Below are 72,089 nucleotides of genomic sequence, written 5' to 3' on the forward strand. Positions count from 1 at the left end.
AACAATTTTCGTTATTTCCAAAGCATTGGTTATGTTCATATTTAAAAAGTTTTTTTACATCTCTAAAGTATTTTTCATTTTATCATATCCTTGATTATATAGTTGTTTTCCTTCGTGTGATTTCATTCAATGGTCTCTCAAATTGTTTCTAAGACACACATTTGATAATTTTTTAATATTTTTATTTTCATAATGTAAAATATTATTTTTATATATTTTTATATAATTATCTTTTATATTTTAACTCATTATCATACTTTGATTTTGTCACTATAATTGTATAAATAATTTTTATTTACTATAATATAAAATTTTAATGTAATTGTCATGAATTTTCTTTTACCACCCCCACATATATTGAAGTTCAAAAGATACAATATTGTTGGGTATTGGGCTCCCTTCCTATGTGGAGAAAAGGCCCAAAATTTGAAAAACTCATGTCTCACTTAACCTACTGGAGAGGGGGCTATAAAATAAATAGAGAGGCAAAACAATAGAGTCAGAACACAAAGCCCTAACACATAGAGGGAGAGGTAGAGGGAAAATTATGTTCACGTTTTTCATAGAGTTGTCGCCGTAAATTCGGCACTGCGGGTTCGTTCACCGTTGGAAGTAGTGATTTTTAGAGGTTTTCCTCTCTTGTTCTTCTCTATTTGAAAGCTTTATTGCTTTGTTATTTGGTTGGATGTTGGCACTAATATGTGCTATTGATTGAGACTCTTTTGTACTCTTGTTGATCATAGTGAAGCTATTTCTTTTGTCTAGACGACTCGTGGTTTTTACCTTTAATTTGAGGGGTTTTCCACGTTAAAAATCTTAGTGCCTTTATTTGTTTTTTGGTGATTTATTTGTTAGGAATCCAAGTGTGAGTCTAAGTCCCACATTGACCAGAATTGAGAAAGTAGAGCACTATATAAGAATCAAGACCCATAAACCTATTGCCTTAAGGTTTTGGGTTGAGAGTGGTGTCAGTGTCTTATGTGGTTAGGCTCAGATCTCATTGGTGTTGTTCTCCCCAGTGAAACCCCCTCTGTAAAACCTGACAAGTGGTATCAGAGCCGATGGTTAAAACCGGCTCAGACGAGTGCAGTATGGTCCTAGTATCGAAAGTCTTCCTGGCAAGAGTCCCAGGTAAGGGTTCCAGGTAAGCGTGTCCCGTTAAGAATAACGGCGGTACAGAAAAGGGCAGAAAAAGAGTACTCGTGGTTGGGCAGCTTCCGCTGGAGGGGGAGTGTACCAATGTGGTTGAAGGGACTCACCCTTGAGGGAGAGATTGTTAGGAATCCAAGTGTGAGTCTAAGTCCCACATTGACCAGAATTGAGAAAGTAGAGCACTATATAAGAATCAAGACCCATAAACCTATTGCCTTAAGGTTTTGGGTTGAGAGTGGTGTCAGTGTCTTATGTGGTTAGGCTCAGATCTCATTGGTGTTGTTCTCCCCAGTGAAACCCCCTCTGTAAAACTTGACATTATTATTGCTGCTCTTTGATTATTGCTCCTCATATATTCTTGCAAGTTAGGAAAAATTATATTCGTTGCATTCTTTGGTATATTGTTTGTGTTATTGTTTTCCCCATCAAATATTTATGTTAAAAATTTATTATTATTAGTTTAATATTTGTTCTTTGCATTATTTGGGTCAAGTAATTTATTATAACTATTATTAGTATATAAAAAAGAGATCCATTAGAATTTAAAAAATAAAATTGAAGTAAAGATACATTTAACATATATTTTAATCTGAATATTTTAATCTTTGCAAATTTAACAGAAGTTTTGGTTCTCATGAAATTTTATTTTGTTTTCTAATTTAAAATATATACAATTACAACCATCCTCTTAATATTGAATATTTGATAATATTATGTTTCCTTTGTCATAATTTTTTATTATTTTATAATAATTAATTAATTAATATTAAAACAGTAAGAAAGTTGGTATGGGTATGAGTACAAGTATATACCCGCTACCTTGTGAGGATGAGGATGAGACAAAAGTTTGATACTCGTTGGGTTGGGTATGAGGATAATGATGAATTTTTTCCATGGGGATCCTTATGGGATAGGGAAACTTGTCTCTGCCTCGTCTTGTTGCCATTCCCATATTAAAATAATAAAATATTGAAAGTATTATGTGATGAAATATTATGAAAATTAAGTTATATTGTTGTAAATGTTGTTATTAAAGTAAGGTTAAAATACCTTTTTAGTCCCAATTTTTGTCAAGATTTTTTAAATAAGTCCTAATTTTGGTTTTGTGTTCAAATAGGTCTCAATTTTCGTCAATTTTATTAACGGCCATGAACAGTGACTGCCACATGTCACTTCGTGTTTTTTTTTGATTTTTTTAATTTTTTTAAAATGTACACATGTCAACCTAGGAGTGTGCCACATGTCACTTCGTGGTTCTTTTGAATTTTTTTTGAATTTTTTTGAATTTTTTTTAAATGTCCACGTGTCAACCCAATAGCGTGCCACGTGTCAAAGTCAATGTTCTAAATTCAATTTGGTCCCTATATTTGTTATTTTTGTTCAATTAGGTCCCAATTTTTGTTAACATTAACCAATTTGGTCCCTCTCCAAATTAAAACCAAATTTAATTTTTATATTAAAATTCACATTTTTTATTAAATATTTTTATATAATATATTAAAATTTACATCATTATAACTTTGATATAAAAATTAAATTTGGTCACATCTTCAATAGAGACCAAATTGGTTAATGTTAACAAAAATTGGGACCTAATTGAACAAAAATAACAAATATAGGGACCAAATTGAATATAGAATATTGACTTTGACACGTGGCACACTACTCGGTTGACACTTGGACATTTAAAAAAAATTCAAAAAAAATAAAATAAAAAATTCAAAAAAACCACGAAGTGACATGTGGCACGCTCCTGGGTTGACACGTGTACATTTAAAAAAAATATTATCAAAAATATAAAAAAAAAAATTCAAAAAAACCACAAAGTGACATGTGGCAGTCACATTTCATGGCCATTAATGATTTAAACGGTGTTAGCAGAAAATGACCTTATTGAACAAAATTGAAGAAAATTGGGACCTATTTGAACACAAAACCAAAATTAGGACTTATTTGAAAAAACTTGACAAAAATTGGTACCAAAAAGGTATTTTAACCTTAAAGTAATTAGTAAATCTAAGTGATGCAATAATAATTTCATTTTTAAATATAATAAATAGAATTGATATCACAATATAATATAATTAATTAATTTTACGAAATAATTATAATAGCCTTCTGTGCGTATATATTTTTTATTTTAATTGTTTTTAAAATAATAATATAATTGTTATTATATTTATTTAACCATTAAAAATACTAATAATAATATTATATAAATTACAAATTACAAATTAACTTTTAAAAGATTAAAATTCTATTTAATAAAAATATTTAGTATAACAATGTTTTCTATAATTAAAAAAAACACACTTATAATAATAACACAATTATGAATAATAATAATAATAATAATAATAATAATAATAATAAAAATAATAATGATACTAATAATAATAATTATAATAATATTTATGCTATAAATATTAATATTAATGCTAACACTAAGACTAATGTGAACTATAATAATCTATAATTATATATAAAGATATACATTAACAACAAAACAAATAAAAATGACAAGTAATTGAAATACGATCCCGTAGTAAATTAATTTAAAATGTATGTCTAACTATAATAATAATAATAATATCCTTATAATAATATATAGTAGTGATAAAATAATAATAATACAATAACTACATATGTAAAGAGATATACATTTGTTGTGTTCTCTTTTGTTTATACAATTTTATCCTCTTAATTATTATTTGTTAAATTAAAATAATTATTCATAATAAAAATTATTTGTCCATTTTATCATTTTAATAATTTTAGAAACTATATTTTTAATTCAAATAATTGCACAGATATAAAAATAAAATGAACAACAAAACAAAGAAAAAGTGCAAGTAATTGAGATATGGTCATGTAGTAAATAAATGTAAAATGTGTGTTTAACTATAATAATAAAAAAATAATAATAATAACAATAATAATAAAAATACTAAAATAATATCTTGTAGTGATAAAAATGGTAATAATACTATTAATAATAATAATAATAATAATAATAATAATAATAATAATAATAATTATACAACTACATATATAAAGAGATAAACAACTTTGGTCTCCTTTTTTGTTTTTTCAATTTTATCCTCTAAATTGTTATATTTTAAACTTAAATAATTATTTAAAATAAAAAAAAATTATTTTTCAGTTTTATTATTTCACTAATTTTAGTAACTATTTTTTTTGAATTTAAATAATTATTCAAATGTAAAGATAAATAAACAATAAAACAAATAAAAAGGTAAAGTAATTGAAACATGATTCATGGATAGTAAGTAAAAGTAAAATGTGTATGTAGCCATAATAATAATAATAATAATAATAATAATAATAATAATAATAATAATAATAATAAATATTATAATAATTATAGTTCTAACTAATAATAATAGTAGTAATAATAATAATAACAGTAGTAATATAATAATAGAAATAATTGTAGTTAATAATGACAATAATAATACTTATAGTTGGTAGTAATATTGGTCATAATAATTATAGTTGATAACAACAATTATAGTTAACAATAATAATAATAATAATAATAATAATAATAATAATAATAATAATTAGAGCTGATAATAATAATAATAATAATTAGAGTTATAATTGATAATAATAACAATGATATAAAAATAAAATAATAAATATCATGAAAATTAGGTTATATTGTTGTAAATGTTATTATTAATGAAATGAAGTGTAAATTCAGTCTTAAATATAATAAATAAAATTAATATCATAATATGGTGCAGTTAATTAATTTTACAAAATAATTATAATAATATATGACCCGTGCACATTTTTTTATTTATTTCAAATCTGTTTAGAATAACAATATTATTGTTATTATATTTATTTAACCATTAATAATAATAATAATAATATAAATTATAAATTATAAAATTTTTAAAAGATTAAAAATCTATTTAGCAAAAGAATTTAGTATAATAACGTTTTTTTATAATTGAAAAAAGAACTTATACTAATAACATCACTATGAATAATAATAATAATAATAATAATAATAATAATAATAATAATAATAATAATAATAATAATGATACTAATAATAATAAACAAATGATAATAATAATAATTTTTATGCTATAAATATTAATGTCAATACAAATACCAATGCTAATGTTGACATACTAATAATCTATAATTATATATAACGATATACATCAGCAACAAAACAATCAAGAAGGAAAACTAATTAAAATATGATCTCGTAGTAAATAAAATTAAGATGTGTGTCTAACTATAATAATAATAATATCAGTATAATAATATCCCATAGTGATAATAATAATAATATCATTATAATAATATCCCATAGTGATAATAATAATAATAATAATCCACTAACTAAATATATAAATAGTTACACATTTTTTATGTCCTTTTTTGTTTTTACAATTTTATCCTCTTAATTATTATTTATTAAATTTAAATAATTATTCATAATAGAAAATTATTTGTCACTTTTATCATTCTACTAATTTTAGTAACTATTTTTTTCAATTGAAGAAATACCAAGATATAGAGATAAAATGAATAACAAAACAAATACAAAAAGCAAGTAATTGAAATATGATCCCGTAGTAAATAAAAGTAAAATATGTGTCTAATTATAATAATAATAATAATAATAATAATAATAATAATAATATCACTATAATAATATTGTGTAGTGATAAAAAAAATAATACTAATACAACTACTACTAATAATAATATTAATATTAATACAATTACATATATAAGAGATAAACATCTTTGATGTCCTTTTTATTTTATCAATTTTATCCTCTTAATTATTAAATTTTAAATTTAAATAATTATTTATAATAAAAAAATATTTTTTCAGTTTTATTATTTTACTAATTTTAGTATCTATTTTTTTTTAAATTTAAATAATTGTTCAAATGGAAAGATAAATGAACAACAAAACAAATAAAAATGACAAGTAAACGAAACATGATTCCTACATAGTAAGTAAAAGTAAGATGTGTATCTAACAGTAGTAATAAAAACAATAATAATAATAATAATAATAACTTTTATAATAATTATAGTTCTTATTAATAATAATAATATTAATAATAATAATATTAATAATAATAATAATAATAGTAATATAATAATAGAAATAATTATAATTAATAATAATGATAATAATATTTATAGTTGATAGTAATAATGATTATTAATTATAGTTAATAATAATAACCCGTGACGGATTTGACCAATAATTTTGGAGGAGCCAAAATAATTTATAGTAAAAAATTTTGAACTCATCAATAATTTATTCGGAATAAAAATCTCCAGTTATTCCTTTTTGAATGTAAATAATCATATTGTGTTCAAGAAATTCATCTTTCATCTTATTCCAAATTTTGTTTTGATAATCTTCGTTGTAGAAAATGAAACATTAAGAGTTAAATAAAACGAATTAGACAATCAATCAAGTAAAATATCTTTAATTTGTTTGTTTTTGTCAAAGATTGACATAATTCAATAATGGTGGGCAAATCCTTCAAATTTGAATGGGTATGAACATCAACAATGACATGTTGGAGTGAAATTTTAAACTAATCATATATTTATCAATATACCTTTTTTTTCAAGTTTAAGACAAAAAAATAATTTATCATAACCTAATAAAAATTGAGACGTAATTACTAACAAATATATATAATAATAATAATATTATATATTACAAATAAGAGTAATAACTTTACCACTAATAATATTAACAATACTAATAGTAATAATATATAATAGTAACATATAATAATAATAATAATAATAATTATTATTATTATTATTATTATTATTATAATATTAATATTTGTTATAATTTACTACTATCACTATAAATAATATTTATAATACTAATATTATTAATAATTAGAAATACTAATACTTATAAAAATATTACAAATAATAATATTATTTATAATTAATATTATGGCTAATGTAGTAATTTTGGTGGTATCTTCTTTTCTTAATATGTAATAGATTTTAAACTGAATTTACAACTTCATTTCATTAATAATAATATTTACAACAGTATAACCTAATTTTCATGATATTTATTATATTATTGTTATTCTTATCAATTATAACTCTAATTATTTTTATTATTATTATTATTAACTATATTTTTTATTATCAACTATAATTATTACGATTAGTATTACTACCAAATATAAGTATTATTATTATCATTATTAATTAAAAATATTTATATTATTATATTACTATTATTATTAAGGCTTAATTAGTCGAATAATACCCATTTTTGTTCAGAAGTTTCAGTTTGATGCCCGCTGTTAAAAAAATTTCAATTTCATCCCAACTTTTTAAAAAGTGTTTCAATTAAGTCCTTTTCAAAAAAAATTTATTAACGCCATTAACGGTATGCCACGTGTCAGCCTGTGGTTTTTTTAATTTTTTCATTTTTTTTTTAAATTGGCACGTGTCAAATCCTTGGTGTGACACATGGTATTGTCAGTGACACATGGTAAGGTATTGCCACGTGCAAGGTACTTGCTTGTTTTTGTTTTGATTTCAACTTAGTCCCAACGTATGTCTATTTGTTTCAATTTAGTAGCCATATATGTTTATTTGTTTCAATTTAGTCTCCAATATATTTCAATTTTGTCCGAATATATTTTTACAAAATAGAGAAATATTGTGTCTCCCAAATTTATTATTTATATAAATGTTATATTGATATTTGTTACTAGGAATGACTTATAAAATTAAGTATTGAAATTTATATTAAAGTAGTGGTAAAAGTCATGAATAACATATTTATAAATCTGTTATTCATGACTTTTACCACTACTTTAATATAAATTTCAATACTTAATTTTATAAGTCATTCTTAGTAACAAATATCAATATAACATTTACAAATAATAAATTTTATCTTAAAAGAGAGACAATATTTCTCTATTTTGAAAATAAAAAACATTTGAACAAAATTGAAACAAAAAGAGCGGGGACTAAATTGAAACAAATAAATATATATGAGTACTAAATTGAAACAAATAGACACATGTGGGGACTAAATTGAAATCAAGACAATGACACTTGGCATGTACCTTGCTACGTTGCGGTACCTTGTCATGTGGCACTGACAATGCCACGTGTCACACCCAGGATTCGGCACATGACATTTTTTTTAAATTAAAAAAAAATTAAAAAATTAAAAAAAAAATTAAAAATATCAGAGGATGACACATGACACACCGTTAACGACGTTAATAATTTTTTTCTGAAAAGGATCTAATTGAAACACTATTTCAAAAGTTGGGACGAAATTGAAACTTTTTTAAAAGCGGGTACGAAACTGAATCTTCTGAACGAAAGTGGATACTATTCTATTAATTAAACCTATTATTAATTAGACCTATAATAATAATTATTATTATTTTTATTATTATGCATTTTACTTTTACTTACTATGTATGAATATGTTTCAATTACTTGACCCTTTTATTTGTTTTGTTGTTTATTTATCTTTACATTTGAATAATTATTTCAATTCAAAAAAATAGTTACTAAAATAATTAAAATAATAAAACTAAAAAATAATTTTTTTATTTTGAATAATTATTTAAGTTTAAAATATAACAATTAAGAGGATAAAATTGAAAAAACAAAAAATGACACCAAAGATGTTTATCTCTTTATATATGTAGTTCTATTATTATTATTATTATTATTATTATTATTATTATTATTATTATTATTATTATTATTATTATCACTACGCAATATTATTTTAGTGTTATTATTATTATCTATGATTATTATTATTATTATAGTTAAATACACATTTTACATTTATTTATTACGGGATCATATCTTAATTACTTGCACTTTATTTATTTTGTTGTTCATTTTATTTTTATATTTGTGTAATTATTTGAATTAAAAAATTAGTTACTAAAATTATTAAAATGACAAAATGGACAAATAATTTTTATTATAAATAATTATTTTAATTTAACAAATAATAATTAAGAGGATAAAATTGTATAAATAAAAGAGGACACAACAAATGTATATCTCTTTATATATGTAGTTATTGTATTATTATTATTTTTATCACTATGAGATATTATTATAATGGTATTATTATTATTTTATTATTATTATTATTATTATTATTATTGTTGTTGTTATTATTATTATTATTATTATTATTATTATAATAGTTAGACACATATCTTAAATTAATTTACTACGGGATCGCATTTTAATTACTTTTTATTTTTATTTGTTTTGTTGTTAATGTATATCTTTATATATAATTATATATTATTATAGTTGACATTAGCCTTAGTGTTAGCATTAATATTAATATTTAAAGCATAAATATTATTATTATTATTATTGGTATCATTATTATTTTTATTATTATTATTACTATTCATAATGATGCTATTATTATAAGTGTGCTTTTTTTAATTATAGAAAACGTTGTTATACTAAATACTTTTGCTAAATAGAGTTTTAATCTTTTAAAGTTTTTATAATTTATATTAATATTATTATTAGTATTTTTAATGGTTAAATAAATATAATAACAAGTATATTATTATTCTAAAAAAATTTAAAATAAAAAAAACAAAAAAAAGTTTTCGCACGAATCATAAACTCACTACAAAAATAATTGTTTTTAGTTGGAGTTAAATTTGACATTTCTGGGGGTTTTAACCCCCACTAATGGCTTTACTAGGGGTTTGCAATTCCCCTAGAAGAACCAACGTGGCTAACAGATTATTGGGAGTTTTTAGCAACCCTTGGTAAAACGCCACTTACCTAGGATTTTTGAACCCCTGCTATTGCTTGGGGTTTTTGAAACCTCTGCTACTGGTTGGGATTTTTTGAAACCTCTGCTACTGCATGGGGTTTTTGAATCCCCCACTACTGCTTGGAATTTTTAAAACCCCCGCTACTACCTGGGATTTGAAACCCCCAGTACTACCAACAACGCTTATTATGACATTTAACTGTATCATAACGTGTTTCATTAATTTTATTTGCTTTTTTAAACGAGTCATGTAATTGTTTCTTAATTTTAAAAAACTATTACTATGTGGTAGTTACATCCATTATAGTTGAGTGGGTGTTGTGTTATGATTTTGTAACTTTAGAATTAGTTTAAAATTGCATAAATAGTTTGTGTAAGATATGCTCTAATGAATTAAGTTCTCAACAGTTGGAGGATCTAAAAAATCGAATTATGACAAAGACCCACTAAGAAAAGTATATGATTCAAAAATTTAAAAACCCTATTATGAGTGTAATCATCTTACATAAAGAGAAAAAAATAATATAGAAAAAAAGAACACTAACTTGAATAGTATCTGTATTCTAATAAAATGAAAATTTCATAAAATAGGCAATAGTAGTCATTAGTCATTTGACTGTTCATTAAGTGCATGATAGAGGAAAAAATATAAAGAATGATAAAACCTTAGGGTACAAAAGAACCCACATAATTCTCACCAATTGAACCCGCATACCCAGGTACTCTAACTTCAATTCTCACCAATTGAATCCGCATAATCAACAAAAGTACAAAGCAGAATAAAACAAAAAAAGAGCTACAATAGTTAAGTTCACCACTGTCACTCAATTCAACTTTAATTATCCATCCATCTTTATAAGGGCTTGAGTTAACCTGCATGAAAAAATGTAGAACAACATGAAAACAGTTGGTGTTGTGAAAAAAAAAAATAGCTCAATGCAATACTTCTACATTGCATAGGTATGATGATCCAACATATAGTAGCATGTGAAAACTGATCCATTAGTATCTCCATTATATTTAGAAACAACTTTTGTGGATATTGTTGTAACTATATACCGGAGATCAACATTCTGATAAAAGTTATAACTATATACTAAGTTGTTTTCTCCAAGTACCTTCAAGTTTGTATAGTAAAATCTGGTAGAATTGTCCTTCACTTACTTTGTTCCTGATAATGTATTAGATAACATTGTAGTTAAAGTAACTACAAAGTCCACATTCTTAACTACCTCTACCATAATAATACCATCACAAATCTAATCTTACTTGTAAACGATTATTCTCAATGGTTTTTGTCTCGTTGCCTTCTTGAATGATAGTAAAAGTTCCCTGTAATTTCACACATTAGCATGAACTTATATGAATGCAAATGTTGGATAACATGAAATGATAAATGCTAAAAAATAGTGACACTTTATTGCATATTTAACATATACGTAAGATAAACAAATTAAAAAAAAAATGATGGTAAAATATGTAATTAAATAAAAAAGTAATTAAGAAATACTTATTTTGGTATTAATACTAAACATGAGGTAAACAGGGACATAAATACACAACTACTTTAATTACTTAGCATTACCCCAATTTTTCTATAAGCAACCATAATTTCTTCAGAATTTCTAAGTTTTGGCTTAACATCATCCTTATTGGTGCAACCTTCAAATAATTTCTCCTTATCTCGTAACTTATATGCAGCAGAAGGAAGAAACTGTTACCGGTCTATGTAGTAAAAATGTGATAAATGTTTTGAAGGTGATAAACATTACCTTTTTGCTCGAAAGTGATGGGGTTTTCCTTCTTTAAGTCCTTTGACAATGCCGCCTAGAATCCTTAGTGCCATAGTTTGCACCAAAATGGTTAAGCTGATTAAAAAACTTGTTAATAGTGTGAACAATAGGATCCAAAATAAGGCAATTCAAAGAACCTCAAACCTGTTTCTTCTTCTGAGTTATAGAAAATCTAAAGGTAGCATCATAATAGGATGAGTTATAGAAATTGAAGAAATCTGAGTGAGTTAGGACATGAGTAAGAGAGATGAAATCGAAAGAGGAAACAAAATTGAAAGAAATGACGCATGGAAACGAAATCGAAAACAGCAAGGAAACGAAATCAAAAATGAAATCGAAAGACAAAGAACGATAAAAAGCAAAGAGAAGAAATTGGAAGCAGGAGAACAATATTCTTACATTGAACTTCAAACAAGAATTGTGGAGGCACGGTTGTGGCAGATGGTGGCATAATTAGGCACGATGGAGACACGGTGGAGGCACGCACGCGAAGGCACCCGAAGCCTGCATTTTCTTCCACCCGAAGGATAACACGATGAGAAAGAAAGAGAGAAAGAGGTAACGTGAAGGGATGAGCCAATCATTTAATTAAAAATAAAAAAATGAAAAACATATAGTAGGATCCAAATTTTACATGGGTTTCCTGAAACCTCTACTATCTATATTTTTTACTAGAGGTTATTTAAACCTCAACTAACAAACCCCTGGTAAAATCATGTATTGTTGTAGTGATTATTATAATTATTTTGTAAAATCAATTAACTGTATTATATTGTGTGATCTAATTTTTATTTATTTGAATATTAAACATGTATGTTTCGTATTTAGCGATTCATAATTGATTATAAGAATTATATATAAATGAATTTTGTCGGAACTTTTGAGGAGAGTGAGTCATGAAAAGTGGCATCTGTATATTTTGTAAAAGAAGTTCTTGAAAAGATTGATAGAAATTGATATGTGTATATTTTGTCGAGAAAATTCTAGAGGAGAGTAATGGAAAACAATATTTGTATATTTCGTTTAGGAAGTTCTAAAGGAAAGTAATGTGGAGTTGACACTATATGTAAAGCTTCAAAGTGTGATAGGTACAAATCAACTTCTAGCACTCAGATCACTCAGTAATTGTTTTAATTGTTGTGATGAGTTGTTTTGAATGTGTGATGATATACTATTGTTCGAGACAATAGACTTAGTTTTGTAAATGGTAGTGTGAGATGAATGATGAAATTGAATAGTGTTATAAGGCACCAAAGTTATAAAAGATTTGAATGAGTTGTTATATAACTATCACTACAAGAACGTAGGTTTTTTTCGTCGGTCAAAATCGGACGCCACTAGTGCAAAACCGACGAAAAAATGATGATCTCGTCGGTCCAGCGACGGCAAGATGGACCACTCCATTTTGCTCGATGCAAAGCTCATTTGCGTCGGCCAAATGGTGACGAACATTTGCTGCTTATTTATCGTCGGCTCAACCGACGAAAACACATAAAAAATATAATAATAAGTTCGTATGCGTGGGTCAAGCCCACGAACACTTGAAAATTTTTCAAAATTTTGCGTGGGTTAAGCCCACGAATGATTCCCTATGCGTAGGCCAAGCCCACGAATGATTGAAATAAAATATCTAAAATAGAGAGCTTTGCGTGGGTTTAGCCGACGCAAACAATTTTCCTTATAATTGTTGGCGTGGGCTTAGCCCACGCAAATGTTTATTTCCAGGCACATCGCAAAATCTGCATCCAACAATACCAAAACCTGCATCCAGACACATTTCAAACAATAATTCAGGATATCATTTGATTCATTTAGAAGCGAAATTGCAAACACAAAATTAAGTAAATTGTGACTTTAATTAGATCAAATTACAGTCGCACAAAAATCTACAAGTCTAAAATCCACAGAAGACAGGTCCACCTAAAAAGCTTATTCTAAAAACCTAATTTGGATCTCATAACCAAAAAATTACTCAATCAATAGGAATTCAATCAACAATGTAGTGAAGTTCAATCAATAGGAGTACAATCACTAACCTGGATGCTTCAAAAATCTGTTGGGTTCGAACAAAAATCCCTAAACCGCGCTTATGAAAATCCCTAAATCTGCGAGGAAGCTCGTCGGCGCCCCTTTCTCGCCCAAGCCTCCACGCTCGTCACGACATTCATCTTGCGAGAGCAGCTCGCAGCAGGTGGCATCTTTGAAGAAGCTAGCCTCATTGGAGTATTGTTCTTGTCGCCCACTTGCCTCGATGGAGTTTCGCCACTCATGGAAGAAAACGCACGCCACAGAGAAGGAGGGAAATGTCGAGGCTGGCTCGAGGGAATGGGAAAGCGGAAGGGGGAAAAGTGAAATCTGAAGTTTTCCCCCTGTACTTTAACCTAAAGTTTATTTTTTTTTATCTCAGTGGTGTATGCGTGGGCCAGCCGACGCAAACAATTTAATTTGTTATGCGTGGGCCATCCGACGCAACTTATTGGTTGATTTGCGTCGGCCAAACCGACGAGAATCTAAAATTAATATTTTTTTTCATTTTTACGAATAGATAATTTTTGTTTCTAAATAACATTTTGGTTACCGTTGGTTTTGCGTGGGTCTGGCCGTCGTATTTTGCGTCCTACACTGATCCGACGCCATAATTTGGACGCTAAAACCGCGCATTCTTGTAGTGTATTGATGTATATTATTAGTTGAGTTATGAAAGAGTTTAGTTTGGGAAGAACTTCTTTTTGTGAATGAACTTATTTTAAATAAAGGTTATTATGGATTAATGTATATTTTAATTTAATTATGATTTTTTTTTTTTTAAATTTAACTCTTGAATTATTTGAACAAATTAATTTAATATTCATCTTTAACATTAAATGGTGGCACCAGAGTTTGGAAATAAAATTTTTTAAAATTTACGAGTTTTACAAAGAATCTTATTACCATCGAAGCTGAAGCTGAGATGTTACAGTACTTAAGAAACTATCTTTTGAATGATGAATGTACTTGAATGTCACAAAATTAAGAAAAAGTAGATGAACCTGAATTTTGATAAGGATCATTGTGTGGGAGAAGGCAAAGGCCACATTACCACAAGCTTGGGATTTCTTGATAAGGCTTTGTGAGAGAGTACTATTACCAGTACTTAGACCAGTTAAACTTCCTTTAACTTGTTTGTTTTCTGTTACAAGCGCAAGTCCAATTTCCTTGATATACTTTTTCAGCAAAAAATTTCCTCAACTGATAATGACAATAAATAACAATTCTCTAACATAACATGAATAGAATCATACCAATAACTTTAGCGATTCCAAGACGAAGTCCAATTATTGAGTATATGTAGGAGATGAAAGAAAGCAAACCAGAGACCCACCACAACTGGTTCTCGTTGAAATCTGGGATTTGGGATAACATAATAATTTGAACAATTCCAAATAAAATCATGTAAAATTTGCTGATTTGGCATGGATGATTTCCTCCGCTGTTATGATAACACTTAGATCTTGTAACTGCCCTGTTTCATGAAGAATCCAAAACACCAATTAGCACATTTGTTGTTCCACTTTGATCCACACAACAACACTTGCATTTTTTTAAAACTCACATAATGCTTGTGGAAGCTGCTATGGTGTACCCAATTGGCCTAGCAAAAAGGTCCAAGTACTGAACCCATGCACAGAACTTGGCCTTCATTCCACCTGCAAAACCCAATAATGCTTTTCTTCAGTTAAAGCATGAAGCACCTGCTCTTTAGAATTACAAAAGTAGCATTGGTACCAAGGTGGGATGTGACAGCTTCCATGTAGGTGTAGTTTCTTTGGCCAGTGAGTTGGTCACCAGTGCGGAAACAATAAGCTTGAAGTACTAAGCAGTGATAAGTCACCACAGCGAAGACAATGACTGAAGCAGGACCAACAAACCAACCGAGCAAAGTAAAAGCCCAAGGCATAGTTAGCAGCGCAGGACCAATAAAAGCATGTTATTCGAAAATAACAGTTCCTCCAATGACATGAAGTGAAACTGAAAATATATTTGATTACCAGTTCTTCTTGAACGACCGTCATCATCAAAGGAATTGGAATCTGGTTGTTGAATCGTGTCATTGCTAGTTGGACCTTGGCTGCCATGTTCTAATTTTTCAACCTCCATTCCGCAGTTGGGGGGTGGGGGGGGTTTGTATTTCTTTTAAATATTTAAATAGCTCATCTTTCTTGTAAGGTAGTGAACATTGGAATCTCAGAAATGCCTTTTAACCCACAAATACATAAACACATCAATTCTATAATTATTCATTTTATTATTTCTGAATTTTGTGATTTCTCACGTGATAATATCTGAATACAATTTTCATTATTTATATTTTTAATTATTTTATATATTTAATATTTTAAAGTTTTATAACCTGTTTCTTGATTTTACCTTTTAATTTTGTTTTATACATTCAAATAATAATTTTATTAGTATTTTAAGTAATTATTTATTTAATTTAATTATTTTCTTTTAATTTAACTGATTTTTTAAACATAATTATAATAAATAAAAATGAATTATAGTGAAATTATAAAATTTATTTATATTCAATTTTAAAACTATAAGAATAATAATAATAATAATTTTATTATTTTTTATTATTATTAAAAAATTAAATACAATAATTTTATTTTGTTTATACCAAAATTATTTTGAGTTTAATTGTTATTTTAGTTTTTATTTTCATTCAAAAATATCACATTTATCCTTCTATTATTTTAGTTTTAATTTAATTTTTATTTTTTAAAAAATTGATATAATTTAATTTTTTTTAGATTTCTTTAAACAAATTAATATTTTTTTATTAAAATTAAAACTGTGAATAAGAATAATTTATTTTATTATGTAATTATCATAATTCTAATGTTAATTTATATGAAAAATTATTGATTTTTTTTTAAAAAAAAAATTAACAAAAAATTAAATTATATCAATTTTTAAAAACTAAAACCAAATTAAAATTAAAAAATTAAAAATTAAAAATTAATCAACATTTTAAGACATCATGTACCCAAAGATGCGGCGGCAACGGTTCCTATCCTTCGTACAATATTTTGTCTCTGTTTCTTTGTTTTATTTCCTTTTAAATTTGTATTTTTCTGGAAATGTTCACTGTACTTAAGTTGACAGGAGTTGATTCAATTGTTTTTTTTCATATCTAATACATTTAACACAATCACTTATCTTATACCAAGTAATACTATGTTTTACTTCTCTCACTCTCGCCCCTCTCTTCTTCTCTCACTCTTGCTTGTCTGGTGAAAACCTAGATTATTTCTTCGTTCTCTGACCTTTATTTGATGGGGTATATTATTACTGTTTGTATGTGGGTTCAGAGATTCACTGAAACCTGCATAATCGTGCTGTGTCTTTGTCGTCGACCGTTCGCTGTGTCTTCGCGGGTCTCTCTCTATCATCTTATTGTTTTGTAGTTGGTGACGATAAATTTCTGATTTTTGGGGTTTAGGGTTTCATGCATTTTAAATTTGTATTAGTTTTGGCTGTGTGCATAAATCTTTTTTGTGTTTTTTATTGAGTTTGCTTGGTGGGAATGAAATTTTTCCTATTAACACCACATTAGTAATGGATCTTCATGTTTGCTACTGGCAGAACCATTCACTGGAGTGAACATTGGAAGGGTTCTTTCAGATATGCCTCACCCCACTCTAGTAGCGGCACTACTTAAAACCCAGCAAATTCGACATGTTAGGTTATGCTCTTTGCCCTTTGCCCTTGCAAACACAGGAATTGAAGTTGTTGTGTCTCCTCCTAATGAAGAGATCCTAACAATTGGGCAAATTAAAGTTTCAACACCCCTTTCCTCTTCCATGATCCTTCACTCATTTCCACCTTCACAAGCCATCTTCAACCGCTCGCTGAATCCAGTCTTGGTTCCAATGCTTGGTTTCTTGCAAACCACTGGCTCTTATCTAATGCTCAACTCCTACCCTTACTATGACTATATGAAGTCAAATGGTGTGCTCCTTTGGACTATGCACTCTTCAAACCCCTCCCTCCAAACAGAGAAGTCATCGATTGTAACACCCTTCTCCACTACTCCAATAATTGATGCAGCATACTTTTCCATGGCTTTTCTCAACTACACTAACATTCCTGTGGTGGTGAGTGAAAAAGGTTGGCCCTAAAAAGGTGACTCTAATGAACCAAATGCAACAGTAGAAAATGCCAACACCTACAACAGCAAATATTTAAACGTAACTCCCAAACACCCTGGCGCTGGAGTTAGTACTTAAATTTATGAGCTCTACAACGAGGATGCAAAGACAGGTTCATTGTCCGTGAAGAACTTGGGTTTGTTTGATGCAAATGCAATAAATTAGGCATGTGCTGGCAAGGTGGATTGCTCTCCTTTGCTGCAGGGAGAACCATCAGATGGGAAAGTCTCATCAGTCTTGTGATTTCAGTGACATGGTTACAATTTCCTTTAAGATTATGAATGATTTGATATGTCCAGTTTTAGCTTTTTGTTTCCTCTTATTAATTTTTAGTCTCGGTTGATCTATTTTAGCTGCAAAGTTTTTGGAGTTCTGTTGCTGATTTCAAGTATAACTAAGGACATTTTCAGTGCCTACAGGTCAGGTAAGTTGAAATATACGTCATGATCTTTATATTCATCAATTTTTTACCCTATATTTCATATCTTTTTTGTTTCGTTAATGTATTGTTGTTTTACAATTTTAACTCTCTTAGTTCAATTACTCTCATGATGGATAGTAGGAATGGTGTATTTTGCACAAAATTGGGCAATCTTTCATAATGGAGCTGATCAAGACTAGGTAGTCCTGATGTTTCTATCAATTACTTGGAGTGACTAAGATTAAGGAATTTTAATCGCCCTAAAACCTACAAACATAGTTTTTTGACAAAAGATAAGGGAAGAAAATAAAAAATGGCAATAGATATAACTGGAACAAATTATACTTTGTTATGAATTAATGATTGTCCATTGATTTGATATATTTACTCATGATTCATTACTCTTTATGGTAAATATTTGTATTAACTAAGTTGATTTGTTTTCTTTATGGATTACATATTGTATGTATAAATAGGACTCTTCCTATCAATAATAATACACAAAATGAGTTGCTCCCTATTCTCTATTCTCTATTTTTCTTCTCTTCTCTATTATCTATTATTCTCTCTATTATTCACTTTATTTCATAACACGTTATCAGCACGATGCTCCAATTGAGGACTAGTGGAAGTTTTTTCTATCCAAGGACAGTGCTCTACGTGTCTCAATCCAGGCTCTTTCTAATCCTTTCTCAATTTATAATTTTACCTTATATTCTTTCTCTTGTGATAAGAATTGTTTGACCTTATCAATTTTCATCTGTCTTATTATTTATTTTTATTATGAAGATGATTATTATTAATATTATTATTTTGATGATGATTATTATTATTAATATTATTATTTTATGTGTTAGTTCTAAACACGAGAAACGTTGCAAAATTTGGATTTGTGACCCTTGATATTACAAGGAAGAATTCCTTATATTGGAATTTTAAATGTTGAAATACATTTATATGCAATTGATATTGGGATACCATTGAATAAAGAAATAAAGCATCTAAGCAATTAATTTGCTCATGCGACAAAAATATTGTGAAAATAGATTTTACAAATATTATGAATTTATTTCATGCCTATGTATGGCTGGCTGGACAAAGCAATAAAGCTTTTGATGAAAAATCATGAGATCCGCCTAATCTGCTCCATTCCCAGAAGTGAATGCAGCAATCAATATTATGAATTTATTTCATGTCTTTGTATGGCTGAACAAAGCAATGAGCTTTTGATAAAAAAAATCATGAAACCTGTCCAAATTGGTTCTGCTCCATTCCCCGAGGTGAATGCAGCAACATTTTATTTATATTTTCATGATCGATCATGATCTTGATTTTGGACATGGTTATAAAGAAAATTTCGAAGACACATTTTGTCACCAGAAGTGGCACGATAATGTGAAAAAAAAGAAAAGGAAAATGTGAAAATATTGACAAAAAGATGAAGGTATATATTATCATTACGATGGTAAAGGCCATTTGAGTTGTACTTATTGTACACCAGAGCATCTTACAAATAATGAGAAGACATAGAAACACACTTTGCTTATGAAGATGGTGATTCTGATTATGGCCATATGGATGCTACTCATCTTGATATTGTTATTTTCTTTGCTAAAGCAAATGAAAGCATTGATCACCTAATTGATTATGAGAGTGTTGAAAAAAAAAATCTCATATTGATATTTACGTTTATATGAAAAATGAATGTTTTGCACTAGTACTAAAAGATATGTGTCTTATTGATTGTGCAACAACTTATATAATTCTCAAGAGTAATAAATTTTTCTCTTGTTTGATAATGTGAGACATCGATGTTAGTATTATTTATAGTACTACAAATATATTTGAAGACTCTAGAAGAGCTATTATACTTCTACCAAGAAGTTGAATAGAAACTTATTAAGTTTCAATGATATTTGTCTAAATGGATATTATATTGAGACAAACAATGAAAAAGATATGAAATATCTTTATATCTTTATGATTGAGTTGAAAAAGAAAGTGTATTGGAGAAATTATCAACGTTCTCTTATAGTTTGTACTACAAGTTTATTAGTACAATTTAAATGCATGTCATGGTAAACCAGAAGTTTACAAATCAAAATGATCGCCTTGATTGACATGATCAGTTATTATGATGCGAAAAAATAAGGGGTTGAAAAACTCATGTGAACACGTTTGAAGCGTGGTAGACCTATTGGTTCCAAAAATAAAAACTCTTGAATGAGAAAGGGGGCTAATATGCAAAATAACCTAATCGAAAAGGTTGAAATCCCAAAAGATTCATTTGACATAATTAATGGTTCGGTTCAAAAAGAACCTCAGGTACCTGAAATGGTTGAAAATGACGAGATCTCAATAAATTATGTCATGAATCATAGAATATGGAACCAAAATAAAGTTAACATTGACGAAACTTTTACTTATAACATAGCGATGAATGTTATGAATGACAATGAGGATCAATAAGCAATGATCATTGAAGATTGTCGGCGAAGAAAAGATTGGCCAAAATGAAAATATGCAAAGAAGCGTAATTGTATTTGCTTACTAAACGAAAGGTTTTTGGACGTATAGTTCGCACACCTGAAGTTGTGAAACTTGTTGGGTACATAGGGATTTTTGCGCAAAAATCAAATTAAAAATGATGAAATTGTTATATACAAAGCATAATTGGTTGCTCAAGGTTATTCACAAAACCTTGTATTGATTAGTGAAAAAACATGTTCACTAGTATTGAATGCAACAACATTGCAATATTCGATTATCCTAGTTGCACAACAAGGTTTGCATTTACATCTAATGGATGATGTTACAACCTATTCGTACGGTTCTTTTGAGAATCATATTTATATGAAAATCCCTGAAGAATTTTATTTGTCCAACAAGACAAATTCTAAAGAGGGTTATTCAATAAAATTGAACATGCTCTTTTATTGATTAAAGCAAGGATGTGTGTGGTATAACCATCTTATTGAGTTCTTATTAAAATAAGGATATGGAAATGATCCTTTTTGTCCTTGTATTTAAATGAAAATATTAGAAAATCAATTTTTAATAATTATTGTTTATGTAGATGACATAAACATCGTTGAAACTACTAATGAGCTCACAAGGCAATTGAAAGAATTTGAGATGAATGATCTTTGAAGGGCAAAGTCTTGTTTGAAATTAGAAATTGAGTATTTAAGTAAAAGTATTTTTATACATCAAGAGGCTTATATGATTAAGGTGCTTAAAATGTTCTAAATGGACAAGTCATGTCCATTATGCACTCCAATAGTTGTGAGGTCGTTAGATGTTGATAAAGACTCTTCTTAGACCTCAAGAAAATGATGAAGATCTTCTTGGTCTAGAAGCACCATATCTTAGTGTCATAGAAACACTAATGTATCTTGCGAATTATACTCGATTTAATATTGCATTTGCTATAAATTTGTTAAGCAAGATATAGTTCTTCAACTATAAGAAGAAAATGGTTTGGAGTAAAACATATACTTCGTTACTTTAAGGGTACTACGAATATGAGCTTATTCCATCCAAATGATTCAGATTCAGACCAATGGGTTTTGGATATGCATGTTATTTTACATATTCTTACAATGTCACAATGGTTGATCACAAACAAGATGTTTGTTCACATGTGGTAGCACAATGGTTTCATGATGGTATATGAAACAAACCATAGTAGCAATATCGTCTAATCATACAAAATTACGAGAAAAGTTGCGAATATGTTTGGTTAAGGCCTATAATGCAACATGTGCAAGAAACTTGTGACTATCCCAACAAAGATGGAATCAACAACCATATATGAACATAATAGTGTATTGTTCAATTGAAAGGATGATATAGACATCCAAAAATTCATTCATTTGAAAATATGACAAGTCTATTTGGAAAGTTTTTGCCAAGAAGAACTTTTGAGCAAATGACTCACAAATTCGGATTTCGTCTCCTTAATGATGTAAGTTTACATGAGGGGGAGAAATAGAATATGTGATGAACAATATTGTATTAAAGAATACAGAATGTTGTACTCTTTTTCCTTCACTAGGTTTTTTTATCCCAAAGGGTTTTTCCTAGTAAGGTTTTAACGAGGCACATTCTTTATCAATGGACACTCAAGGGGGGAGTGTTATGAATTAATGATTGTCCATTGATTTGATACATTTACTCATATGATTCATTACTCTTTATGGTAAATATTTGTATTAACTAAGTTGATTTGTTTCCTTTATGGATTACATATTGTATGTATAAATTGGACTCTTCCTATCAATAATAATACACAAAATGAGTTGCTCCCTATTCTCTATTCTCTATTTTTCTTCTCTTCTCTATTATCTATTATTCTCTCTATTATTCACTTTATTTCATAACATACTTTCTATTTTAATTAACCTTTGAGTCTTAAAAGAAAAAGGCATGGAATGAATACCTGGGGTTGTTTCCAGACGAGTTGAAGGTGCTCTGTTTTTTTTTTTAAAATTAATTGCAGTTATATTTTCCATATGAAAGTTGTCTGGAATGCGTTCAGAAGGAAACTCTTTCCAACAAATCCATCTCAGTTGTATAGAAAGGTACACATAATGTCCAACAAGTTGTACATTATCCAGTTGTAGCAGTTTTAATCTCGCCATTTCCTTGAACACACGAGCTTTGAAACAATCTCTGCTGGTTGAATGCAGTTTCAGCACAATCCCTCAGTAGCTTTTGTCCCCTGTGACGAAAGTAGCAAATAGAAACAATTTAAGTCTAACCAGTTAACAACACATGCATTCCACTGAAAAACGTAATACTTTCAAAAGAAGTTTCAAGATCATATAAAGAATGTTCTTACAATATTTTTTTTTCAGCACTTCTTTTACATCATCTTGACTCCTTTTCCAGGGTTCGTTTGGGCATCTTTAACGAATGGTTTCTCTTCCCATATCTTCTAAGAAAGGATGCAATCCAAGTTTATTATTGCTTTAAACATTATGAGGCCATGTTCTATTAGAACTTTTATTCCAATATCAGCGTGTATTATCTCTGTAACATAGCCTCTTTCTTTATCAATAAAGAAACAACATTAATCAAGAAATATATCCTTTTCCATGTCACTAAACCGTCAAAATTTATTTTCAATTTTTCTTGAACTTGATCAATGGGAATTATTTTTAATTTTGACAATACACTTTCCCACTCTTCCATCGCCCTATCACGTAAAGAGGAACCAAAGACCTTTAGAGTTAGTGGTAATCCACAATAATAAACAACTATGTTTATAGGAAGTTCATTCAATTCGTTTTCTTTGGTTTTGGTGCTGCAAAGGCATGGCAACTTAAAAGCTCAAGAGAATCATTTTCGTTCATACCATCCATCTTATAAACATAATTAACTTTGAATCGATTAAGCACGTTAACATCTCTAGTTATAATGATGATCACAGTTCCTTGACCGAACCTTTCATGACTCCCGCATAGGTTTTGTATCTGGCTAAAGTCATTCCCATCGTCAAGCACAATGAGCAACTTTCTTAGACAAAGTCCATTCTCGGTCATAATTCTTCTCATCTCAACGCTTTCCACCTCGAAAGATGGAGTTTAGAGAAACATAAAGAAGATCTCTTTGTAAATTACCATGCAAAATCCTATATTTTGGAACCCAAAGTTCTTTAATATTTTCAACAAAACTCTTTATGAATGATGGTCGATAAATTCGACCATAGATGGCTTTGGCTATGGTAGTTTTACCCGATCCTCCCATTCCCCATATCCCTATCATACACAGACTTCAGTGTAATGATTTTCAGTACATCCAATCACCTTTTCCACGTGACACTCTAATCCAATGTCTGAACGCTGCTAACAGCTACCTCCACAAGATCAGCATCATGCCTTCAAGATGAATGTCCTGTTTTACCAAAATTAAATCACAACCTGAACATATGCTTCATTCACTCAAACGAAAGAACGAAGGATTCATTTGTTTACCTGAATTGTTTGATATCCACCTGGACAAAATACTTTTCACATTTCAGTTGTTTTCTTGAGTAGCTTTTAAGTGCAGCTTCTTCAAACGCTTTTCCATCCAATCCATCTCGTTAATTATGTGCAGAAGTATTTGGCCAAAGGTTTCGTGGCTTTCAATGATTTTTTCAAGCTGAAGAAGACAGTAGGGAGATTCCATGTATCTTTTGGACAAAACAATTATTGCGATCTTAGAGCATGCTATAGCTGGCGTGTGTTCTTCCAGCTTCATTCCCTCCTGCATATTCTCCTTGTTAATCAAAGTTTCCACTTGAGCTTGGACATGTGTCTTCTCCCCAAAAGTTGAGAAACGAACTTTCTGCCTATGTCTTCTCCCCAAAAGTTGATGAACACACCGTACATGAAATAACGAGGTTCTGATTTTGAAAAGGATGAAGAAGACGAAGCAAACTCCATCAAGGAATTGAAGTCAACTCTTCAGAATGCAAAGCAATAATGTTAAAAGATCTTCAAATAACAGTTGCTTAATTGCTTATGATCATGAACGCCTCTGGTAAGGGATAAAAAAACTATATATTTTGCATCAAAATTTAAAACTACTTGACCAGTTACAAATTGTCATAAAACAAAGATTGCTGATAAAGAAAAAAACTGTAGAAATACGATAGAAGCTTCAACTTTTTTATTAGGAACGAAAAGTATTTGGTGAAAATATTATTCTATACTATATAAGCAATTCCTGCTGGCAAAAGAAACTATTAGTTCTGGAAATATCTCAATCGCTCTATATTAAATTCCATATACATGTTATATTTTTGCTCCTGAACCCCGCTCCGTGTTCATGCTTCATTTTTCTAGGCGACCTCCACGTTCATTAATGAAAAAGATACTTTTAAATATAACACTTTGGATCTCAAAAATTTTCCAAATAACTTTCTCGTAAAATAATTTGTGAAATTCAATTATTATTTCTAAACATTAAAAGAAATTGTAACATTCGATCAATATATTAAAAAGAAAAACAATTGACGTTGTTTGGAATTCGTATATTTCTCTTTATTTTTTCATTCTGTCACAAAAAAAAAAAATCCCACGGAGAAACATTTACGTATATTGTGTTTGGAGGAAGTAATTTAATTCATTTGAAGAATTTATTTATTTTTATATTACAATGCTTTGTTTAGATAAATTAATTAAAAAAATTGAAATTTAAGAAAATTTTGAAGGTATTCCAAATAAATAAAATAGAAAAATTTCTAATACACTAAAAAAAAAGAATTTTGAAATTTCCCTCCTTTTCACTATACTCATTATTCTCATGAAGGTTGAGTCAAGTTGGCTTAGGTTGAAGACTTAGTCAAGTCAGCTTAGGCTGAAGGTTCCGTCTTGTTGGTTTGACTTGAATTGAAGGTTCAACAAAGTCGATTCATGTTGAAAGTTAAATCGAATTAGCTTAACTTGAAGTTTGAGACAAATTGACATGAGTTGAAGACTAAGACAGATTAACCAACAAAAAGGTTGAAGCTGATCTAGCACAAGTCGAAGGTCTAACTATTTTGGCATAGGTTGAGTCAATTCGACACATGTTGAAGGTCGAGCAAGTTCAACTCGGAGCTAAGGTCGCAATGAGTTGGTATGGATTGCAGGTTAACCAAATATGCCTATGCCAAAGGAATTGAATGAGTTTGTTTAATAAATCATTTTTCTCTATTCGAGATTTAAATAAAGTGTTGAATAATGTTTAATGTTTGTAATAGAATTGAATGTTTTAGACAATGGATTGGTAGACTTGATAAGGCGTTAGCCAATTAGTTTGAACTCAAATTTTGAAAGAAGGTAAATATACATGTAAGGTAGGTTATTCAAGTGTATTATTAAAAGGATGTTATAATCGATAAATATTATACATTAATGAAGAGAAGGAAAATTGAGTGCATGTATTTCTTATTTAACACATTACATAAAATTTCATAAGACATTTCAAGAATGTAGAAAGGAAAAAAAAGAGTCTATGTGGGTGTATAACTATTTTTGTAGGAGCAACTAAAGTTATTTTACTATATGTAAATAGATTTTATAGTTTAGAACCAAGGTACAGAAAGTCTCTATTTATAAGGAATAAAAACATATACAAGATTCAATAAAGATCCAATACAAACCAATAGAAAAAGAAAATCCAATTATAAGGTCCAATAAAGACACAAAATAAAAGATTGCATAAAAAAATACTAAATTTTTATCTTAGGTCCAAACCTACTTCATGGTCCTTAAGAAGGTCTCATTCATGACGTGATTATCAACATTATTCATAGAAAGCATTGGACTCTTACATGGGATATCCCAGTACAACATTTTGACACTACTTCCATAACCATTGGAGGAACACATTGAGACCCTTTCATAGATGGAAATATAAATAGAGAGTTACCTTTCAATTGGAAGAGGTTACCCATAGATAATTATGATAGAGCTACAAATCTAGATCAACATGTGGTGACAAAAAAAAAAGATGAACATTTACTTCAATAAAATGTTTTGATGATGATGACTTATGAAGAAATGTGAAAAACTTAATGATGATTCCTTGAAAGATGTTGAAGACTTAAAGAATGTTTGGATTCAAGAGATACATTGAAGACTTAAAATTTTAGTAGTTTACTTATTGAAGTCTTGTAATAAGTGTATCTTATTTAAAATAGTTAAATGAGTTTGTCAAGAGTCAAAAGACAGAATCCAAACATCAAAGCATTGAGAGAGTTTTAATTTTTACAAAAACTCACTAGAATAATCGATTACCAATGATGTCTTCATCCTTTGTGGGATTTAAAGGTGGTGTTCATCCCTTGTAGATCTCAAGGGAGATGTTCATCCCTTGTTGATTTCAAGGGAGGTGTTCACCCCTTAAGGATTTCAAGGGAGTTGTCTTTCATCTATTGTGGTTTCAAGAGAGGTGCTTTCTATCCTAATCTACTCTTACTTATATTTGTAATCTTAATTTATTTTTAGTGTTTAGTTAATCCCTCTTTAGAGAGATTAAGAACTTGACGTAGGGTTTTTTGATCTGAACCAGTATAAAATACCTTGTGCAATTTTCTCTTTCCTACTCTCTTTATATTATTGTGATTATTAAAATAAAGGAAGTGTTTTTAATTGAACTTTGATATTACAAGGTAAAAATTTTAAGATTTTTTATTTACAAACCAATTCACTTGCCTTCTTGGGTTTTGTCTACATGCGAAACATTTCGTTATGCAATTCTAACAACATGTTGGTAACCTATATACAATGGGCAATTGTCAGATAATTTATGTGTTTATCGCTTTATTCCGTTGATTGGTTTGACTTGCTAATAAGAAAGTTGGACACACAATTTGCAAGAAGTTGATCTCATCTCCTTACATCAATCGCCTTGGTAAAAAGTTGTCCAAAAAATGGGAATCTATCATATTGTTCATGGAAAGATTTGGCAAGGTGGTAATTAAGATCAAGAACTTGAATCCCAAATAGCTCTACTCGTATGATTACAACCCTTAGGCTGAAACCCTTTGTTGATAACCTGTGTAGAAAACCTACTTCTGATCTTGACAAATTAAGGCACCGACCACCAGATTCATTAAATTGAAGGGGTTACAATAATTTTGAAATAAGGTTTGAGTAGAGGCAACAGTTCCTAAAAAGAATTAGTATGAAAGAGACGATCAAGTAGACACCAACCTATGATAAGATCTAGGGAGCTTAGAACCACCAGTTTGCACATTGCACTTTGCTTAATGCAAACTTAGCTCAAATTTTGGATAAGGCTCTCAATGTTGAAGTAATTCCCACAACCCCAAAAAAGTTCCCAAACCTCCCTATGAAAATGAGTTGATATTACCGTAACTTTTAGCCACACAACTCCATCAAAGAATGTCTATCATTGGAAGACAAAATTGAAGAGTTAATACAATCAATCTAATGAGATTATGATTAAATTTGTTGGGAGACAACTTTGAATTAACTAACATTATTTATACTTAAATCATGTAAACTTTTTATCTTGTAAATGGTTACGCTTTTAATTTAAGTGAAAACGACAACAATCACATATGCATTCACAAGACAGAAAAAAAAAATACTAATTCTCTCTTTGGATGGCTTAACACAAATCTCAACAAGAATGATGAAATCTCTCTTTTCTCTTTCAATTACTCTTGTGTGTTTTTCATACTTTCTCAAAATCTTTATTTTTGTTAAAGGATTGAGGTTTTCCAAACAAGAGTACAAGTAGATATTGAATACATTTTATGTTTACAAAGATGAAAGTGTATGTTCTTAAAAAGGAAATAATTCCAAGACTTTGAATAAATCATCTTCTTAAATCTCATGTATAGAAAAAGCTTTTCATAGTTACAAAGTATATTTCCAACTTGACTAAAAGTTGTGTGATAAAATATAAGCGCAGCTACTGTAAAGACTAATTTTGATGCAAGTATTTGGAGTCACACGCTTACCGAATCAAATAGAGAAGTTACTTATGAATAGTTTGGTCTAAAATACTACGACTATTTTGAACTTCTTAAATACAATTTGAATTTCAAATTTCGTAAATAAAAAGAATTAATCAAAAGATAACATTTTATTGAAATAGGTGGGAATAAAGATTTATTATTAAATTAGATATTAGCATAATCGATAAATATTCTACATCAATAAAGTTATACAAAGAAATTAGATAGAATTCTCACTTAAAAAAAATTCAAATTCCAAAATGAGCAATTTTTAATATAAGAGAGTAAAAAAAAAACTTATATATTATGGACTTTGTAATTATGAGCTCAAAAACTAAGGCCCATTAATCAAAGTCTCTGTTTACAAGAAAAAAAAACCTATACAAGTACCGATAAAGATCTAATACAAACAAATAATAAAAAGAAAAAGACAATTACAAGGTCCAATGAAGACACAACACAAAAGTACAACAATTTTATTCTAGCTTGAGTTGAGGCCTATTCCTTAATCCTTAAAAAGGTCTCTTCATCATGCAATCATCAACACTATTCATAGATAGTAGTCACTCTTACATGGGATTGTGACCGACGATGGAGACACATGCAAACTAACCTGGCAGAGACAATAAACTTCATTATGAGAAAATCCAAAAATCTCAAAATAGGTCTTATTATCACTTCAACGTACAAGAGATGTAATGCATTCATCTAGATAGAAAAAAAGAGTTTATGTTATATTACTAAGTTAAGAGTTGCACAAATATAAACTAAAATAATAAAAGAGATGCATATATAGTCACATGTCCTTGAGTTCAATCGGCATAATATACATTTCTGGTGCAGGAAACAATTAATCTAAGAGAAGGGCAACATGGTGGAACTCTGGGCAAGAAAACTGCCTAAAATAAATAAAATATTATTATTTACAAACTATATTTTTTTAAATTAAATAATTAAAGTAAATCAAAATATAAAGTATTTGATTCATGATGCTGAGAAATTGATTTTAAATAATTGATTTCTCATCTGTAGAAAAAGTTAGTTACTTTCATAAATTAATTCAAAAATAGTTTATTTCAGTAAAAAAAAAACAAAAAACTAGAGATTAGGAAAAATAAATCCGAAAAACCTATACTTTGAAAACTTATGTATCCTGTAATCCTTTTTATTTTTCATTGGAAATTAGAGAGCAGAACAAATTACAAAGCATGAAGACACTGAGGAATAAACAAGACCACCTTCTTAGATTTCAAATTAGCAAAAGGTTACCTTTTCTTTCTCGTAAATAGCTAATGAAATCTTTGAGAATGATGTTAACAGAGTAATGCTAGAGAACTAGTAAGTGGTGGTGAATGGCTTGTAAACTTTAAGATCATCAAGAACCCCAGCAATGGAACCTACTGCAGCCAAAATAGTTATGATGCAACATGCAGCACTAAGCATCTGCAAGCATATCCATTTTGTACTCCACTTTGGTATTTTAGCTTGAGCAATATACATCTCCACCGGGAAATACACAGTGAGTGGCCAAAATCCAATGGCTCCAATCAGCCCCACAATGTCATTGAAGAATGGAAGCAGCATTGCCATCACAGTGCAGCAGACAACAAAAATTGTCCTCCAAACACACCTGAAGAGGTTCAGCTTGAAGGGTTTGGAACCAGGGATTGGTACTTCAAATTCCTTCGTCATAAAATCATTGTCTGGGAATTTTTGTGATGCGTTGTTTTCAATAAATTGGAACAGGGGTTGGCAGTAAACTTGGTATGCACCAACAAGGTGCACAACAATGGCAACATTGGCTATGTCAAGGAGCCAATATGGATTATAGAAGCCAAAACCAGTGAGAAGGTTTCCAGGGCTTTCATCTCCAAAAGCTGCATAGCCAAAACCACCACATAGCAGATAGAAAATGCTTGTCACTAAGACACTCACTAAAGTAGCCTTCGACATTGTCTTTGACTCTTCAGGAGGTGATTTGATTGTGTCCTGTTTCATAACAACCTCGGTTTTAGTTTAGACTTCAACCATACAAAATAATACCTAAGAAAATGTGTTTTGAACTGTGAAGTTCGTATGTATGTCACAAAATTCAGTAGATGTACCTGAATTTCTATAAGGATCATTGAGTAGGAGTAGGCAAAGGCTATGTTACCAAGAGCTTGGAAGGTTCTCCAGATTTTTTGGCTTTCTGAGACAACACCAATACTTACACCAGTTAAGCTTCCTTTGATCACTCCGTTTCCTGTTACAAGCACAATTCAAGTCAAATTTCCTCAATTCATAATGATAATAAATGATAATTCTCTAACATAATAGGAGTAGAATCATACCTATAACTTTAGCAATTCCAAGACCAAGTCCAATTATTGAGTATGTGAAGGACATGACAGCAGCCACAATAGAGAGCCACCACAACTCGTTGAAATCTGGGATTTGGGATAAAATAATTTCCGCAATTCCAAATGAAATCATGTAAACATTGCTGTTCATTTTGCATGGATCTTTTCCTCCGCTATTATGATAACAATTAGACCTTTTAACGGCCCTGTTTCATGAACAACCCACAACACAAATTAGTTCATTTATTGTTACACTTTGATCCACACAACAACACTTGCATCTTTGAAAACTCACATCATGCTTATGGAAGCAGCTATGGTGTACCCGATTGCCACTCCAAAAAGGTTGGCATACTGAACCAATGCACAAAACTTGACATTCATTCCACCTGCAAAACCCAAGAACGATTTTCTTCAATAACAACTCTTTGAATCCAATTACAAGGTAGTTTTAAGTTATACTTTTTTTGTAGAAATGTTATGAAAAGAGTTTGGAAAAGTTAGCATAGTTGAGTTTGGCAGCATGCATACCTAGGTAGGATCTGACAGCTTGAGTGTAGGTGTAGTTTCTCTTGCCATTAACTTGGTCACCAGTGCGGTAACAAGCAGCTAGAAGAATTGAGGTATAATAAGTGACCGCAGAGAAGAGAATCATTATAGCAGGACCAGCAACCCAACCAAGTTGAGCAATAGCCCAAGCCAAAGATAGTACCCCAGAACCAATAACAGCAGTTATTATGTGCGCACTTGAAGTCCAAACAGTTCCTGTTTTTGCGAAACTCAGAGTCAGTGATTTGAAATCATTAATTACCAATAACCAAAGCAACTGCTTCTGTTTGATTTAGAGTAAAAAAAAATGAGTTATTTGAAAATAACAATTCCATGACATGAAGTGAAATTGTAGTGAAGTTCAAAATACTTTAATTTTAGAGGCTATTTGATTACCAGTTCTTTTGGGACGACCATCATCATCAAAGAAATCGGAATCTGGTAGTTGAATCTGGTGTTTGGAGGCTGCAAATGCCTCTTGATAAGTTCTGCTTACACCGTTTTCCAACATCGTGCTTTGAGAGAGAGAACCGACCCAAATTAGGCTTCAGAGTCTAATATATGCAGCCTCAGAGATTGTGCTCACTGTTCAGTAGGATTGAGTTATATGTATGATTATGATAAGTTAATTATCAGTCAAGTAAAGGAAAATAAAAATGGAAGAAGGTGTCTCTGAAATATGGACTTATTGATATGAGGTGGTGGATTTTGTGAGAAACAAATTTCAAGTGTTTTTACACACACACACACACACCTCTTGCTCACAAGAATTTCAGAAGGAGAAAATGGTGTGTTTGGGTGAGAAAGAGCAAGGAAAAGTGTGTTTACGTGATGATCTTCAAAATTCAGAGAATGTTTGAGGTTGTGAAGAAATTGGTTTAGAGGGGTTGTACTTGTGCACGAAACTAAGAGGTGTGTGGGGGTATATATAAGAGTCATGGAACTTGAAAAAGAAGGTATTTTGGACAATGAGTGGAGTTACTGACCCACATGCCACTATGAGTTCAAAAAGTCGTTGTAAAGTAAGCATGAGAGTCAAATTTGACCATTTTCAAAACACATGGTCATATGGGTGCAACTGAAATTAAATTAATCATAAGTCTGTGGTAATCATTTCGTATCAAAGTTAAGTTAATTCTTAACCGTAGGCTTGTAGATACTTTTTAAATTAAATTAAAGGCAACAATTAAAACATCTCAAATATTAGTTATTTTTTTCCGGAATATAAAATTAAAAAGCAACTTCTTATAAGAAAATGTCCACTGAAGTATACTCAATAGGACGAATTTCTTAAATTTAATTATTGAAAAACAATACAAATCTTACCTATCATCATGGATCTATTTGTTTTTTCTTAAGTTAATTCCTAAAATCGCTGATTTGACTCAATTCTCTGTGGGTTAGGGTTACCTACCTGTCACCGTTCTATTAATTTAAATGTGAAAATATCCCCAACTTTCTCACTTCGGGTTTTTCCTTCTCCTTTCGTTTGTACCTTTTTTTTTTCCTTTTTTCTTCGAGAAATTTCTTTTGAAGAACACCAAATCATGAAAATCATCTTCTAAATCAACATGACTTGGCCATTCTTAGGATATTGCGAAACACAAATTGCAAAAGACATACCTAATTTAGACACTTCATCATAGTTATTGTTTTGTTTTCGAAACTAAGTATTCACATGTTTTATTTTGGTATTCACAACATGAACGGAAGAGTTATGTGCAAATTAAACATTCTGAGTTACATGTCATAATTGTATTTGTGGTAACCATATAAAACTAATTAGTACCATCACGTATTACGAAAGTTTTGTAAATTATGATTATTTTTTAGGATGGTCATCGCTAATTTTAATTTTTTTGTTGCTATAAATTAATATTGTTTCTCAACCAATATTATTAATTAGAGTTTCTTTATTATCACTAACAATATTTTTCAACTAATCTCAAACATGATTTTTAGGTTAAAGTTATGAGATATTATTTCTAATTAATGCCAGTTAGATTTATCTTCAACCAAGGTTTATTAGAATATTGGTTAGAATATATTTCAACCATTATAGCTAGGACTAGTTTTTGGCTGATTCAATGTTGGTGAGATCACCTTGTGGTTAGGGGTGTCAAAACGGGCCAGCCCGGCCCGTTTTGGCCCGGCCCGTTTTTGGCCCGTTTAAAATGGGCTGGGCCGGGCTGGCCCGACAAGGCAAAACGGGCTGTTTTTTTGGGCCCGGCCCGTGGGGTGGCGGGCCGGCGGGCCGACGGGCTGGCCCGCCATCCTTTTCCTGATATGTTCATTTTGTGGTCCAAAATCAGATTTTAAATCTTTTCATTTCAAATTTAGTTGACTACATGCAAATATGCTTACATTAACATACTGCATATGCATTAATAAGAGGTGAGAAGCGACGCTGTGTGTGTGGCGCAAAGGTGAGAATCGGAAGGAAGAGTCGCGTTGTGGTTTGGTGGTGGGGTGGGGGGTGCGCGCAGTAGTGTGAGGGAGAGATAATTAAAAAATTTGGCACCTTCGCCTTCTTCTCGCTCTTCTCCACAAAAACAAAAAAAAGGCTCATTTTTTCGCTACTTTTTATAATAATAAAAATGGGTTTGATGTTTGCACGGGGAAAAACAAAAAGGATGGCAAAGGAATAGGAAAAAATTAAGAAAAGAAGAAAAACGAATTGTGGGTTTGTGTGTTCGTAATTTCCATGAATGTGTGCAGTGTCCTCCACCTGTTTTTGTCTTACGGCCCGCGGGCTGGCCCGACGGGCCAGCGGGCTTGACGGGCCGGGCTGTCATGGGCTAACGGGCTGAAATTCGTGGCCCGACCCATACTTTTTCAGTCGGGCTGGCGGGCCGGCCCATCGGGCCGGGCCTATTTTGCCATCCCTACTTGTGGTAGATCTCAACCATATTTATTTGACTAAAGTTTAGTGATTATTTTCTATAAATATCTAGAGAAATTTTTGTCCATCAACATGTCTAGTATTATTTGATAATAATTTTTATATTTTATATTTTTTTTATTTAATGAATATTGGAATCCCGTGTTTAGATAAAAATTAAAATTTTATAATTTGGATTTTTTTTTAAAAAATATTTGAAAAATTAAATAATTTATGAAAAAGAAATTCAAATTTAACATATATAAAATTTTCAAAACAAATTATTTATTTCCTTTTAAAGTAAGAATAATAATAATAATAAGACTTAATTAAGTTCCAAGTTCGTGATAAATTTAAGTATTTTTAATTGAATTCTTATTAATATTTAATTTATTTATTAAGTACTTAAATTTTTTATGTTTTTCAATTAAGTCTTTATCATTTTATATTTTTATTAACTAGATGACTTAGTTGTTATTTTGCTGCATTATTTTGTTTACTTGCATCCGCTTGTTAAAAAATGTAAAAATATATAATTAATATAAAGTGATATGTAGTTGTTTTTATTACTTTCATTGGAAACTTGTTAACTTGTTGAATAACAACAACGGTTCCATTAGTGTATTCATCATGTTCTCAATGATAACAATGAAAGTCATTTGTTATGTTATATTAAGTGTAATATTATTTTTTATATTAATCACAACATTTCACATTCATTAATACTGTGAAGGCAAATGAATAAATTGACCGAACAAGATAATAATCATGTCACCGACATGTAATAAAAAAAGTTAAATAATAAAAATTCAATTTAAAAACTTCTTAATTAAAAATACCAAAGTTTGTTCCAATGTTTGGTTTTCCTTAAACTTAAAATAATAGTGGTAAAGATGTTTTCTTCAAATGTTTCAAAGACAATGCAACAGTTCTAAATTGAAAAGATAATAACAACAATAAAATTTGTTAACAAATTAATTGAAAGTATAATTGTCATACCTTCAGCTACAAGGGTCTTGTCTCTCTGTATGCTTCCTTTTCTTTTGTTTTTTTCAGTACCACATTACTTTATCACATTCAATGAAATCACAGAGCTACTACAGCAGCAGCTACATAATATAAAATGAACAATTATATCAATAAAAATAATAATCAATCAGTAGTATAGAATATAATAGAATAGAAGAAGCTACAGTGTTTATTCAAGTAGCTTCTGTGCCTCACTTCAACTCCTCTATCAACCTTATATAGTGGAACAAATGCATTATAGACCTACAAAATATCATTATAACTCCACTTTAAAGGACCACTTTGCAAAAACAATTCTCTTGTGTGGAGAATAGGGTTCCTTTTATAATTCATTCTGAATTGAACTATTTGCCAAACAAAGTGCTACACAGTAGGTATATTTATATTTATCAACTTTTTGAGTCAAATTGTTTCCTTTTTATGGTAGTGATCGTAATATAGTCCATAATACTGGCCAATTAATGGATCTTTCACTAGGAAAATGCTACAGAAAATTCCCATAATTAGTGGAAATGGGGCATCTAATTCGTTATGTTTGGTTCCCAATGACTATGGAAAAAAGGGTAATTATTAGAGAAAGTCTCCTTGGGGTATCTTTGAGTATGTTTATCATTTGACTAATTTTAGGGTTAATTTATTCTTCTAAATAATCTTTTCTATTTTAATTGGCGGGATCAATCCACTACTTCTCTGAATTCCAAATGTAGTAAGCTAGATACCACTATAGAAATAAATGTTTACAATATACAAAAGGAGATTTTTAGACTGCGTTCTTAACTTTGTTGTTAGGAATAACAATGAGGTCTGACGAGGATGGGTTCCGCTATCCCATATTCATTTCTATATAAAAAAATTCATCTTCATTCTCATACCCAAATCCAATGGGTATCGTTTGTCCCATCTCCATCCCCATTGGATAACGAGTATAATTTAGTATTCATATCCGTACCCGTTTTCTTACTATTTTAATATTAATTTTAATTAATTTTTATAAAATAATAAAAAATTACGGTTAAGGAAACATAATATTATTAAATATTCAATATTATTAATTTTAATTACTACTTCAATATTAATTTTAATTAACTTTTATAAAATAATAAAAAATTATGGTTAAGGAAATATAATATTATTAAATATTCAATATTAGGAAGATGATTGTTTCTTCGATATCAAATACTTTGAAATAAATAATAATTGTTTACATTTTAGATTAAAATACCGAATAAAATTTCATGAGAACAAAAACATTTATTAAATTTGCAAACATTAATGAAACCTAGTTGATAAATTTAAAAATATTTAAAAATTATATATAAAAGAAAAACAAATATTCAAATTAAAATATATTTTAAATGTTTGTTTATTTCAATTTTTTAAATTCTAATGAATCTCTTTTTTATACACTAATAAAAGTTATAATACACCACTTGATCAAAATGACGCAAAGAAAAAATAATAAACATAATAATAAAATTTTGACATAGATCTTGTATCTTTTGAATTCTAATATATGTTAGATGGTGATAAAAAAATATTAATGACAATTATATTAAATATTTATATTGTAGTAAATAAAAGTTATTTATACAATTCTTGTGAAAAAATCACAGTATGATTGATAATGAGGTAGAAAATAAAAAATAATTAGATAAAATATATCAAAATAGTATTCTACATGATGAAAATAAATAACAAATAAAAATATTAAAAAATTAATAAATGTGTGTCTTAGAAATAATTTGAGAGACTATTGAAATAAATCGTACAAAGAAAAATAAATATATAATTAAGGGTATGATAAGATGAAAAATAAATAACAAATAAAAATATTAAAAAATTAACAAATGTGTTTCTTAGAAATAATTTGAGAGACTATTGAAATAAATCGTACAAAGAAAAATAAATATATAATTAAGGGTATGATAAGATGAAAAATACCTTAGAAATTTAAGAAAACTTTTCAAATATCAACATATATACTCAATGATTGAGAAATAACGAAAATTGTTTTAGCGAAACAAAAGAGTTCTTCAAATGAAACAAAAATGAATAATAATAAGTAAATAATTTTTTTTATATTACCTAGTAAATGAAAGACTTATGTTATTAAACACTTAAATTGAAAGTACCCAACATTCTCATATGAAAGGAAAATATATAATAAATAAAAATATTAAAAAATAATAGAAATATTCAAATGTGAAACATAAAAATTTGTAATTGACATACATTATTTTAACATAATTACATAAAGGTTATGATAAAATAAAAAATATATTAGAGATGCGAATGAGTTTCATAACAAATCAAATAATTAAAAGAAATAAAAATTTAAAGTATATATATATATACATTTATTATCATATGAAAATAAATAACAAATAAAAATATTAAAAAATTAACAAATGTGTGTCTTATAAACAATTTGAGAGACTATTGAAATAAATTGTACAAAGAAAAAATAAATGTATAATTAAGGGTATGATAAGATGAAAAATACCTTAGAAATCTAAGAAAACTTTTCAAATATCGACATATATACTCAAATGTTGAGAAATAGCAAAAAAATTTTAGCGAAACAAAAGAGTTCTTCAAATGAAACAAAAATGAATAATAATAATAATAAGTAAATAATTTTTGTATATGACCTACTAAATGAAAGGTTTATGTTATTAAACACTTAAATTGAAAGTACCAAACATTCTCATGTAAAAGGAAAATATATAATAAATAAAAATATTAAAAAATAATAGAAATATTCAAATGTGGGACATAAATTTTTTTAATTGACATACATTATTTTAACATAATTATATAAAGATTATGATAAGATAAAAAATATATTGGAGATGCGAATGAGTTTCATGATAAACCAAATAATTAAAAAAAATAAAAAATTGAAAGTGTGTATATATATATATATGTATATGTATGTATATGTATATGTATATATGTATATACATATACATGTACATACATATACATACATATACATATACATATACATACATAAAAAATTGTATGTATATGTATGTACATGTATATGTATATACATATATACATATACATATACATATACATACATATATATATATATATATGTACATATATATATATATATATATATATATATATGTACATATATATATATATATATATATTTATATATATATATATATATATATATATATATATATATATATATATATACATATATATATATATAGGTTATTTTATTAATTGTGAATATTTTAATTATTTAAATGGGGATGAAGATATGACGGGGACGAATATTACGGCGGGGATATGTACATCCCTATACCCATGCCCAATTGAAAAAGTCGGGGATTCCCCATACCCATACTCATACAAAGTCAATACGGGGATTCTCCGTCAAAACGGAAACGGACTCAGACAATACCCACGGAAACAAGTTTATTAGTTCTCTGAATTCCAAATGTAGTAATTGCTAGATACCACTACAGAAAGAAATGTTTACAATATACAAAAGGAGATTTTTAGACTGTGTTCTTAACTCTGTTGTTCAATCAAACGATTGGGTTTTATTTTGACCATTAGTGCAAACATTTGATTAAAAACAAGTGAAAAAAAAAACGCTTAAAATATACATAGTTCTTTTATATTACTAATATATTAAATATACTTCATTTTCATTTCATAATTTCTATAACAAGAATATTAATAATTAAATATCAAATAATGCTAGAGAGATGCGTGGGTATAAATAAAGTGAGTTTAAAGTAGGTTGAGCGTATTTTAAATTGAAGTTAGAATACTTTTTTAACAAAATTGATTTTATTGAAGCTAGTATTCATCAAATTGATGTAGTTATAATTTATTTTTAACATTTATTTATGTTAGTATTTGTTAAGTTGATACTATATAATTCAGTTTTAATATTTATGTAAGTTAGCGTATGCTCTATCACTCTATTAGAGGAAAACTAACCTTTTATGTTAACGATTTATTTAAACATCGATGAAAATGACAATAAATGTACAATGACATTTTTAAATTTGTTTACGTTGAGATTTGATGAAAAACTATTTAAATTAAGACTATCAACTTTTTTTTTTACTCATGATTTCAACGTGATTTTCCTCCATTTTTTCTTTCTACATTTACATTGTGTGTGAGTGTTTTTAGAGGCGTTGGAGGTCATTTTCCTCCATATTTTTTCTTTTTATATTTACAATAATCAATTATAATTTTTTAAGTCATAATAATAACTATTTTAATAATTAACAATTTTTTTATTAAAACTTCCGCATAATGTAAAAAATCATAATAGAGCACTAAAGATTTTACCACCCAGTTCAATTGAAGTCAAAATATATATGTACAACAACTAGTTGATGTGTCTTCTCATCAAAACAATTCTTATACACATAGCATATAATTTCACTAATACAAAGATAAATATGCACATAAAAAAAAAAATCTAATTATTACGGCAATGGAGAGGAAAATCACCTGGATAAAGGAGATCCCTCTCTTGATATTTTGGTATGCCTTTTGTGTGCTCTTGGTGACCTAATTATTGCTTCATTTTCTTCCAAAAAAAACTAAGCAACTTTCAAAGTTTGATTGCTCCTGCAAAAGAGAAACAATCACCTCCTCCTTTTTTTTTTTCTTTTGGAAGGGAGGAGGAGCTGAAAAAGTTGTGTGCACCTTGGTGGAATGTTTGAGAATATAAGAATTTGTAGGGTTTGAAAGGATAAAAAATAGATTGTGGTGAAGATGTAGAGATAAATTTTAGCTACAATATCCTGGACGAGTGTCTAGGCATACAAATTGCTGAAATATTCTAAACCAAAGTCAACCATTCATTTTACTTTTCTTCAATAATATAAAGAGTGTGCTTTTAGATTTGTTTAAATTTAGCTTCCACAAATAAAGTTGGCAAATTTTAGTTTTGAGATTATACCTACGTGCGTTATTCTCTCAGATTCTTGTTCATATATAAGCGGTTTATGAACCCCACTCTTCTAATATAGAACTTTTACTAAGATCCAATATTAGGTTTTCCATCCAACAGGACTAGAAAACTCTCCCTTTTCTATTTATATAACTAAAATTTATTACATGAACATAACATTTTTATAAATGATTAATCTTATAATTTAAAGTTTTTTTTTTAATTTTTAAATTTAAATTTGATTGTTTCTAATAATGTATGTTTATTGGATGTAGGATTAGTACGTAAAAATACTACAAGAAAATCATTATATAGTAACTAATTTAAAGACTAAAAATAACTAATCATTATATTGACTAATTTAAATACTTTTTTATAAACTAAAAACTATTGTAATTTAAAATAGTCTTTATTATTAATAAAAATTTATAACTAGTTTGCAAATAAGAGTTTAAATTGGTCTCTAAAATTAGTCACCAAAGTTTTAGCTACTTATACTATTAGTTTCTAAATTAGTTTGTATTTCTTGATTTAATGGTGAAAACGATGACAACTATTAATCTCAATAAGAAATCGCATTAGACACAAGTGTTTTGTCTTACAGACAATACAACACTATGTAATCTTATTTAACATGGCACAAATGTGCTCAGACAATATACACACAAAAGTGAGCTAACCACATAAAAAATAATAACATAATCACTTATTTTATATTGTGGGGAATATGTACTACTTTCATATGCCAAAGAGATCTGTATGTTGTGTTTGGATCCGCATGAGTACTCTTCATGCGGATGGAAAGTGAGTTGCATACGTGTTTGGTTTTACTGATTTGCGCTGATTTAAGAAAGCAGATTTGCGCATGAGTTGCATATTTTTGCACTCTCCACAATGAAGAGAAATGCAGAAAAAATAACTCATCACATTAAAATTACTTCATTGTCCCTGTATATAAAAATTGATTTGTTTTATATATAATCATTTATATATATATATATATATATATATATATATATAATAATTATTATTATTATATATTAATTATATGTATATTATAATAATTACTATTATATAATAAAAAATATATAATAATTATATGTATATTATGATAATATTGTATATTAATATATATATATATATATATATATAATTATACATATATATTTAATTAATATTTTTTTAAATATTAATAATAATAATAATTATTATTATTTTGATAATTAGAATTAAATAATAATAATATTACTATTATTAATATTATTATTCAAATAAATCTTTTTTTTAAATGAATTAATTATATAATATAAAATAAATTTAAATAATGGAGAGATATAAATTAAATAGTCTATATTATAAATCATTTTAAGTTATCATTAAGAATAATAATAATTTATTTTAAGTTATTAATTAAATTATATTTTTCTAATTTTAAATAACATTTTTAATTTTATTTTAATATAATTTCTTGGATTTACATGGAAGGTTAAAATGATAATCATCAATTTACTCTATTAAAAGTTATAATTTATTAAATTTTATCAATCACATCATATACAAACTTTCATAAATTTTTCAGTTATATCCACTCAAATCATACTATCTTTCTTTTAATCCAAACAATTTCATCTTTATCTACAAATCAGCATAAGTTCACTCTCCCAAATCCACACCCCAATTTAAACACAACATTAAGTGATAACACATTTTATATACATATTTATAGCTTTCTTGTATACTGATTATACTTTTCAAATGTTTTATTTTCAACTTTTTAGCTCATTTCCATTTTTTAGTAATAAATATGATTATTTGATATATTTTCCTTAATTTTATATTTTTTAACTCATTTGACCTTCATCCATGGTTTTGGCCATAACTTTCTATGTAGATATTACTTTTAGCTTATTTTAGTTGGAATGGATTCTACGTTTCCATAGTTTTAAAACCAATATATCATTAGTCGGATTTAAACTTCTCTGATATTTGTTCTGACTCGAGTAAGATTTGTTGAAAATTTGTAAAGAGAACCCTTCAAATTTGACTTTTCCTTGTATTAATTCGGTTTAGGGACTTGATTCGAGTCCAAATTAAGCATACATTAGCTTTGTATTTTAGAGCCTGTATATAAGACCTTTATTGAGTTGAAAAAGTGAAGAGAGAATTCATTTGCAAAGTTTTAGTTTTTCTTCTTTTTTTCTCTTTTCTGTTCTTATTTTACTTTTGTCTTTTCATATTTTTTTGCTATGTTTTTTTCTTTTTGTTGCGCATTTTTACTTTTCAGTAATAGAGAACCAATTCTTTGAGGATCAATTCACCAGATTAAGATTAAACTACGTCAGATGATTTTTGGTTTGTTTTGTTATTGAATTTCTGGTTGATTTGTTCTCATTTTTATCATTTTCATTTCTATTTGTTCAAACATTGAATTTTCTTGAACTTTAAGTCTCTTGCACTTTAGTTTCATACACTTCAATGCATTCAATTTTCTGATTTCATTTTTAATTTGCATTTTTTTGTTTTTAATCCCTAAAACCACCCAAGTTAATTTGTATAGGAACAATGCTAAAAATTGAATATAATTGAATATAGCATGTTGCTTAAAGAAGAAAATAATATTTATTGTGTCATGAAGTGCATTAAATGCCCATCATTAACCGTTCTTCAGATGAAATGAAGGCATTTGAAAAGAGCTTGAGTTACTCAATGGCCAACATGTTTTTCAAAACCTTATAAAGCAACTCAAGGAGAAGAAGAAAATGAGAGATTACATTGTAGTGTCAAAGACTGCAGAAACATTTGGGCAACATAAGCTAAGTACCCTATTTTCAATAAAATCTTTCTTTGTTGAAAATAAAAAAAACAAAACATCATACCATAAACAAAATGCTAAGAAATAACAAACAAGATAAAATCAAAGAGAAAAAAAAACAAATAACACATAAAATAATTAATGGAAAATTATGGAGGAAGATGACATCGATGGTCCATTGCTGGAGAATCCCTCCATGGCTCAAATAAAACTGCAAAAGGAAAAATAGAAAAGAAGGGAAATGCAAAGTCATGCTTAGTTGTAAGTATTTATGTAACGTCCCATTTAATTTAATACGTAAAATTAAAGGAAACGTCACGTGATAATAGCATAACAGCGCAGTGCTGGGGTCCTTAATATCACCCCTACAAAAACTAGGCACACCACGATGCCGATAAAGGTAGAATAACTGTTTAACTAAAAGATTACAATCCGACAACCACGAATACAGGGGCCATAGCCCTAAAGAAAACATGAAAGAAAGAAGCGTGAGTTCGAGCCCAGATGGCTAAGCTGCTGGATCATCGTTCCCTTGCTGGCCACGAGAACTTCGCCCATCTGCTCCCATCAACCAAGTTGATGATCATCGCAAGAAAGAACAGCCACATACATCACAACATTACAACAAAACGGGTAAGCTAGAGCCAATCAACATGTTCAACATGCAATCAAATATATTCTCATCATTTCATTCACATAGCAACCAAACATGGCAACACGGGATCTCGCTTAAGCGAGATCCCTCTCGCTTGGGCGAGTTGCCTGCTCGCTCAAAAGTTGAGCGAGCCGCCCGGGCGACGTTTCGCGCAAAAACCTTAGGCGAGCTCCCTGTTTCATCTCGCCTAGGCGAGATTGACTCGCTTGGGCGAGATTTACAGGTCTCGTCACTGTTCTTCACTGTAACAGTCATGAAAACGAACCAAACCAACATGCAAAGCATTCTCAAACATCCAAACGACAGATCTAACCATGTAATCAACAAACGACGCATAAACAGCTCCAAACAGACTCGAAAACTAGAACCCTAACTTCCCGTACCTGGGATTCAAGCTAGCAAAGCGCTCCGACACTCCCTCGACACCGAACACACGAGCACAACAGCTCAAGGGGCGAATGGAAAAACTGAAAGGATAGAGAAACAGGAGCACAATATGGGTTATTTGGAAGCCCTAACGGAAAGAAACGAGAAAGAACCATGGAGACGAGAATGGCTAGCATAGTACTTACATGGAGTAGAGGATAGCTTCAAACTGGGTCAACAACAGTGGGGGCGGAACCCTAGCAGAAGGTGCGTGGCGGCTGCAGCTTGAAGCAAGGACCAAGGTTCTGAAAGTGTAGGGTACCCTAGGTTTTTAGGGCAGACCTAAGGGTATATATGTTGGGCCGGCCTTAGGCCCAACTACAAGGCTGAAAAGGAAAATGAAAGAAAATGGGCCTTACATTCTCCCCAACAAGAAAATTTTCGACCTCGAAAATAAAGACTCACCAGGTAAACAAGTGTGGATGTGATTTTCTCATGTCCTCCTCTAACTCCCAAGTCGAGTCACCTGTCCTCCGATCCCAGATGACTTTGACAAGACTGACGGTCTTCCCACGACGTTCATCAACCTTGCTATCCTCAAGAGCGATTGGTGGTACTTCCACCGTGAGGTCTTCCCTGATCTGTATATCCTCAGCTTCCAACACGTGAGCCGGATCGAATACATACTTCCTCAGCTGTGACACATGAAACACTGGATGAAGGTTCGCCAACTGCGGGGGTAAGGCTATCTCATAAGCCACTGGTCCAATCCTCCTCGTGATCTGATACGGGCCAAGGAATTTGGGCGAAAGCTTCCTTGAGCGGAGAGCCCTTCCCACGCCCGTGGTTCGGGTCACCCTCAAGAACACATGATCTCCTGCTGCAAACTCCAACGGCCTCCTCCTACGGTCTGCATAGGCCTTCTGCCTACTCTGCGAAGCCAACATCCTATCTCTCACCATCCTCACCTTCTCGGTGGTCTGGGCTAACAACTCGGGTCCGACCAACACTGCCTCCCCATCCTGATACCAACAAAGAGGAGTCCTACACCTCCTGCCGTAAAGAGCCTCGTATGGCGCCATGCCAATGCTTGCATGAAAACTGTTGTTGTAGGTGAACTCTATCAAAGGCAATACTTCGTCCCAAGCACCCAGATGATCCAATATGCAAGTCCTCAACAAATCCTCCAACGACTGGATCGTCCTCTCAGACTGGCCATCTGTCTGAGGGTGATACGCTGAACTCATGGTGAGCTTGCTACCCATGGCACTCTGCAGCGTCTGCCAAAACCGGGATGTGAATCGTGGGTCTCCGTCGGAAACTATGCTCGAAGGTACTCCATGTAACCTCACAATCTCTTTGACGTACAGCTGGGCCAACTTGGCCATGGACATCCTCAAGTTCATTGCCAGAAAGTGTGCACTCTTGGTCAGTCGATCTACTATCACCCAGATAGTGTCATGTCCTCTAAAAGTCCGTGGAAGATGAGTCACGAAATCCATGGAGATGCGGTCCCATTTCCACACTGGTACCTCTAACGACTGTAGAACGCCACCGGGTCTCTGATGCTCCACCTTCGCCTTCTGACATGTCAGACATGCGGACACAAACTGAGCCACATCCTTCTTCATCCCCTGCCACCAGAAAGTTTCCTTGAGGTCCTGGTACATCTTAGTCATGCCAGGATGCAAGCTAAGACGACTCTTGTGTCCTTCCTCAAGGATCAACTTCCTCACCTCAGCATCATCAGGAATACATACTCTGCCTCGAAACCTCAGTATGCCATCATCACTCACAGCAAAGTCTCTAGCCTCATCTGTTCCAAGCTATTCTCTAACTCTGTTCAGACCAGCATCCAACAACTGTCTCTCTCTGATCGAGCCCAAGAAGTCACTAGATATAGTAAGGGTACTACACCTAATGGACTCGGACTCCAACTCCACCTGTAGCCTCATATCTCTGAATTTCTCTAGTAGTTCTACCTCTTTTATCATGAGATGTGCTGTGTGCACCGTCTTCCTACTCAAAGCATCTGCCACTACATTTGCCTTCCCCGGATGATACAGAAGCTCAAAGTCGTAGTCCTTCAGGAATTCCATCCACCTCCTTTGCCTCATATTCAGCTCCTTCTGATCAAACAAGTACTTTAAACTTTTGTGGTCGCTGAACACCTGAAACTGAGCACCATACAGATAGTGCCTCCAGATCTTCAAGGCAAAAACTATCGCTGCCAACTCAAGGTCATGAGTGGGGTAATTACGCTCATGTATCTTAAGCTGTCGTGAAGCATACGCCACTGCCTTCTTTTCTTGCATCAAAACACATCCAAGTCCAAGGTGAGACGCGTCGCAGTAGACTTCAAACGGCTTTCCGACATCCGGAATCACAAGTATCGGTGCACTGGTCAGTCTCTTCTTTAGTTCCTGGAAACTCTCCTCACACTTATCCGTCCAGGTGAAGGGTTGGTCTTTCCGGGTAAGCAAAGTCAAAGGTGCCGCGATCTTGGAGAATCCCTCTATGAACCTCCTGTAGTATCCTGCTAACCCCACAAAGCTCCTGATCTCTGTGGCTGATTTAGGACTTTCCCACTTTACCACTCCCTCAACCTTTGCTGGGTCCACTGCAATCCCTTGGGCGGATATCACATGCCCCAAAAACTGAACTTCATCCATCCAGAACTCGCACTTGGACAACTTGGCATACAACTGCTTCTCCCTCAAAACACCAAGCACCAACCTCAGGTGTTCTGCATGTTCCTCCTGGGTCCTGGAATAGATAAGGATGTCGTCTATGAAGACCACGACAAACCTATCTAGGAAGGGTCGAAAGATCCTGTTCATATAGTCCATGAACACTGCTGGGGTGTTGGTCACACCAAACGGCATAACCACATACTCATAGTGGCCATACCTCGACCTGAAGGCTGTCTTCTGTACATCATCAGCCTTTACCAAAATCTGATGATAACCCGATCGCAGATCTATCTTCGAGAACACCGATGACCCATGCAACTGATCCATCAAGTCATCAATCCTCGGGAGTGGGTACTTGTTCCTGATAGTCACCTTGTTCAGTTGCTTGTAATCCACACACAGGCGTGAACTCCCGTCCTTCTTCTTCACCAACAACACTGGTGCTCCCCAAGGTGAAGTGCTGGGTCGGATGAACTGTTTCTCCATCAGGTCTTCTATCTGTTTCTTAAGCTCTACCAACTCTGTCGGAGCCATGCGATATGGGGCCATCGAGACCGCGCCTGTTCCTGGGACTAGATCGATAGAGAACTCCACCTCTCTACTGGGAGGCAACCCTGGTACCTCTTCTGGAAACACATCCCCAAAATCCTGTACAACTGGTATCACAGACGTCATTTCTCCCCTCTCCACCTCCATATGTGTGAAGATCATGTAGCACTGCGCACCGTCCTGTAGCTCCCTCATAACTCCCTGGGAGGAAACCAACTCATGTTCCTCTGAGTCGGGAAACAACAACTTCTTCTCCCGACAATCTATCAGGATGCGATTGGCAGAGAGCCAATCCATCCCTAAGATTACCTCCAACTCATGTAGAGGTAGGCAGATTAGATTCACCTTGTACCTACGCCCCTCTACCTCCACTGGACACCGAGCACACAAAGACGACGTCGTGACCAATCCCGACGCCGGAGTAGACACCGCAAGCTCACACTACAGCTCGCGCACCGGCAGACCCAACCGTTCCACACATGCATTTGACACAAAAGAGTGTGTCGCTCCAGAATCATATAACACACAGCAAGAAGAACCAGCTATCATGCAACTACCCATAACCAAGTTACCTGAGCCTGATGCCTCAGCTCCTGACATGGCGTACACTCTGCCCGTCGCCTGAGGCCTGTTGCCTCTGTCTCTCCCCTGATGCTGCTGGGGTGCCTGAACTGGAGGTTGTGTCGCTGCCCTGGTAAGGTTGGGACAATCTCTCCCAAAGTGGCCTTCCCTGCCACAGTTGTTGCACCGACGATAACCCTCCCTACGTGGACACGCATACCTCGGGTGGGGTCCTCCACATGAGTAACACCGAACTCGACCCTGCTGCGGAGGAAAGCTCCTAGACTCCTAAGGCTGATGGTGTGGTCTATCATACGGTCTCCTCCGCTCCTCATGTCTGGGCCTGGACCCAGATGGTCCACCAATCCTCTGGGGCGGCTGTGATTGCGGTGGGCGCTGGCCTTCCACCTCGCACTTCATCTTCTCCATTACTCTGGCCTTCTCTACCAGAGCAGCAAAGTCCTTGATGGACAAGGGTGCCACCATCAAGCGGATGTCTCCTCTGAGGCCGTTCTCAAACTTACGGCATCTCCACTCCTCGTCAAGCGGCAGTGTGTAGAAACGACTGAGGTGTTTGAACCTCTCAGCATACTCTGCTACTGTCTTCCCTCCCTGGGTCAACTGGAGGAATTCCACCTCCTTGGCGTAACGGATGCTATCAGGAAAGTACTCGGATAGAAATCTCTCCCTGAAAGTTTCCCATGTCACTGGCTCATCCCTCTCCTCTAGGATGGATCTGGTGCTGCTCCACCAATGCTCTGCCTCTCCCGTGAGCATATAGGCCGAGAATGCCAATCTGTCCCCTGCAGGGCACATCTTGGCATCATAGATGCGCTCCAAGTCCTTCAGCCATTGGTCTGCGGCGTCAGGACTAGCCTTCCCATCAAACTTTGCTGGGTGGTGCTTCAAAAAGTCCTCCAAGCTCCACTCCCTGACAGCATGTATTGGCTCAGGACCAAACACAGGTGTCGTCGTCCTGCTCTCCTCCATCTGGCGGAGGGCCTCCATATGCTGCCGATGAGCATCCTCAGCAGCTACCCTTGCAGCCTCCATCTGCTGCATCACTGCCTGTTACTGCTCAAGCGACGCCGCCTGTCGCTGCATGGATGCCTCATGCTGCTGCATCATTGCAGCACTCTGCTGCGTCATAGCTGCTACCATTGCCTCTAAAACTCTGGCGATATCTGGTGTGTCCCCCTGGGATGACTGAGAAGCTCGGCGAGGAGGTGCCATAATCCACTGGCACACAGAAAATCACTTGGTTAGGTTCGATAAAGGCAAGAATTTAACTAAGAACACTCAGAAGACACAGAGAAAGCTAAGCGGACATCCAAGTCCACAGACCTAAGGAATGACCGCTCTGATACCATAAATGTAACGTCCCATTTAATTTAATACGTAAAATTAAAGGAAACGTCACGTGATAATAGCATAACAGCGCAGTCCTGGGGTCCTTAATATCACCCCTACAAAAACTAGGCACACCACGATGCCGATAAAGGTAGAATAGCTGTTTAACTAAAAGATTACAAGCCGACAACCACGAATACAGGGGCCATAGCCCTAAAGAAAACATGAAAGAAAGAAGCGTGAGTTCGAGCCCAGATGGCTAAGCTGCTGGATCATCGTTCCCTTGCTGGCCACGAGAACTTCGCCCATCTGCTCCCATCAACCAAGTTGATGATCATCGCAAGAAAGAACAGCCACATACATCACAACATTACAACAAAACGGGTAAGCTAGAGCCAATCAACATGTTCAACATGCAATCAAATATATTCTCATCATTTCATTCACATAGCAACCAAACATGTTATGACTCTTCATTCAATACACTACGACTCGACTCGACTCATCCGGACACGTATAACTCGGTCGGATTCAGCGGACGCTTGCACTTGTGGTGGATACCTCTGCTCGACCTGAGCTGCTCGAACCTGAGCCACGTGTTACAAGTGTTACTATGAATCAAAATCTCTCCCACCACAAGGTTAGCCCTTAATGAATTTCAGGCCTCCTGCTACTCTCACCACAGGAGTCAGTCTGCTCTAAGTGAGACTAACTAGCTCCTTAGAATGTCAGGATGCAGTCCTTACCTTGAATCCTTACCTAGTTATACAGATGGGGCACCACCATGGACACCCACTAACAAGGGCCATGGAATTACGTCCCGACCACTGAAGCGTACCCCCGGAAGTCTCGCCTAGAGACCCCAAGGAATTACACGCTGACACGGACCAACATTCATAATTCATCGATAAGAGAATGTTTAAATTATGTTTTTCAATCCCATATCCACCCTTGAAATTAAAAGTCCTCATATGCATCACCTCTCAAGTCCATACCTCTGATCATCACCACCCCAATGAGTCTGGGGTCTCATCTCATATTAATCACGTATCCCTTTAGTTCCAACGCATTCATTCATTTCACACGTTAAGTCTCATACCAACCCATTCATTCACAATTCATGAATCATGCCAAAAATATATCTCATACTCCATTACATACATGTCCATCATCACACAATCATACCCAATCAAAACAGATCACTCGGGAGACATCAAACGTCCAAATCATAGTACAGTCTCGCCCAGCATCTCGCCCAGGCTGAGGGGTCTCGCTCAGGCGAGACATGCTCGCTCAGGCGAGCCTCCCTCTCGCCTAGGCGAGAGTACAAAAAAAATAAGGGCATGGCAACACGGGATCTCTCTTAAGCGAGATCCCTCTCGCTTGGGCGAGTTGCCTGCTCGCTCAAAAGTTGAGCGAGCCGCCCGGGCGACGTTTCGCGCAAAAACCTTAGGCGAGCTCCCTGTTTCATCTCGCCTAGGCGAGATTGACTCGCTTGGGCGAGATTTACAGGTCTCGTCACTGTTCTTCACTGTAACAGTCATGAAAACGAACCAAACCAACATGCAAAGCATTCTCAAACATCCAAACGACAGATCTAACCATGTAATCAACAAACAACGCATAAACAGCTCCAAACAGACTCGAAAACTAGAACCCTAACTTCCCGTACCTGGGATTCAAGCTAGCAAAGCGCTCCGACACTCCCTCGACACCGAACACACGAGCACAACAGCTCAAGGGGCGAATGGAAAAACTGAAAGGATAGAGAAACAGGAGCGCAATATGGGTTATTTGGAAGCCCTAACGGAAAGAAACGAGAAAGAACCATGGAGACGAGAATGGCTAGCATAGTACTTACATGGAGTAGAGGATAGCTTCGAACTGGGTCAACAACAGTGGGGGCGGAACCCTAGCAGAAGGTGCGTGGCGGTTGCAGCTTGAAGCAAGGACTAAGGTTCTGAAAGTGTAGGGTACCCTAGGTTTTTAGGGCAGACCTAAGGGTATATATGTTGGGCCGGCCTTAGGCCCAACTACAAGGCTGAAAAGGAAAATGAAAGAAAATGGGCCTTACAATTTACAAATGATCCTTCCCAAGGTCATGATCCTAAACTCACCCAAAGAAATTTGGGATTATTTAAAAGGAAAATATGAGGAAAATGAGAAGATTCGAAGCATGAAAGTTCTAAACTTAATAAAGGAGTTTGATTTGCAAAGGATAAAGGAGTTTGAGACAATTAAATAATACTTAAACAAGTTGTTGGATATTGCTAACAAGAGAAAATTGTTGGAAAAGAAGTTTCCAAATTCTAGTTAGCTCAAGAAAATTTTGGTAACGATGCTAGAGAGATACAAAGCATCTATTACTTTGTTCAAAAGTGATACATGCCTTACAAGCACAAGAGCAACGAAGAATAATGAGAGAAAATCATGCAAGTGAAGGTACTTTACTACATATTGACAAAGGTACTTTTGAAGTCAAGAACAACGAAAGGAACAAATATAACAACACCAAGGTTTTCCCGTATTGTTCATATTGCAAGAAAAATAATAATCAACATAAGAAGGGTTTGGTGGAGGCCAAATGCAAAGGCCACAAATGTGGTCAAATGGAGCATGCAAAATGATATAAAAATTATTAGATTCTTAAAAAGATGTCAAAATTATAGAGAACAAACCATAGGATGAAGCTCTTCCATACAACATATTTATGATATTTATCATATCTTAAAAATCCTAAAAATCCAAACAATGATTTGATTGTGCTTAATACATGCATACTAACCAAACAAAGAACACCTAGAAAAATGATTAAACACCTTATGAATCATCCAGTCTCCTAGTCCCAGATACTTATGCGATCAAAGCTCTCGACACCCTAGATAGACCAAACCAGGGAAGATTTGCACTAAGGTGAGTTCTCTATAATCCTATTAAGCACTTATCCAACACCGTTATAGCTAAATATTGACTTGAGCATCATAGAACTTTTTTTACGTACCCTTCTCTCATCATGTCGGAGTCGAATACAACAAAGTTGGACAAGCAACAACAAAAGCATAATAAATGAATTATGGTTTTATAGGACTATCTCGGTCTTGTAAGAACACCTTACATTACCAAAAACTAGTTTTGCTTAGTCAAAAGTGATTAACTAACCCAAATGTGAGAACACCAAATACTAAAGACAAATCAATCTTGGAGAAATATGGAAGTTGTACGTAACAAAGTTCATTTCAATTTTAATTTCCCAAAACAAGAAATAAACCTATGCAAAATAAAATGATATATAGATATATTGAAAATAACTTTGTGTGTATACATGGAGCTTTTGAAACTTACATATCATTATTAACAATCCAACGTTTTATTTGACACATTTAACGTGAAACATTTCATTTTCTACATGTTCTTACCATAAAAGAGCATGGGTCCTCCCAAGGTCGGTTCAAGGTTGAAGCAAGTAAAACACTCACTTTAGGTCTCAGGAAAAAGAAGGCCTTGGAATTTTTTTTTTACTACTAATATTTCTCTATTAAATTAATTATAAAATCATGTTTAAGAAAAAAAATCTCAATTTTTCTAGTACTAATTAATATACCTCTATTAAACTAATTATAAAATTATGTTTAAGATAAATAAAAGCCTCAAAAAAATCTTTTATTACTAATATAGATATGTTAAATTAATTATAACTTTATATTTGTGAATAAAATTTAATTAAATTATTATTAGTGTATGTTAATATTTATTGATATTAAAAGTGATAATTAATGAGTTAAAACATTATTTTAGTAAATTAAAATTTTGTTTACAAGAAAGATAAGAATTAGCTATCTTTATTCTCTTATAATCAATCTGGATTTTATTTTCTTCTTTTATCTCTATGTGACTTCTCTTGCCTCTCTTTACTTTCTTCTCTTTTAAGAGTTTTTTTTTTTTTTAGGATTTTGGCATATTACATTCCTTAAAACTCTTGAATCTCATGTTGTTCGTGTGTATCAATTTTTTCATCATCATTTCTGGTTAGTATGTTTTTTTTTTCTATTTGTGTTGTTGTTATTTTTTCTTTTTGGATTTGTATTAGAATTATAAATGTGTTTTCTTTTTTGCCTAGTTTTGTTTTTCGGTATTTTTCGATTTAAGGATTTCGAGGTTTTTTTTTTGCATTTATCTTGAAGAGGAGCTGAATTTATATACAAAACTATTAATTAGATTATGATTTAGTCTTTTGTTAGATAATTGATTAATTGGAGCACAATTCAAAGTTGAGTTTTCTGTATAAAGATAATTAAAGTTTAGGAAAGAAAAGACTTATTATCGAGTTGCAAAGAACAATATTTTTTTAATTATTTTTATTAATGAATAATCTTAAAATAAACAACTCTGTAGGTTTGTGAAAAAAGTTAAGACTTGAGAAAGAAAATGAGACTAAGAAAATGAGACTTGAAACTTTAAAATACTACAAGTCTACTATTAAGTTTATTTTCTTGACAACTAGAACCAGATTTTATTGTTTTAATTCATTCATTTTATATACTTATCTTTAGTAATGTGTTATATATTATAATTTTTTATTTCATATAAAAATATATAGATATGTCAACTGAAAAATTTGAAAAAAAATATTCAAAAATATAAAAGAAGAAAAGAATTGAGGCTTTAATTATATCACAAAAAAGAGCTATGAATTTGAATAATTTAAAATATATGAAGATATTTTTGGTTTTCTATTTAGTGTTAACAAATTAAAGTAACTAGATTATACATTTTTGAAAGAAAAATGCTTAAACATTAATTTTTTTTTAAACATGATAATTTGTTGGATATTGATTGATTTGATTTATTTTCAGAACTAAATATCTTAAGGAAAATTATAGGTTTGTAAAATGATAAACCAATTGACATTATTAATTATATAAAAACAATAAATTCTTTCCCGAATGCATATATAACTTATAAATATTGTTAACAATTCCAGTGTCAATTTCTTTAGCTGAAAGAGTTTCTCAAAGCTAAAGATAATAAAAACTTATTTAAGATAAACAATTTCTCAAGAAACATTAAACGGATTAGCCTAATTATTTATTGAGAAAAAAATGTTAAATGAAATTAATTATGACAATTTAATAAATAATTTTGTATCAAAAAAGCTCAAAAAATAAACTTTAAATAAAAAGTCTCATTTTTTTAAGTTTACTTTTAGACTTCCTAAATCATTGAGCCACCCCTAAGTCTTCCGAGATGACTTGGAGAGATTGGATAGTTGATATGTGAATAAAACTAAAAATAGGTCCACTTTAAGAAGATTCTCGATGCTCAAGTCAAGATGAACATAAAAAAGAAATACAAGTATAAAAAAGTAGATGAGATTGAAAGCGAGTACTCCGTGTCAGTATCGTCATATTTGTAAGTAAGTGTGGATCGTTAAAGTAATTAATTGATAATATCATTGATTGACAAATTATTTCTTAGTATTGATAAAAAAATTACACCTTAATAATAACATACTATCCACTATTTAATTTATTATTTCTATGTATGTATGAATTATCAAATCTAATGAGATTTTGAGATTTTGACATATGTACTCATAATTTTATTTAATGCGGTATAATATTTTAAAATATAATATAATCGTATTTATTAAAAAAAATACATATTACAAAATATTATTAAAATACTATATTTATTTAATATTATTCTTGAGCCGGACGAATAGGAAATACACTACCTTTTACTTTTTATAGTTGATAAATCAATGATACAAGCTTTCTCTTTCTTTTCATTTTCTTACTCCAGTAATCAAAATAGCATACTAATAATTAATGATAGATTAACAATTATAATGTTATTTATATAATTTTTAATATTCACTTAATTATTTATCAAAATATATTATTGATTAATTAAAATTTTATTAGTAAAAAAAATATTAACTGGTTATACATTAAAAAAATGTAAACCATGATATTTCTTTTCGAAAATAATAGAAAATATAAAGAGATATATTATATCATTTTATATGCACATGTTTCAAACATTTCCGCTACGTATAGGTGAGAAGTTTGACTAATCACGCATATTTGGTGCGCTATGATTCTTCTCCGATTACTCACAACGAAACTTCTCTCTGGTGTGCTAGCAGCTACATATTGTCATCATTACAAACTTAGCTTTTAGTTTTCAAAACACATTTGTCGTTATCACTTCTCTTCTCCCACACATTCTCTAGAACAACTTTTAAGATTCCCTGCTAGATACGGGAGCATGATAATTGAAGATATGGGAGCATGAAAATTAAAAGAAGATACAATATATCTAAATTTGATTTAAATATTTTTTATGATTAAATATGTTTTGAATATTTAACTTTCAACAAAAATTATTTTTTTTTTAAATTTTGGTCCAATTTATTTTTTCAATTTTGGAGATGCATGTATTTAGTCCTCTTAACATAATTTTGTTAAGTTTATTTGACATCTCAAATATGTTTAATGATAGTCGAGAAACGTGTCTAAAATCTCAAATACACCTAAAACAAAATTTTGTTAAGAAAATTAAATTTATGTATTTCAAAATATATAGGATGAAATTAGTTCAAAGTTTTAAAAAGAGATTAATTCTAATTTTAATACTAAGTTGAGAGATAAAAATATATTTAACCCTTATTTATATAGTAAAATATATGCTAAGCGTACGCATGTTCACTTGTTTACGATAATAAAAAATAATAAAATTTTTATTATTATTGTCATGAAATTAAATATAAATATTTTTTATAACTTTATTGTAAATAGATTTTATTTATTTTATAAGTAATTTTATAATTAAGAAATAATTAAGTTTAAAAAATATAGTAAAATTGAAAAAAAAGATTAAATTTAAAAAAATAAAAAATGGATAAAATAATAATTTTGATTTAAAAGAAATTACTGAAAAAATAAATTTAAAAAAAAAATCTGACCACCAAAAAAGAAAATTCCTTTAGTGTAAATTAGTCACAATAAATAAATAAATAAATAAATATATATATATATATATATATATATATATATATATATATATATATATATATATGTATATATATATGTAAAACGGATATAGGATCTTTAATAGATTTTGAAAGAAATAAAAAGAAAACTAAATTAATTTTTTTATCAATTAAAAATATAATAATTTACTGACGTTTTCTTTCTAAAGTTTATCTTTGATTTATATATAAATTTATTTAACTTAAAAACAAGTGTTAATCTTTCTTATTTTCTTTTAAAAATTCTTATAAAAGTGTTCGTTCAAGCATGCTTAAATTAATGTCTTTTAATATTCAAATTGATGTGTCCCATGAATTCATTTATGAAAGCAAATCTCTTTGAATATTATTTTGAGTGAAGTCAAACCTTAAATCTTATTTAAAACCCTTAAGGAGAATTAGGCTTCCTACCACTTAGACACCAAACAAATGTTGATTATACTATTTATACTTACTTTGACAATAGAGCGTTGGGCAATCAAACAGGATAACAAAAACAAACACTAATCAAATCGTGGCAAGTATAAACCGATTAAAGTTGTAGAAAAAGAAAAGTGAAGTGACTATTGACAGTATTCAATACAAAACTTAGATGTTTTAAAAAGAAATAAAGTTGGAACGTTCATCGAAAAAAAAAAATTAGAATTTTCATAAATGATTAGTCATTAATTAAGTATGTAACATTTTAGTATATATATATATATATATATATATATATATAATATTTATTATCTATATCTTAATAATAGTATCTTTTATAGATACTTAAGAGAAAAAAAAATGTAAAAGATAAATGATGTTGAGTACGAAAATCTTTAGAACTTGTGCTCCTTCACAATTTTGTTTTTGAAAGGCGTTTCGAAAGGTGAAAGGAGGAAGGGTATTTAAATTACCTTAGGCTTCGACTTCTAAGCAATGTGAGACTATTGGATGCACCCCCAGTCGATGTCTAAGGAGAATGAGTGGATCATTCACAATGGATGGCATAAAGGATCGATGGTTCGCATGTAAAACCTCGTTATCTGTCCCACGATGGGCCCCAATGTTTCGTCTTAGGACATCGTTAAGGTCAATCACCATGCATCCGAGATATTGTCCGCTTTGGAGCTTATGCTCTATTACGGTTTTGTCCTTAAAAGGCGCCTCAGAGGGTGGAAGGAGGAATGGGTATTTAAACCGCCTTTGGCCTCGACTTCTAAGCGATATGAGACTATTGAATGCAGTAGGAACAAATATAACACATAGTATTTTTGGAAGATAAAATGTACGGTTTAGTAGGTCTATTGTTTGTTTAGAGAGATTAAAAAAATATATATTCTAACATAATATATTGTTAAACTATTTTTTATGAGAGTATTCTTTGAGCTTCTACCTAAACATTTTGACTATTGTTAATGTTTGTAACTACTATTGACCAACTCATAAGTCACTCCTAGCTTAACCAAGTTGTTAGCACAAATAGCCTGAATGATTTGGTGCTTGAAGATTTAATGAAGGTACATGAAGTCATTGCTTTGGAACATGTTGGAATCATGCTTAAATTGATGAAGATGTAAAGATTTGATATTTCACGAGTTGATCAAGCCTTGTGTGTGCTCTCTATCTGGTTTAGTCATGAATAAAACAAGCTTGAAGATTGAGTTCTTATTGTAGACTATTTAGCATTATATAGATGTATAAGGTCTTTGTTGTGCTTTTTAATCTGTTGAAATATTTTTCAACAGCTTAAATGGTGTCTTTTAATCTATTGAATGGATTTCTAACAGATTATAAGGTTTGTTGCAGTAGTTTTAATTGTTACACATTCAATCAGTTGATTTATTTTGGAATCGACTAATTTCACTTAAGTTAAGTGAAATCAACCGATTGATTTGAAAATCAACCTGTTGAATTTTGTAACAGTTTAACTATAAAGTATGTTTTTCTCGAAAGATAGCTAAGAAGACCATTTTTTAGCGTGAAAACTGTTTGAAATCTATGGAACTCTCTCTCTTTCGTGATCATACAGATGTGCAGCTGTTGAAGATTGATCTTGGATCATTCTTGGAGCCTTGTGCTTAGTGTTTGAAGCTTGGAAAAAGAGGTTTTGGCAGACAAGGTTATGCTACCATTAAGATTTGGTCTTTCTCAAGCTTATGGGTTGTGCCTGGTGGTTTTCTAAGTCTGCAAAGGTTGTCTTGATGTGCTGGTGTGGTTCTTGTGTGATTCAAGAATCATTGTGTGGTTTTTTTTTGCATATTTTGAAAGTGTAATGTTGTAAACTTTGTAAATATTTTAAAATAGTGTAAAGACTCGGGTTGCCTTGACCCATCTTTTTGATATTCTTGTGTGTTTGGCATGATCTGAAGTTGTGCTCATATTTGTATCACTCATAAGAATCAATCTTGTTTGATCTTTCATATTGTTTTTGGTTTAAATCACAAATTCGCATTTCTACAATTTCCCAGTTTTTTCAGTCGACTATTTTTGTGATTTAATTTATTGATTCTATCAGTACTGTATCTATTTAATGAAATCAATCAGTTATCTCTCTTTTTTATTGATTGAAAGTGTGCAGTTCAACAACCTTTGCATCCTTAATTCGTTGTCGAATTGATTCAAGTGAAAACTATTTTAGGCTTTTAAAAGTCACCATATTTTTATCCAGCCAATTCAACCCCCTTCTTGGCATTTCAACCATTTCAATACTTATAATTGGTATATAGAGCAAGGTTCTTAAAATTTACTCAAGTTTGATCCTAAAATTGTTATTGAACTATTTAAAATGGTAGAAAACAAGATTCCCTTTGCAAAATGTGCGTCTATTCATAGGCCACCTATGTTTAGTGGTATCAACTACCAGTTTTGGAAAATTAGAATGAAAATCTTCATTGAATCAATTGACCAAGGTATATGTGATGCAATCTTGAATGAACCTTACACTCCTAAACATGTCGTTGATAATAAACAGGTTGACAAGCCTTGGACTGAGTGGATAGAGGAGGAAAGAGGGAGAGCTCAATATGATTACACCGCAAAGAATATCCTCACGCATCTTGAACATGTACGAGTTCTTTACAGTTTCCTAATGCAAAAGTGGCAATGATATGTGGGAGGTGCTTAAAGTGACGTATAAAGGGACAAATGATGTGAAAAGAGCAAGGAAGCAGGCCTTGATTCAAGAGTATGAGCAAGAGTATGAGCTATTTAAGATGCAACAAGGAGAGTCCATAGCGAAAGTACAAAAGAGATTCACTTACATTGTCAACCATCTCATAGGTTTGGGTAAGGAATTTTACAAAGAGGGGCTAAACATCAAGGTGTTGAAGTGTCTTGATAGATCTATGCAACCAAAGGTCACAACTATTTCAGAATCAAGATACCTATCTACATTAACTACTACATTGTTTGGCAAGCTAGGGGATCATGAAATTGAAATGCATAGGCTAAATGAGCAAGAGTCAATTGAGAAAAAGGTGAGAAATATAGCCTTGAAGACTAGCACCAAGAGAAATGATGAACTAGAGGATGAGGTAGCTGAATCAAGTGACAATGAGAACTTGAATCTACTTTTCAAAAGGTTTGGAAAGTATCTCAAAAGGAAAGGTAGCAAAGGTAATCAAAAGAAGTACACTTCCAAACGAAATGAGTCAAATTCTTCTAATTTACTTGTTATAGTTGTGGAAAGCAAGGACATATCAAGATTGAATGTCCAAACATTAACAAAGAAAAAGAGAAGAGTTTTGATAAGAAAAGAGAGAAGAAACCCAAGGAGAGACATGCATACATAGCTTAGGAGGACAATGATGATTCAACAAGTAGCTCGTCACAAGATGGAAGTGAGGAAGCCAACTGGTGCCTCATGGCTGGATATGAATAATCCTCATCAAGTCAAGTAAGCTCTCTAGACAATAATGATTGCAATCAATTGTTTCATGACTTTGAAGAGTTGCATAATAAATCAAACAAGAAAACTATCATAAACAATCGATTGAAAGGCTTAAACAACTGGCTGGGAAACAGAGTTAATCAACTGGAAACAGAAACAGCCAATTTAAAAACTAATTTCAAACACTTAGAAATGATTTACAATAATTCAATTGGTTGTTTTGAAAATTAGTTGGCTGAAAAACCTTGTGAAAACTACATTGTTTTAAAAAATCAAGTGAAAAATATCTTTTGAAAACCAGTGCAAAGTTCACAAGAAGTAAAGCAAACTTAGAAGCTATTCTTGGCTCTCAAAATTGTGTCTTTGGAAAAGTTGGACTTGGTTATAATCTTATGTTAAAAAAGAAAGCCAAAAAATTCTCTAGTTTCTTTTCAAAAAAGGTAAGCCAAATGATATGCCATTCATCTCTTGCAACTATTGTATGAAAAAGGTCAATGTCATTAAGAACTGTTACGCAATAAAGTATGATGCTCCTAAAAGGGTTATGAAATGGTTCCCAAAAGGATCTAGAAAGGTGTAACCATGTTGGACCCAACCTATCAAAGGGTCCCAAGTAATACAAATCTATTTTGCATGTCATAAAAAGTTAGAAGAAAGATTTTTGGTACTTTGATAGTTGTTGTTCGAGACATATGACAGGGGACAAGACCAAATTTGTAAAGTTGGAGTTGAAGGATGAATGATTTGTGACTTATAGAGACAACAACAAAGGGAAAATACTTATAAATGGAGTCATAAGCAATAGATCCTCATTCAACATCAAGAACGTGCTTCTGGTTGAAGGATTAAAGCACAATTTGATAAGAATAAGCCAACTTTGTGACAAAGGTTTTAAAGTTGTGTTTGAACCAAATCATTGCCTTATTTATGATGCATGTGGTAACATTACGTTGATAGGAAGAAAGTCAACACATGCATCATTTAACATTCATTGTTTGCTTACAAAAGAGGATGATACTTGGTTATGGTATAGGAGGCTTTGTCACATACAAATGCAGCATTTTAATCGACTAAATAGAAAACAGTTGGTTGAAGGTTTACCAAAACTCAAGTTTGAAAAGGATAGAGTATGTGAAGCTTCCCAAAAGGGAAAACAGACAAAGGTCTCTTTTAAACCCAAAAATCATGTTTCAACTGAAAGATCTTTGGAGTGCTTCATATGGATCTATTTGGACCATCTTGAACCATGAGTCTTGGTGAAAACCTTTATGCATTAGTCATAACAGATGATTTCTCTAGGTTTACATGGACTTTGTTTTTAGCAGCCAAAAATTACACATTCCATGCTTTCAAAAGACTTGTCAAGGTTTTAGAAAATGAAAAGAGTTCTAAGATTGTGTCTATTCGAAGTAATCATGGTGGATAGTTTCAAAATGAAAAGTTTGAACACTTTTGTGAAAAACATGGCATTAAGCATAACTATTCTGCTCTTGGAACTTTGTAAGACCCGAAAAATTTAAATAATTAAATAAATAATTATTTAATAAATGCGGATAGTAGGAGTCTTTGTGGCATTTAATGTGAGTCATTATGATGTGAAAGAGTACTAGCTCAAGTGGTTGATAGTACTTGATTGTGTGAAAGGACTTGGGTTCGAGTCTTGGTGTGCCAATCGTATGTTATTTTAATACGTGTATTATTTTAATGATATGTTTGAATGTGATTAGTGATAATGTAATCCTAAAATTATAGGAATTATCATGAAACATGAATTGGTTGAATGGTTCTGCATTGGCTTTGCAATTGACTGGTTGTGTGTTCAAACCTTGATGAGAACAAAACTAAACTTTCTTTTTGCCAAATTTTATTTTAACTTGAATATGAAAGGGTAGTGAAAAATCCTAACTGCCAAGAGAGGCAGCCTAATGGGTTGGAGACAACAAAATAATGATCATTGAATACCAATTTTAAGTAAATTTTCGTTTTAGTAGTAAAGGGTGATTAATGAGAACATTAACTTTGAGAGAGAAGAAAATTAGAGGGGGAATTAGGACTACATTTTTGTGGTGCTAAAACGAGAGGGTTTCCAAAGACATCAGAACGTGCTTTTGGAAGAATGGAAGCTGAGAATTTTGGGATAGGAAAGGAAGGTTCATGGACCTCTTAAAATAAAGGTTTAGGAAGACCATTTTGAGCAAGCATTCCAGGTAAGGGGAACTGTTTATAATTATTTTGATTCGTGTATGTTGTACTGTGCCTTGTATGAACTGAATTTCATGAAACCCATCTCTAATTACGTTTTTTTTTTTTTTTGCGAATTCTAGGTTTTAGCCCAGAAACCGCCTGGCGGGCATGAAGGTGCCGCCAAGCGACACATCAGAATTAACCCAGTATCTGGATCCTGCTATGAACCGTCTGACGACGATGAACTACCGTTAGGCGGTGCGACATTGTTCTACATGATTTTTGTGGTGTTGTGGTGCAGGAGTCATCGCGACTTTTGGAATTGAATGGTGAATATTGTGTTTGATATTACTAATGTAAATTGAATAATTAGTTTGGGTGATAAAGCCTCGTAACAAAGGTGTGGGTATAAATCTTGGAATTTGAGATAGAAATGGAGAAAGGTTAAATAGGAATTTATTTTTGTACGTTTATTAAGTAATGGTATCATTGGATGTGTAATTTTGATATTCTGGATGGGCGTACGAGTTCGACCTAGTGCAATGGTGAGACAGGGTTGGGAGATCGTAAAGGACTCGTCGCGTAGAGGGAAAAAAGATGGGAAGTTCCCAGAACTTGTTACAGCGCCTGACGGTACCTAATTTGTCGTCAGGCGATAGTTGGCACTTTTCTAGCTTGGCGTTCTGATGGTGCAGAGGCCGAGAAGGGCGTATGGGTCATTGCGATAGACTTGGGTGGACAAGAATATTAAACTTAGGATGTGATACATGGGAATGCCATATGGAAAAGGTAATGAAAGTGGGTTGTAGTATTAGTATAAGAGAGTGGTATGAACTTGGTGTTAAAACAAAATAAAGGATTACGACAATGGTCACTAAGAATTGGAAGTGTTGAGAAGGATGGAGTTTTGTGGGGTATAGATTTATAAACTTGGAGTGATTACAATCTGGTAAGGCAAAGTAACAAAGATAAATTTGTGTAACTTTAAGTGGAAGATATTGGATGAAAGGTTAGCCTTAACTTAGTAGGGAAGAAACAGGTAATCTACTATTTATGTACTGGATTGAGGGTCTCATACATAAGTTTGATTGAGGTATTATGCAAGGGGAGTGACAATTATGAATGATAGACAATTGAATCACATGAGGACCGTAGATAGCGGCACGAGTGTGTGCGCCAAGCGATAGGACCACCAGGGGAGTCCCTGCACCGCGTGGCGCCTGGCGGCAAGGTGTGCTCCGCCAGGTGACAGACCCTGCAATAGTGGGTGTGTGAGAGGACTGGCGCCAGGTGGCGAGGGTGTCCCGCTAGGCGGTCTGCACGTTCATTTCGCCTAGCGGCGCTTAGGCTGCACCAGGCGATAGTGTTTCAGTTTTTGGCTTGCGTGTGTTGTTTGTATGCATTGATGCAGACTTGGATCAGGAGATGTTGTGCCATGAGCGGGTAGGTTCATGGATGGTGGTGAACACATGATGATATGAGCGGGGATGTTCATATCCAATTGCTCTCGTGTGGGGATACGAGCGGGTAGGTTCGTATGTTTCATGCTCACACTTGAGAGATGCTACGTGCGGGGAGGTACGTAGCTGGTGGATCACGTGTGTTGGAGTACAGGTGGGCAGGTCCGTAAAGCAGGACTACAAGCATGGAGGTTCGTAGAGCAGGACTATGAGCAGGGAGGTTCATAAAGGCAAGACCACGAGTGGGCAAGTTCGTGTGAGCATCATAAATCTTGAATCCAAGGCCAACTAGTTGTGTGTTGTGAAGGTTGAAAAGCCTTGGGGATTAAGGTCTTGGCCAAGAACTAACTAGAATCAAACAATTGGGTGTATTGTTAATCTTATTAACTTATTTGTTAATTATTTATGGCTCAGCCTTTCTGTTTGTGTTTGGTGATGATCGTGTGACTTGTCACAGGGGAGCAGATAATATTACAGGTGATGCTACTGACACACAGTGACAGAGAGAGGGATAGCTTGGGGACTTTGAGCTAGGAAATTATTTATGTTTTCTACTATCTTTATTGGATTTTGGAATTTGTAATAAGATTATTACTTTAGTTTTAAATGAATTATGGCGCGCTGATGAATTTTTTAAATTTTCTCGCGTTTGGGAATAATAAAATTACGACGTTTGATTTTCAATTCTTATCTATTTAATTTAATTAAGTAATTTCCAGTAGGGATGTTACAAACTCCATAACAAAATGGAGTAGTTTAAAGAAAGAATGGATCACTTGAAGAACTAGTTAGGACCATGTTAAATGAAAATTCACTACCTAAGTACTTTTAGGTTGATACAGTAAACACATCTTGTTATGTGTTAAATTTTGTGTTGATTAGGCCTATTTTAAAGAAAACACCTTATGAGCTTTTCAAAGGAAGAAGACCTATTTTAAGCCACCTAAAAGTATTTGGTTATGAGTGTTTCATCTTAAATAATGGCAAAGAGCAACTTGCAAGTTTGATGCCAAAGTGGATGAAGTTGTTTTTCTTGGTTATGCTATACATGGTCATGCATATAAAGTGTATCAAAAGACTAATGATTGTTGAAAAGTTTATGCATATTGTATTTGATAAAAGTAACGCAAAGCTGCAAGTTCAAGTGTCAAAGAATGCAATGATGAAGAAATGTTGTTGGAAAAACAATCAGCTACAGAAAATCAATTGACTGAAAAGGAAAAATAGTCGACTAAAATAGTGGCAGACAACAACTTACTTAAGGAGTGGATTGAACCTAAAGGACTATCAAAGGACAACATCATTGGTGATATTAGTCAGGGATCCACTAGACATAGACTTAGATATTATGGACATGGTGCATTTGTGTCTCAAATTGAACCTAAGAATGTAATTGATGCTTTAAGTGATAGTAATTGGGTTGTTGCTATGCAAGATGAACTTAATCAATTCACAAGAAATGATGTGTGGTCTCTAGTTCCTTTAAGTAATGATATGAATATAATTGAAACTAAATGGGTTTTTAGAAACAAAATGGATGAAGATGGTAACATAGTAAGAAGCAAAGCTAGACTAGTTGCTAAAGGGTATACTCAAGAAGAAGATGTAAGACCTGAGAAATTTAATTAATTAAATAAATAAATAATTAATAAATGTAGGTAGCGGGAGCCTTTATGACAATTAATGCTGACTTTTATAACGTGAAATAGTACTAGCTCAAATGGTTGAGAGTACTTGTTTGTGTATGCCAAATTGAGTGTATTTTATTTATGTATTATTTTAATAGAATGATTTATCATGATGAGTGATAATATAATCCTAGATTTATAGGAGTTATAATGAAACATGAATTGGGTGAATGGTTGTGCATTGACTATACAATTGGATGGTTGTGTGTTTGAACCTTGACCTATGTGAAATAGGTTTCTTTTTGCCAAAACTCTTTTTGGCATGAATGTGAAGGGTAAAAAAACCCTAGCGGGAGATCAACTGGAAAGGCATCTTAAAACAATCATTGAATAACCATTTTAATATCAATTTTCGTTTTGGCCATTAAGGGAATTAAAATTAAGGTCTAAAGTGAGGGTAATGTGGAGATTAGAGAGATAGAATGTCCTTTTGGTACAAGCACACAACTAGCACTGAAAACAGAGAGTTGGGAGGGAGATTGGAAGCACATTGAAGAAGGAGACTAGAAGGAGTCAAGGAGGAGGGCACGTTGCTAACACAAAAGACCAAGGTTTTTGGCAATTGAGCAAGGAATCCAGGTTAGGGGAGTTGTTCATCGCGTTTCTTTGTTTTAAATTCATAATTTTGAATTGTATGATAAGCATGAATGTATTGTGCACGTGATTTTCTGGACTAGGATAAGTTTCTGGAAATTTTCCAAAAACTGCTTTGCGGGCCTTCAAAGCCACTAGGTGACTCATGTTAAAAAGCAATCCAGTTTCTAAGTTTCTATTAAGAACCGCCTAGTGGTGAAGAGCTGCCTCCAGGCGATGCGTGTTGGTGTTTTGTCCATGAAAAATACTGTTTTTCAAGTTTTCGCGCAACAAGAACCGTCGGGCGCTAGTTTCATACCGCTAGGCGCCAGCTTCCTGATATCTGGGCGCTGGGCGTCACAGATTCTTCTAGTCTACGTAGTTTTTGTAAAACTGTGTTTCCCGATTCGTTAACCGTCCGATTTAGGTAAAAGTTTGACAAGTGATCCATAACATGATATTCTTTACTTTGAATAGTGGAGATTTTATTTGTATGTCTGTAGCTTGAGATATATGTTATGCATGATTGCTGCTTTGGAAGCCTTTAAAGTGCATGATCATGTAGGGATGATAAATTATGGGCTTGACATAATGCATGGGAAATTATTGTAAAATGAATAGATTGCTATTGTGTGATTCATATGTATGAAATTATTGCCATATGAAAAGGTTAAATTTTGGTTTGTATGCGGCATTCAAGAGAATGTTACAACTAATGTTTGAGTTATTTTGTAAAGTTCATGAGTTGGGTGCATATTGGGTTCTGATTTTCAGTACCTTATAACATGAATGGTTCGTATTAAACCAAGTATTGGCAAGGTATAAATGCATGAATCTTTGTGCAAAAATATATGTGCTTGATTCTTATGACTTGTGAAATGTGCGTTCAGTTTTGGTATATGTATCAACATGTTGTTGGTGTTTTGGATCACGTGTGGGCTGAGTGGGTTCATTAGAACATGTTCTAGAGTGCCAAAAAATAGTAGCATTGACGTTACTAGTGTGGCACCAGCGGCATAGGGTAAGCTGCCAGGCGATAGTGGGTGCAAGTAAGCTTTGGGAGAAACACAACGCTAGGCGGTCTGTGTTGGAATGTCGTCTGGCGGCGCTTAGGCAGCACCATGCAATAACATAGAGGGCAGCGTGTTCTTTTAGCTTGCGTTTATGTGTTTTTGATGTTGGACTTGGACCAGGAGATGCTTGATAGTTTTATGAACGGGTAGGTTCATGATTCGACATGAACGCATGATTAATATGAGCGAGGAGGTTCATATTAATGATGCTCTCGTGTGAGGATACGAGCGTGGATGTTCATATGTTCCATGCTCACACTTGAGGGGTTGCTGCGAGTGGGGAGGTTTGTAGCTGGATGGATCACGCGTGTTGGACTACGGGTGGGGAGGTCCATAGAGTTGGACTACGAGCAGGGAGGTTCGTAGAGGTTGTACCACGAGCAGACAGGTTCGTGGAAGCATGATATATCCTGTGTCCATGGTCAAGTATTTGTATGGTATGCTTAGAATTGTAGTTTTAGGTGCATAATGAGACTTAGGATTTTACACGACTTGTGACTGATTTCTTTGGAGGTGCGTGGTGATAACGCTGTCGTCAAGCGATCAAATTAATACTATTTATCTATAACAACTTCAATATTGTTAAGAAAGTAGCCAAAAAATTAGTATGTGTTAAGTTAACCCTAAGTCGTCTTCCAACGAACACGGAATTGATTTTTAACAAGTTAATTCTTATAATATCTATACAAAAGAGTTAGTCAAATAAAATAATAAAAATATGAAAGATAAATATAAAAAGATAAAATAAGATAGAAACAATAGTAAAGAAAAATAGGTCGATTCCACTGCTTTTTCAAAATAGGATTCATCATTGGTTTCCTAAAGATTATTGTTATTGATTTCTTATTTAAGACTTCAAATTAATCAATGTAACTTCTCAATTAATTTGTTGGCGTCCTTACTTTCAACCAAAGTAACTTCTCAATCAAAAGTAAAGACTTTGTAGATTAATCTTAGGAAATTTAACCAAAGTAATTTCTCAATTAAATATTACTAATCCTAATCATGTCCATTCTTTTACCTCTTATATCTAGTAAAAAGCTAATTAACCAAAGCAACTTCTTGATTAATTCTAATCTAAGTGTTCACCTTTAATCAAAGTAACTTCTCAATTATTAGCAAAAACTTATTCAATCATATGAAAGTTTCTAAAATTAATCAAAGTAACTTCTCAATTAAAATTTAAAAACCCTTGGACTCATACGATTGTTATGTTATGTAGATTTAACACCGTGCTAACTTGCTACAATGTAAAAATCATTACTTTTACTAAATTAAGAACCAAAAGACATAGATGAAAATAAATCTCAACAAGAATCAAAAGAACAAAAAAATTAATTGATCTAACCTCAGAATCCAATTAAGAAATTACAATGGAATCAACCCAAGAAGTTCAGCACTCCATGAAATACAAAATAAAATAAAAATAGAGAGAAGAATAGAGAGAGAAAGGAAACGAAATTAGGCCCCCCTAAGGGTTCCTAAACTTCGAAGTCCCCAGCTTGTCTCTTTTGCTTCTCCCTTAGTCTCTTTATATAGGAATTGGACTGGGCTTTTCTGTTATTAAAACCTCTCAAATATCTTTTAAAATAAAGATAAAGATAAATATTCAAAGATATTTGGAGAGATATAGACTATTTGACAAATATAGTTGGTTGATAATATCAATATCTATTATAATTAAATTAATTAATTACTTAAAGATATATGATAAATTATTACCAATTAATATTTGTATTAATTTTCCAAATCAACCATTTGCAATCTCTTGAAATTATCTTCTAAATAATCCAATATCTTCAAGATATATTTGTTTGTTGTGGATCTAAAAAGATTCAAGAAGATCTTGTCATATTTAAAAAGATTTGGTAGTTAATATCTTTTAATATTTTATGATATAATTAAATAAGATAATTATTTAAAAATATCAAATAAAATATCTAAAGATATATTTTTCCCAAATTATCTTCTATCATAAAGATAAAGAAAACTGCAAGGTCCAATTTTTTGTTGCTCTCTTCTTGGCTTAGCCAAACTTCTTCACTTTTTCAAGTTTTTCTTATCGTCTTCATGCAATGCTTGGCTTGGATTTTTGTGCTTTTGATAAGTTCTTATTCTTGGATTTATCTTTAAGGTGTCATGAAGCTTTAATCAATTTATTTCCACACCTCCATGAGCTCAACTTAGCTGCAGCTGCACTAACACACCTCAAAATATCCAAAGAACATTTATGCAACTAAAAAGCTATTTTTAACATGTTTTTGTATCTCATGCTCAATAAACCCAATTATAGGAAATCCCAATTAAATACCCAGAATTAAACATTAAATGAGGGCAAAAATTCGCACTCATCACGTGGTCTATGAGGCTTTGGGTAATACCTTAAGGATGGACTTTGTTGTGACATTCCTTGAGTTGTGGCTCATAATAACATCCCTTGAGTTGTGGCTCAGATTGGCAAGTGTTGTCGATGTGAGTGTGCGAGTTGTGGCTCGTAAGGATGGGTCCAAGAAGATTGCCCTCTTTGGAGTTAGCCGACGAGTTTGGTAGTCTTGGGACAATTATGAACTGTGGTTTGTGGCCGTGTGGTATGGAATCAAAGGATAGAGTTCCTTTGATGAGTGTATGCATATATATTTGAATTGCATATATAATTTGATACTATTAGCTCACCATATCTGCTTATGTTTGGCGATGATCGTGTAATGCGTTGTTAGGCAACAAGTTGATTCTATGCAGGGAGAATTTAAGATGTCCATGATGGGTGAGCTTACCTACTTTCTAGGACTGCAAGTTAGGCAACTCAAGCATGAAAATTTTTTAAGTCAATCAAAATATTGTTTTGATCTGTTGAAAAAGTTCAAAATGGAGGATTGCAAGGAAGTTGTCGCTCCAATTGCCACAAATTGTCTTATGGATGCAGATGAGGGTGGGCAACAAGTTGATTCAATGAAATATAGATGGTTGATTGGGTCTTTGCTCTATCTTGTAGCAAGTAGGCCAAATATTCAGTTTAGTGTGTGCTTGTGTGTTTGTGTGCAAGGTTTCAATCCAATCCAAAGAAGTCACACCTTAAAGCTGCAAAAAGGATCCTCAAATATTTGAAAGGAACAACTAATGTTGGTTTATGTTATCCATGTGATTCTTAGTGGTTTTTCAGATTCTGACTGTAAGATCCGAAAAAATTAAGTAAATAAATAAGTATTTATTTAATAAATGTGAGGGAAGGAATCTATAAAGTAATTAATGTAGAGAGCTATGAAAAAGGAGCAATCGAAGCTCAAGTGGTTAGGGGACTTAGGTTCAAGTTTTGCGTATGCTATTAGTGTGATGTTTTCATTATTTAATTTATTTTGGGCGCATAAATGAACACGTGTTGTGACGTTATTAGTATATGTGTGCATGATATGTCAAGAAATATTTAATGGCTTGATGGTTGGGCATACATTGGTTAATTGGGCAGATGGGAGTTTGAATCTTAGTTAGTGCGAAATAGATCTTATTTTATGCTTTATTATTTTTGCTATGTATTGCAAAACCTATAAACCTTTGCATTGGCCGAGAAACTCAAGAGGCAAAGGTAGTGCAATAATTGAGCATAAACCTCCATGTAATGGCTATTGAAGACCATTAATGATAAAAATTCGTTTTAGGTCTTAATTAATAATTTTAGGATTGGAAATGATAGTGGAAAGAGTAAATTAGTGAAGAAAATATAGAGGGCTAAGTACAACTCCTAGGGTGAGTTGTCAAAGTGCTAAAAATCTAGATTAAGGAGAATTTAGAGGGTTGGTGAGGAGATCTTTTTGGTGGAAGCAAAAGGTGGATCCATTCTTGTGTAAGGGAGGACTCTAGGAATGGAGCTGGATTCCAGGTAAGAGGAGTTGACTAGTTTAATCTCTTCCTATGAAAGAAGATTTTAAGTTTTGTTTGATTGAATTATTGTTTACAATAAAAAAAATGTGATGCATTTGTTTTATATTTTAGAAATTTTGATTTTAATGATGATTTAGTATCATCAAATTTTTGTTTGAATGTTAAGTATGTGATTGATGAATTTTAGTGATATGAAATCTAATATAGCATGAATGCATTGAGGTTTTCTTGATTTGTGGGTGAATGATGGAAAGGAAAGGTTAGGGTTTATGTTTTTCTTTTACGGTAGCGTGACTTGGGGCTACACTCTAGAGCTTTCATTTTTTTTTAGTTATATAAAAAGTAGATAAATGTGGTGTTTTGGTATGTTATAATATTATAGGAGGACATTTTACGACATTCATTATATAGTAATTTATATAATATTAAAAGGAAGAAAAGGGAAACAAATTATCGACTTTGGTGCAGAGTATCGATTACATTAAATAGTTTGTTTTAATATAAATACACACACACACACACACACACACACACACACACACACACACACACACATATATATATATATATATATATATATATATATATATATATATATATATATATAAAGAAGGTTAGAAGTGGTGTTGACTTTCTTTTTTTGGTGTATTTGATATTATATATGATTTGTAGCTTTTGGGTATTAAGTTTTGGTAGTGATTAAGCTTTTGATATACTGCAGTTAAGGTTTTAG

The 72,089-nt window shown here is 31.7% G+C and overlaps 1 protein-coding gene and 1 pseudogene across 3 annotated transcripts; one reads left to right on the forward strand and one right to left on the reverse strand.

The window, feature by feature from the left end:
- Window positions 1-17,113: 17,113 nt before the first annotated feature.
- LOC114194857 lies at window positions 17,114-18,751 on the forward strand (annotated as a pseudogene).
- Window positions 18,752-29,125: 10,374 nt separating this feature from the next.
- LOC114195358 (amino acid permease 3-like) lies at window positions 29,126-40,354 on the reverse strand. 3 transcript variants are annotated; one of them, XR_003606473.1, is made up of 9 exons: window positions 40,171-40,354; window positions 35,644-35,753; window positions 32,160-32,348; window positions 31,746-31,979; window positions 31,510-31,603; window positions 31,206-31,420; window positions 30,978-31,117; window positions 30,142-30,861; window positions 29,126-29,485 (listed from the first exon to the last, which is right to left on the reverse strand). XR_003606473.1 is itself a non-coding variant. In XM_028085790.1 (6 exons), the coding sequence occupies exons 1-6, from the start codon at window positions 32,272-32,274 to the stop codon at window positions 30,208-30,210; spliced, it is 1,452 nt and encodes a 483-aa protein (XP_027941591.1). In that variant the 5' UTR covers window positions 32,275-32,662; the 3' UTR covers window positions 30,022-30,207. The 3 variants fall into 3 exon arrangements, 1 of the variants encoding a protein (XP_027941591.1); XR_003606472.1 differs by lacking the exons at window positions 35,644-35,753; window positions 40,171-40,354 and having other exon boundaries at window positions 32,160-32,662; XM_028085790.1 differs by lacking the exons at window positions 29,126-29,485; window positions 35,644-35,753; window positions 40,171-40,354 and having other exon boundaries at window positions 30,022-30,861; window positions 32,160-32,662.
- Between the last annotated feature and the right edge of the window lie 31,735 nt (window positions 40,355-72,089).

The sequence above is a fragment of the Vigna unguiculata genome, chromosome 8 (genome assembly GCF_004118075.2).
Source record: "Vigna unguiculata cultivar IT97K-499-35 chromosome 8, ASM411807v1, whole genome shotgun sequence".
In the NCBI taxonomy this organism is placed as follows: domain Eukaryota; kingdom Viridiplantae; phylum Streptophyta; class Magnoliopsida; order Fabales; family Fabaceae; genus Vigna; species Vigna unguiculata.

What these genes read in the sequence shown, in the direction of transcription:
- LOC114195358 (XM_028085790.1), bottom strand. Translation starts at nt 32,274, where the DNA reads ATGTTGGAAAACGGTGTAAGCAGAACTTATCAAGAGGCATTTGCAGCC. An exon ending in AGCTGTCAGATCCTACCTAG is followed by an intron (nt 31,604 to 31,745) that starts GTATGCATGCTG and finishes TGGGTTTTGCAG; the next exon opens with GTGGAATGAATGTCAAGTTT. An exon ending in GCTGCTTCCATAAGCATGAT is followed by an intron (nt 31,421 to 31,509) that starts GTGAGTTTTCAA and finishes TTCATGAAACAG; the next exon opens with GGCCGTTAAAAGGTCTAATT.